This window comes from Marmota monax, unplaced genomic scaffold (genome assembly GCF_021218885.2).
Source record: "Marmota monax isolate L192 unplaced genomic scaffold, Marmota_monax_Labrador192_F-V1.1 WCK01_AAM20220418_F8-fsc00081, whole genome shotgun sequence".
NCBI classification, from domain to species: domain Eukaryota; kingdom Metazoa; phylum Chordata; class Mammalia; order Rodentia; family Sciuridae; genus Marmota; species Marmota monax.
The window spans coordinates 5468010-5539369 of record NW_026695234.1 but is presented as its reverse complement, the minus strand read 5'-3'; the positions used below and the strand labels follow the sequence as shown (position 1 = coordinate 5539369).

Here is a 71360-nt window from a genome sequence, read left to right as displayed (position 1 = left end):
GGACCAAGCTTTGGGAGACCTGGAGAAGATGTTGTTTCTGCTTGAAGTGTCTGGCCCCCGTGGACAGGAGAATCAAATAAAAGAAGTTAGCCGCCCAAACAAGACTGTGATCCCAGTCCCAGGTTGCAGTGTAAGCTGTGGTCACTCACCTTGAAGGAAGGGCAATGTCCCTTGACATCTGCCTAAGCAAATGATTTCTGTGGCCTCGGATCACTGTGACCCTCCATCTCTAACCCAGGGCACCAGTTTTAGTACCCACAGTTAGCTAGGCAGGTCTATGTCTTGTGAAGTGTGCGGAAAACATCCCAGAATGTTTCAAGGGGTCTGTTGGTAACCTCTTGGGGCCCAGCCAAAGACTCTCCCTCCACTCGTCCATGTCAGTGGTCCCCAGAGGGCCAGGCCATCCAGGAGGTAATTACCTTGGTACCTGGGGACCCTTCTCTGTTTTACTGGTTATGCATTTATTTCAACCTGTTTAAAGAAGAAACATAATTAGCACATCAAGTCTGGATTTTGTAGGGTTTATTGCTTAAGACAAGAATAAAGGAAGTGTTGAAAGTGAGTCCTACTTAAGATAAGTATGAAGTAAATAATGGTACAGGTGACCAGAGGATGCAGTCATAAAGCATTGAAGAAACACAGCCCTAGATTAAACAGACGAGTGAAACTCAAACACCAGGCTACCCCAGAAAAGATGGAGCTCCTCTGGGCAGGATATGTCCTAAAGGAATAAACTGTCATAGGCCCTGAACCAGGATGGGGAAGGAAGAAACCTGCCCTCATTATTGCCTTCCACCCACAACCTCAAGCCAAGATTACAGAAGTATATTGACGGAGTTATATTGTTATATCATGTGCATGTACAAATATTTTACATATCACATAATAACTGTGATTATCATGAATAATCTCAATACATTAATTAAACATCTATGAAAAAAATAAAAACACCCAAATGTTTTTTAAAAGAACAAGTGAAAATGACAACCATCCTGTCAATAATCACAATATGCTACTTATGCAACCAAAATAAATATTTTTAAAACTAGAAATGCTATCTCACTGAACTTCCCATGAGGCTGCAGGCATGAGCTCCGGCAGCCATAGGAGCCACCGCCAAGAGGCCCCGGATGCCAGCCATGGGGGCAGTGAGTTTCCTTACTGAGCTCAGCAGGGTTTCCCACACCTTGGCACCACAGCACAGGGATGCAAAGCCATATTGAGCCAGAGAAAATGCTGAAGGGTATCCCAGATGGCTGGTCCCAACAGTGAGCCCCAGACGCTGTCGGGGGACGGACAGAACTGTCTGGGAGTAATCTAAAAGAGAAGTTCAAATCCTTGCATGTTTGTGCCATCCTTACCATTTTTAATTTGTATTTTGTGTGTGTTACAATGGTCATGTGTATTTGGTGTGTGAGTACAAGTATAAATTTGAGATATGTAAATATCAGGGTTCATGCTCAAAATTATTTTCTGAATGGAGACTTGGTCAGAAAAGCTGTGGACTCCAAGTCTGTGGTCTTCTCTAACTGCACCTGCCTTCAATCACTGTCAACACTTCCTCTGTGTCCACTGAGCCTCCCACACTGGATGTTGAGGGAAGACAGTAGGGGAGATGTTAGAGGAATCTGTGCCTCTGAGTTCAAACCACTCGCATGCTGTGATGAGGCTTCTGGGACTGGAAGGTCCCCAGGGGCCCAGGCTCCTTGCAGGAGTGGATTTAAAAATGCTCTGTAGGTGGGAGGGAAAGGGAGAGAGAAGGGAATTTGCATGGAAATGGAAGGAGACCCTCAGAGTTATACAAAAGTACATACAAGAGGAAGTGAGGGGAAGGGGAAAAATAATACAAGGGGGACAAACGAATGTCAGTAGAGGGGGCAGAGAGAGAAGAGGGGAGGGGAGGGGAGGAGAGGGGGGATAGTAGAGGATAGGAAAGGCAGCAGAACACAACAGACACGAGTATGGCAATATGTAAATCAATGGATGTGTAACTGATGTGATTCTGCAATCTGTATATGGGGTAAAAATGGGAGCTCATAACCCACTTGAATCAAATTGTGAAATATGATATATCAAGAACTATGTAATGTTTTGAACAGCCAACAATAAAAAATTAAAAAAAAAATGCTCTGTAAAGTCCACTGCAACACCAAAAGGAGCACAGGCCCTGCCTTCAAAGGGGCATTCACTGGAGCTCCAGCCCCAGCACATACCAGTTGCATGACGTTGGGTGAGCCACCCTGACCTTCAAGTTCATCTTCTGTGAAATGAATGAGTATGCCTCATGGTGATGTGGTGGGGCTCACATGAGGTAATGGAAGAGGAAAGGGGTGGGGGGGATTTCGGGGATCATAAAGCATCTCCACCCAGGCAGCCTCCCAGTCATGAGATGGCCTCCTGGGCTTCATGACCTGCAGGGAGAGCTTGTCAGTGGGCTTGTCAGTGGTCACCCTACTCAGGTGATCAAAAGTCAGACCTAGCTCCGGTGAACTGAGGCATGGGCTCCCAGCTACCCACACCAGCCATCAGTCACCCCTGCCATCTCTAGATTCCTGGAGCTTCTGAGGAAGTTCAAGGGCAAGAATGCTTTCACTCTCTGACTCCTCTTGTTGGTCCCTTCCAGACCTAGGGGAGGGAGTTGAGAGCGGAAACAGCTGACATACACACAGAGGCATCACCCATTTGCGGAGCACCCAGGTCCTCCCACTGCCCCGCCTCCATTTCACCCAACTCCTCCGGCCTGGCCTCCGCCTCTCACTTCCTCACCATAAACTCTGGCTGACTCACGCACTTGACAGAAAACAGTGAGCCAGGGCTGCTTCATAGGGCTGCAAGTTCAGAGGTTTTAGGGTTTCTGGATCTGGCCTTGAAGCATCTAGAAATACTTGGATAGTTGGATGACCCTCCTTTCCTGTCACCCCAGTCACCTGGACACACACTAAACCCCAAGCCAGAGGCTCCCATTGACCCCCCGGCCTATCCCTACCCAGTCTGCTTGCTCTGAGTCCCTGCCAGAGGACTTCTCTGGCACGGAACAGATGCGTTCACTCATTCCATTCTATTTTTGTTTCCTGTCATTTGGGGAAGCAGGGTTTGCTCCAGGCTTTTGTGAAAACGTCTGATGGACTTAGAGGTGGGTTCATCTCAGCCTGTGTCCAGGGCCCAGAATGATCAGTGGAGGTTAGAGGTATCTGTTCACTCCAGATGGTGGCACGAGAAGCAGAGAACGTATCCTACCCACTTTTTAGGGCTATGTTATGCCTTCTGCTGTTCTCTGTGGATTCTGAGGGAAGGAGGCCATCCAGAAACACCCAGGGGCTTCTCTTGCTCAGTCCCTCTCCTGGTTCCATGTATCACGGTTCAGCTCAGCCCCTGGCACACAGGCTCCACCCATGGTTGCTGAAGGGAGCCTTGAGGACCAGGCTATGCCTGATATGGTTCTGTCCTGGAACCACAACTGGAGGCTTGGTTCTCCTTATGGGTTAGCAGACAACCCTCTCCTCTCCCAGCCCTGGCTGAAATCCCCCAACTGGACACCTAAAAGCTCTTGCAAACCAACACCGAGTCGCAGAGATCCATTGCATAGTGAAAGCCTTACATGGAGGTTTTGACCAAGTGAGAGGTCACCCAGTAGCCTAGGAAGGAGTAAAGTGAGAGAGAACTCTACCTCAGAGCAGTGCAGGCAGTCAGGGTGGAAAGGGCTCTGCCCTACCTGTGCATGTGCTTACCATCAAAACACACTGCAGGAAGGGAAAATACCAAAGCCAAGTCATCTGTGGTTTCACCCCTAGAGTGACACATTTCCCTATACAGGTGCCCAAGCAAGGCAATCTGGGCTTCAATACTGTTGTGTCGACTGTGAACAACAAGCACAGGATGGAGGATGGGGGCAGCTTAGCAGCCCTGTACATGCTCAGCCAATTGTGAATCCTCTGCAGACGAAAGTATTGCCTGCCCCACTGGGATTCACAAGAAGGACTTGGCAGTGGCACACTACTATAATCCCAGCAGCTCTAGAGGCTGACACAGGAGGAACGCAAGTTCAAAGCCAGCCTCAGCAAAAGCGAGGCCTTAAGCAACTCAGGGAGTCCCTGTTTCTAAATAAAATACAAAATAGGGCTGGGGATGTGGCTCAGTGGTGGAGAGCCCCTGAGTTCAATCTCCAGTAGTCCCCCGCAAAAAAATACTTGGCAGATAGAAAAATCTGTCACACCTGTATGTTGTTTAAAACATTAAGGGGAGTGGGGCACAGTTGGATTCAAAGCTCCCCCCTTGAACAATTGGGTGGCACATCTACCTAGATTCCATATGAAAGGTCACCCCCCAACCCCCCACCCCCCCACCTCCACCACCCCCACAGTGCAATTCTGCCCCTCTCTCTCTGGATGAAACCCTAGAAGCTGGCTCCCTGAGTCCAGCCTTCCACAGATGCTCTGGCTCCAGGAGACCCCATGAAGGGAAACAAAGGGAAAGAGAGCAGCACGTGCTGCCAGCAGGGAGCTACTGAAGCCAGAGCCCTAATAGGAAGTCAGGTCCTCCAAGAGATGTGTCTCCCACACAGAGAAGGAGTCACTATGAAGCTAATAAGTTTGGCTTCAGATGCCTTCGCCTGCATGGACCCTCCCAAGCCCCTCTACCTAATTTTGCATTCATAATTTTGTATTCTTGTTCTAAGAAAGCATCTAAAATCATATGAACTTCAGGCCCCACAAAACCAGGGTCTGCCCAGAATTGCAGAAAGGACTCCTCTGTCCTCTAAGCCCCTAGTTCTTCCCCAACCTGACAGCTCCATCTTCTAGCCTCATCCCAGGACCCCAGCTGGGCATTCTTCCGTCCAGCCAACTTGGACAGGTCAAACAGGCTCTTGCCTCTGGGCGTAGACTTAGGATGCTCTCCTGCCTGCCTCTTTCAGTTAGTTGCAATCTTTTGTGTGTGTGTGTGTGTGTGTGTGTTGGGGGGAGGCTACTGGGGATTAAACTCAGGAGCTCTTGACCACTGAGCCACATCCCCAGACCTATTTTGTATTTTATTTAGAGACAGGGCCTCACTGAGTTGCTTAGCACCTCACTTTTGCTGAGGCTGGCTTTGAACTTGCAATTCTCCTGCCTCAGCCTCCTGAGCCACTGGGATTACAGGCATGTGTCACCACACCTGGCTAGTTGCAATCTTTGTAACCCTTCAAGACTCACAGCAAATACCACCCGTAACACCAGAAAGTCTTTGCTTGAATCCCAGACAGAATGCACACTCGATCCAGGTTCCTGCCATGCTTATTCAGCATGTCCCTCTGTCACAGCCCAAATTCCCTGTCTAGAACTGAGGTTTTGAGGGTCTGCCTCCCTGTTGAGGCTGTGACTCCCCAAGGGTCCAGATGCATCTATATCCCCAGAAAGCCTACCAGCTCAGAGCTGGCCCCACCCAAATACATGATCAATAATGCTCTTATGCTAGAGACAATGATTTTAAAAGGTCAGAGTGCCATCCTAGAATCACACCTGCATTCCCACCCCCTACCCCACACACTCCCCTCGCCCCAACATACCTCATTCCTCTCATAGAAGCAGAGTCCTGACAAACCATTTCTGGGACCTCTGCGCCCTCTAGTGGCTAAAATGTTCATTCCCAAAGAACCAGAGGCACAGGCAGGGCGGGGTCTTTGAACATCTGCAGAGCTCCCTGACCCAGCAGAACAACATGTTTACCAGGGTCTTATTTACCTGGATGTAGCATTTATGCTACAGTTTCTGTAATTTCTTGGCCTGGATGGTAGAGGACTCATCTCATCCTTGGACCCAAAGACCCTCACCATAGGCCCCATTCCCTGAACAGTGATGGTGGTCTCCATACCTGCCTACAGGGCCTCAGAGAAGAAAAGGGAAGACCATCCCTGCTTACTGTGTTGTCCTCTGTTCTGACATCTCTGCCTGTGACTTCCAAGGCCAGTCTGGCTGCCTCCAAGTGGGTACCTCAAGTCCCAGGGCCTCAAAGCAAGACTTTTGTGCCAGGGCCAAAATGAGCTCTGCAGACCCAATCCTGCAGGGAGTCAGCGTGGCAGTCACATATGCTCCTGGTTTATTAAGCATCCACCTGTAAGTCATCCCAACAGCCTTAGTCATTCTGTGTACCCCCTGCCCTCACCACCTACCCCTGCCTCCTCCAAGTCCTCCAACTGGAGAAAGGCTCTGTGCCTTGTGGGACCTGGACAATGCCAGGTTCACACTTGCAGGTGAGGTCTTTTGGCAGAATGTGCCTTCTGTGGGTTCCCCCCAATACCCATCATGTGCATCTAGTCTTGTCCCCCAGCCACCCCTGGCTTTGAAAGGAATCTGAACCTGAGACCCCCACATTAAGCAGTCCTTGCAGCCCATTTCACGTCTACCTACAAAATACCGCTTAATAATGGCACACCCTCTACGTAATATAATGGGTGAGCATGGAAGTTCTGAGAGCACAGAGAGGAACCCAGACTTGGGGGTGGCATTGGGAGAGCTCGCCTGGGGACTGGAGACCCTGCCACTGCTCTGCTCACATCCGTGTGTCCGCAGGATTGTTCCGTACCCAGGTGCTGGGGGTGCGGGTGGGTGGGTGCTTGCTCCAGGGTTGGAGCTATGCTGTCCAGTGCGGCAGAGAATGGGGTGAGGGGCTGCAAGATGATGGGGTGTCGAGCAGCTTCGTCTTGGGAGAGGGCAGGAGAAGGTGGAAAGCAAAGCCAGGAAGGGCTGATGGATTGGAGAAACTAGAGGAGTCAGGAGCTCTACTCCTCAGCAGGAAGAAGAGTAGGTGTGAGGAAAGGGAGTGGGAAGGCCAGAGGGGAGGAGAGTGTGACCAAAGAATGAACAGCTGGACACTGAGTTCTATGATGCCAGGAGGAAATTTTTGTGAAATTAAACACCAAGCAGCTTAAAAATAGACCATTTTATTTACCTTCAATTCACCCAAGCCTGTAATTTGACATCTGGCCTCAGGGGTAGAGTAACCACAGGCAAGAGATTAAATTCTACTGGCCCTATGACCTAGCTGTCATCAGGTCAAACAATTAGGACAACTAATTAGTTGTCTTGCCTAACTAGAACAAGTTTGATAATTGTTTAAAAGATTGGTCTAAGGCACCTGGGGGCCAGACACCCTGTGATGCTGAAGCAGAGGGAGTGGCCTCCTGGGCAAAGGTTGGGTGCTAATCACCTCTGGGGACTTCCCTGTCCTCCCCAGGCAATCTACTATCCCCTCTTCCTGGTCCCCTCCCTCCATTGAGGTTCCTCTTCTCCTACCCCAACCTCAGGTTCAGTCACTACCCCCAGGGCTGGGTGTTTGGGGAAAGGGGTAAGAACTGGAAATGGACCCATGGACAGCAAGTTACAGGCCTAGGCATATGTATAAGCTCAGAAGAGGGTGCCCAACTGGTTGGTGAGAGGCATGTGGCAGGGGCATGGAATAAGGACTGTGTCAGCTTTCTGTTGCTGTCACAAAATAGCTGAGAAAGTCAACTTAAAGGAGGAAAGTCTTATTTTGGTTCATGGTTCCAGTCTGTAGTCACCTGGCCCCATCACTGTGGGCCTGGGGCAAGCAGAACACCATGGTGATGATCACGGTATAGAATAAAGCTGCTCCCCTCCCGGTGGCCGGTGGCCAGTAAGCAAAGAGACACAGGAAAGAGCCAAGGTCAAAGGATACCCTTCAAGGACACACATCCCAGTGACCTTTCTCCTCTATCCAGGTCCCACCTCCCAGAATTTCCACCATCTCCTAGTAGTGCCACAGACTTGGCCTTTAGGGCACGTTTTAAATCTAAAAAATAACAAGGACTAAAGCAGAAACCCATGTAAGACCAGCCAAGCTCCCATCTCTCCACCACCCTGGGGAGCAGGGAGAGTCCCAGGCCTCCTTTCTGTGCTCTCCCACCTCCCCCTCAACCCTCTTGCAAACCTCTCGGTGCTAATGAAAAAACATGAGAAACTCAAAATTGGAGGATGCTTTATGGGTAGGTGACTTTCTCCTAAAATGAGAGCAAGCAGGCGAGGAGCAGTGGCTGGCAGGACACCGCCAGAGTCCAGCCCTGTCTTCAGGGCTACCAGACTGCTCTGAGATGTGACCACGAGCCTTGCTCTGGGCCCATGGGACAGAACAGGGGAAGCTCCTTCTGCAGAAGGGGAGACAGGGTTTTCAGAGTCTTTCCCTTCCTGGCCCTCAAATCGAGCCCAGTGCTTTTAGGGTGTTGCTGGTAACACAGGGAAGCAGGAAGGAGGTGGATAAAGAGCGTGATGGGGAGCGGCAAGTGGGACAGAAAGGATACCAGGGCCGCGGCAGAGCTCACCAAGGCCTTTCCCAGGCCAGTCTCGGCTGCAGAGGGGACTTCCCAGCCCTCCACACTTGTGTTTGCCCCAGGCTGGTGCGTCCGGGCACAGCCTCAACCCAATTCACTACTCCGTCCAGTGGGAGGATCTGCAGGCGCCAGGCTGGGCCACCCCATCATTCCATGAGGAAGCTAGAGCCTGAGGGGAGCATGGGCCTTCCCAGCCATAATCGACAGCTTCCCATTGCACCCAGCTGATGTGAGAAATGAGGGAAGAGGTCCCACATGTGAAGAGCCAGGACTGTGGTCTGGGAAGGGGAGACTCTGCCACTTGCCGGGGGCCCACCTCTCTCCTCTGGGTTTATGAGAAGCCTTTTAATCCCACCTCAGAGCATCCTAAGGGTGAGAAAGAAATCGTGTAAAAACACATTGCCCACTGCAGCAAACTGCACAGACCTGGCCACCGCTGTTAAAACCAGGAGCTCAGGCTGTGCCCTGGGGTCTGGCAGGACCTCAGTCTCAGTGGGCCCTCCAATATGGCTTTACCCCTATTCCTTGGCTACCTCCTCCTTGAAAACCTGTCCTGATTCCCTCAGCCCCGCCCCCTCTGAGCCAGAGTCAGTGCCAGGTGTTGTTAGGAACCCCTGATCTGGGAGGCGGGGGCGGTTCTCAGCACAGCTGGGTAAACCAGAGTTTCCGCCCAAGGCAGCAGGGCCTGCTAGAGAGCAGAGAGCTCCCACTCCTTCTGCAGTGGGGAAGACTAATTGCTCACTACCTGCAGGTAGAGCATTTGATTAGCATTTTCTCTCTTGGCTTGGGGGGCTGCTGGCCCTGCCAGATAAACCTGCAAGCCGACCAGTAAGGGACACGGAGAGGAGCTTGGGTGTGGGTCTAGGTGGAGCGGGGCACTAGGCTGCAGCCAGGACTGCGTCTGAGTCCAGGCCCCCAGCCACCACCCAATTCCCATGCTCCGGGGACTCTCTCAAATCCCGGCCAATAACATGCTTTGCCTCCAGATGGTCCCTGCCCTGGAGCCTCCTTTCAGAGACCAGAAAACTTCCATCTCAGACATCCCTGGTGAGCAGGGAGGCTGGGCCTTGCCACCAACAAGTGTCCCAGCTCCCCTTTCCATACTCACTCCCACCACCCCCTCAACCCTCTTGCAAACAACTCTTGGTGCTAAGAGCTAGAAAATACCAAAATACGTTCTACTGGTTCTGGGAAGCGTGATTCAGGGTTTTGCTGCTGTTCTGTTTTGCTTCTGCCAATGTTAGAACCACTTTTCTTCCCAGGATGGCAGTGGAGGGCCAGACAGGAGTAGGCAGCCCTGGGAAGCACCGTGGTTCCCCTGGGAGACTGTCCTTGACTGCCTGTCCCTTCCAGCTTTAGCATTCTGTGGGCCTCTGGGTCCCTGGGGTAGGGGAAGGAGAACACAACTGCCATCTGGAGCCTCCTTGACAGAGCTGGGGTCTAGGGTTCTCTCCTTTCTGTTCCTCTTCCCTTCCTCCTGCTCTAATTCCCTGCCAGCTCCAGGCCTCCTGGAATTCAGGTCCCAGCCTGGCTTCTCCCTACAGAGATCATCACCGCACCACCCACCATCACCCCCCCCCCACCTGCCTGACTGCCCTCTTTCTGGCCCCCTTTGAACTTTCTCTTATTGATCTAAGAGCAAGAGAAAAAAGAAGTGCCCCCTCCTGCTCCTCCAGCCCTGTGACCTCCCATCACAGTGTCCTGGTTGAGGTTGGAAGGGCTTTGCTGGGGAGACCCAGTGCCAGCAGGGCCACCTAGAGGTACTGCCACCACCTAGAGGTACACCATCAACAGGTCCTGTTCCAGCATCTGTTCCCAGCCCTGTTAGTCCATAGATGGGACTCCTGTGTGCCACCCAAGGTGGGGATGACTAGAGACAGGCCAGGGCTCAAAACCCAGTATTATCCCCACCTCCCCCAAGAAGGAAGGTGATGGAAGAGAAAGCATTGGCTTCAGAGAGACCCAGCTTCAAACCCGTGTTTCTATGGACAGCACGGCATGTTCACATACAGCGCTTAATACATGCTCACTCCATAGTGGCATTTCTTGCCAATGTATTGTCTTTTCAAAAGTAAATAATTCCAGGGACTAGTATGGCAAGTCCCTACCTCGGCTTATCTCCTTCTTGGCATCACTGTTCCAGGGAAGCAGAATCTGTCACTGTTACCAGATGAGCACACAATCAGATCAAAGGAAGTGGGAGGGGGCGGGGGAATGCTTTGCCTGAGCTCCCGGAAGCCCCGCAGATGACACTGGCCTCATCAGGGGACACCCTCCAGGAGCAGAACTGGCTAGTGGGCCTACACCATGGCCCCTCCTCTGGCCTGGAGTGCTGGACACTAACTGGCCGGGAAGCCCCTTCCTCAGCACCCCGGCACCTGCCTTTGATGGCACATTCCTCTTCTAGACATATGCCACTAAGCAGAGTGGAGCTCCGTCCACTGAGCCTCCCCATCTCCTCCCATTATGAGTTGACTTCACAAAACCAACCCTCTTGTCCTCCGGGGGTTCCCACTGCTGCAGCCCACAGCCTGGCTAATGAGGCCACTCACCGAGCTTGGGTGTGACTCCACCCACGGCCTCAGTCGGGCTTCTTAACAACCAGTCTCTCCCTCTGAATCGAATGGTCCTTGAACGCCCACCAAAAGGACTTTCAATTGTGTTCCAACGGAAAAGCAAGTCAAGGGAGACCCCCAAGGGCGGATACAGCAAGTCAGGCACCCCCTCAGCTCAGGATCCCTGGCTGCACACAGCCGGCTCCTCTCCAGCCCCCTCCCCTGCCCCAGCCAAGGGACAGCTGCCACCGCACCACTTCCCACAGCCCGGCTGCTGTCAGCAATGGACACAGGCAGTTCACTCAGGCCTTACTCCTTCAATTTTGCATTTGGGGACCAGGCACACAGGCGGGGAAGAAGGACAAGGGCTCCATCCATCCAAGCTGGCCTCTCTTTCTCCCCGTCACCATATCCCTACTTTTAGCTCCTCTCTTTGTTTCTGAGTTTCTGTCTCTTCGTCTGTTTGCATCTGTTTTTCTGTCCATCTCCCTCACTGCCCGTCTTCTCCATGTCCTAATGCCACCTTTCATTATGTTTCCTACAGTTGGCCATTTTCTACTCTCCTTTCTGTTTGCTGTCTCCTCCAACTCTCTCATCACCATCTGTCAATCTTTATTTCTAAATCTTCTTTACTCTCTTAATTTTGAAACTTTTTGCCTATCGTTCTCAATTTTCCTTTCCCTCCCAAAGAAACATTTTTATAGCCAATAACCTTTCATGGATTTCACACACCATCCCCACCCCCATGCACAGAGAACTCTAAGTCCTGCCAGAGGTTCAACTTGGTGGTTCTGGGTGCCACCCCCACAGATGTCACTGATAGCAAATGTCAAGCCTCAACTGGTCTCTCGGTGGAGCATATCCTGCAGCTCAGATAGCCCAGCTCAGAATGAGCAGGTAAGGCCAGAGTGGAATGCTTCTGTTCTGAAATTGACCTCGGTGGAGCCATTCTCCCTGGCCAGCCACCTGCCCCCACCCAGCCTGGCAGCTGCACAGCACCCGTGCCCCTCTGTTCCACCAGTTGCTTATCTCAGCTCTGATGGTTCCAGCAAGGACTCCCCCAGCCCAATCAGGATTTCCCAATGACTTGGGCCGGGAGCAGCACCGATAAAGTGGCCTGATTCTATGCAAGATGGTGGTTCAGAGGAGGAGGAAGATACAGGGTTCCCACATTTTCTGTTTCCCAGAGATGGAATATAGGAATGGTCAGCATATGATCCCAGGGCCCTGGTACCCAGTGTCCTGGCCAGATTTAGGAGGCCCAGACAGAAGATCCCATTTCTTCATTGTGACCACCACTCACCAGGGCCCTGCCCCAAACCAGCCACAGGACCTCCAGAAGCCCGACAGGCAGGACGGTTCCACCCAGTGTTCTCCCTGGCACGTCTGATTTAACCCATCATCTTCTTCCCCAAACCCACCCCTCACCTCCACTTGCCATCTTGATAAATAAAATGGTGCCACTATTTTCCTGGTCACCCAAAGAACAGAATATAATCCCACATCCCCACTTCCTTGTTTACCAAATCTAGTGGGAATTTCTGCCTACTCTCTCATTTCCTCTAACCTGGGTCAGGGACCTCCTCTTCTCTCACCTAGACTTCCTTGCTGGTCCCTGCCACTCCCTCTCCCCCAGCATTTTGCTCCACAGGGTGCCAGGTGCTCTTTGCAAACAAACAACACAGAAACATCTGCTTATGCAACCCCTACCGGCTCCTTATTGCCTATAGCTGTGGTCTCCAGACTCCTTTGATTGCTGCCGATGACAAAAAAAGTTTTAGTACACATCTCCAATATACATAGGTTAGTTTATGTGTAAATTGTGTTTCCACGCCCTGTCCCTGCGAGCTGATATCTGAAGGCGCAATAAACTTTGATGTGAATATTACGAACATCAGATTTGAATCTGTATTTCCAATGATTTTGACAACTTGGAATTTTTTTAAATATTTTTCTCTTAGTTGTTGATAGATCTCTATTTTATTTATTTATACGTGGTGCTGAGAATCAAACCCAGTGCCTCACACATGCAAGGCAAGTGAGCTACCACTGAGCCACAGTCCTAGCCCCAACTTGGAATTTTCTTTGGCCATTTTCTATCACTTGTGATCATTTTTTGCAAGTTTTAACTCAAGATGGGAGACACTGAAGGGCCCATTCGGAGCAGGAGAGCAGTGGCCTTGCTGTTTTCTTGCTCTCTGCTCGTGCCTGCCTTACTGGCCTTCTCTTGACCCCAGTATCTTTTCCGAAAATTTACTAAGTGCTCTGTCCACTGTGTGAGGATTAATCCAGTCGAAACTACATAAGATCACAGATTCGTCCACTTTACTGAGCACATATTAATATGTCACAATAGGCCCCTCTGGCCTTTGTTGTGGAAATCTTGTGCTCCATTTCCCTTGGGCCCTGCATGTGACAAGTGAGTCTGGCCTGGGACTAAGCACAGACACCTAGGCCATTGTAAAAGTGTAAATGCTTTCTTTGTTCATAGTTAACAAATATACATGATTACAAGTTTTAGTGTTTTTTCTCCTATTCCAATAGGTTATCCTTCATAGTCTGGGGTTCAAGAACTCTTCTGTGGAGACTTCTGGCCTGTGTCAAAGGCCAGTGGCCCAGTTCTTTAGCTGTACAATTCCTTGGAAAGAAGCTATCTTTTGCAAGTTTCTCTTCATCTGGGTCATACATTATTCATTTCCCCATCCCCAGCACAGGCTGGCTTAGAGAGGGTGCTAGGCAAGTATTTGTGGAATTAATCTGTTTCCCAAACACACACAGGCTCCTCTCTGGGATGGGGATGCTCCTCTCTCCCTTGCGCCCCCTGTTTCCCACCTGACAAAATCCTGTTCATCCCCATAAGCTCAGTTCAAATGGTACTGCTCGAGGCAGCCACCAGGGCCCTTCTGCCTCTGTTTGCTCTCAACTTAGCATTTACAGTGGGATCTCAGGGCGATGTCTATGTCCAGTCTCCTCCCCGCCCTGTTAAAGAGCTTCAGAGGCAGGGAAAGGGCCTTATTCATCTTAGTGTCCTCAGTGCAACATACTGTAGGTGCTTAGTACATGCATGATAAATGGGAGGCTCTCCCAGAGCCCTGGGGGTAAGGTCCAGGGACAGGTGACCCAAAGACTTCAGGTTCAAGAACCCATTCTGGCCTAGAATCCACTGTTCTGCATGCGGCCTGGGTAGTGCACAGGAAGGGAAGAAGGGGAGGGGAGAGGAAGGACAGGGTCTGCATCCAGGAGGGCTCTGCATATCAAGCCTCACACAGCGCTGCTGCTCAGTGATGGTGAGGGGGGAAGTCTGATTGGAAAACCTGGGACCCTGGGGTGGGGGAATGAGCTTCCACCACCTGGCGGCACTGTGTCTGCATTCCTGGCAACCCCACAGGGACCGAGTGGCATCCAAGAGCCACTGGCCTCTCCAGAGCATCATTCTGTGGTCAAAAGCACTCAGTCAGGCCAGAGGCACCAGCATTATCAATAAATTATGGGCCACAGGATGTGCCAGAGCTGGACACAGACAATCTAAAAGCATTTTCTTCTCCAATGGGGTCAACCCAATGAACTCATCTGCTAATGGCCCCCCACCAGCTCCATCACCTATATGGAAACCTGAGTCATCCCCAGTTCCTGCCAAAGCCCATCCTTTTGATTCTGCATCAGCAAGATCTCTAAACTCTAGCAGCCCAGCACCCTGCACCCAGCTCGCCCTCTGGGTCTGCCTGCATTGCAGGGCTGTGCAATGGACTTCAGCCCTCTCTTCTAGAAAATGGAATGTTCAGACTTTGTTTGCAAAGTTATTAGGACAAAATTGGACATTGAAAAACACAGCAATAGCACAGGGCACGACAGAGCGGGGCCACAGTCAACACCATTTCCCTTCCTGGTTCTTGTCTTCAACCTTGTCCACCTTTCACCTGAACAACGGCAACTATCTCCTACCTGGTCTCCCCACCTCTCCCCTATACCACTGAACTCTCTTTTCTGTGGCAGGAGTTTGTTTTAAGCTAAATTTATGCAGCCAACATTCAAGCACCTTTTGTGTGCCAGGTACTGTGCTGATGCCACAGATACAGAGATAAAGAAGCCTGAGGATGTAGCTCAGTGGTAGAGCACCCCTGGATTCCACCCCAGTATTGCAATATCCTTAATAGGAATAGTAATAATAATAAAGGGACCTTCACAAAAAAACAAAGTCTCAGTCCCTCTCTCCTCTCTGTCTTTCTCCACCCACCTTCAGCACATGGATAAGTAGCACAGTCCCAGCATAAAAAGACTCTTCAGGGACAGTGACTGAAACCATAAACAGGCAAGGTTTATGACATCTGCAAACATTGGGCTCACTAAGTCTCAATGGTGAAGGAGAGTGGTAGGGTTACTTCCCTCCTTGATCTCCTCCTACAGGGAGCAGGCTAAGTAAGATCAGACCCTCACTCCAAAGGATGTTCTCAAAAACAAGCAAAAGCTTGTTTGTGTCTGGTGGCACACAGCCGTAACCCCAGTGACTTGGGAAGCCAAGGCAGGAGGATGGCAAGTTTGAGGCCAGCCTCACCAACTTATGAGGTACTTGGCAACCATAGTGAGACCAGTTCAAAATAAAAAATGAACAGGCTGGAAATGCAGCTCTATGGTAAGGTGCCCCTGGGCTCAATCCTCAGTCCAAAACAGCAGAAAGCCCAGCGCCTCTGCCCAAGAAAGCCCCATGGCCTCAGGTCCTTGCCCAGCTTCCTCAGGAAGCATTCATCCAGTCTGCATTTGAAGACCAAGAACAAGATCCAGAATGGCCCCTTGTCCCCGCCTAAAGCCCCAACCCCCAGGAAGATGGGCTCAAGGAATTCTCTGTGGGTTCTGCAAGCCTGCAGCCCACGCATGATGCCGGCATCACCTCTTCCCCTCACAGCACACGCACGCACGCCGAACACTGCGTGCATTTGAGGCAGCAGATTATACTGAATAAAAGCAAATCAGATTAGACAGATGAATTTGTGGCAATTAATATAATCCAGGTCAAGGATCGAAACCTCGTCTGCACAGGGCACAGGCTGCCAGGATCCATCTGCCCCGTGTGTTCAACTATCAAGGAAGGGGACAGCACCAGCAGCTCTGGAGGAAACACCCAGGATCACAAAGAAGAGATAGACACGACCCTGCCGTGCCCCACGTTCATTTCCTAGGGTTACAGGAACAAAGTTCCCGGGTGGATGGCCTCAAACAGCAGAGCCTGGTGGTCTCGCAGTTCTGGAGGCCAGAAATCTGACATCAAGGTGTCCTTGGCCCACACTTCCTCCAGTCTCTGGGGAGACTCTGTCCTAGTCCATTTTGTACTGCTATGACAGAACCTGAAACTGGGTGTGTCGGTCCTCTTCCATCACTGTGACATACCTCAGAGAAGTCAACTTACAAGGAAGAAAAGTTTATTTTGGCTCATGGTTTCAGAGGTTTCAGGTCACAGTCTGTAGGCCCCACTGTTTTGGGGCCTGTGACAAGGCAGTCAAACCCTAGCTGGATCCTTCCTGGAGGCCCCACTGCTTTTAGGCCTGTGACAAGGCAGCATGTGTGGTGACCAGGAATTGGAGAGAGAGAAAGGGGATGGGCCAGAGTCCCCAGACCCCCTTCATGGGCTTGCCCCAACATGACCAGAGGCTTCCCACGAGACCCACCTCTTATAGGGCCTACCACTTCCCAATAATGCCACAGGCTGAGAATCAAGCCTCTGACACATAGGCTTTTAAGGAACACTTACCCAAACTCTAGCACTGGGTTTTCTTTATTAAAAAAAAAAGAGGGCTGGGGTTGTGGCTCAGCAGTAGAGCACTGGCCTAGCATGTGCAAGGCCCTGGGTTTGATCCTCAGCACCACATAAAAATAAATAAATAAAAAGAAAGGTATTGTGTCCAACTACAACTAAAAAATAAATATTGAGGGAAAAAAAGAAAGAAAGAAATTTATTTCTCACAGGCACAGAGAGGTGCCCACCTGTAATCCCAGCAACTTGGGAGGCTGTAGCAGGAGGATCACAAGTTCAAAGCTAGCCTCAGCAACTTAGTGAGGCCTAAGCAACCTAGCAAAACCCTGTCTCAAAAAAAAAAAAAAGAGGTGGAGATGTGGCTAAGTGGTTAGATACCCCTGGGTTCAATCCTGATACAAAAAGAAAGAAAGAAAGAAAAGAAATATCTTTCTTACAGTTCTGGAGGCTGGGAAGTCCAAGGGCATGGTGCCACATGTGGCAAGGCCTCCATGCTGCATCATAACATAGCAGAAGGGCAAGGAGTATGAGAGAGGGCGAGGGTGCGGGCAGGCTGACTTACCCTTTATCAGAACACATTCCCATGACACCTTGTTCATTCTTACAACATCAGTATTGACCCACCCATGAGCCCTCCTGGGCTGACCACCTCCTGATGGCGGCTCCTCCCAGCACTGTTGTGTTGGAGATTAGGTTTCCAACACTTGCTTTTTAGCAGGTAGTCAAACCCCAGCTGGATCCTTCCTGGAGGTGATGGTTTATTATCTTAAATGAACTCAGGTTATTTTGTTAGACACAAAGTCAGTGCCTCTGAAGATCCCAGTAGGGTCCACCAAGAGATGTCACAGGGGAAGACGTGTCTCTGAAGAAGAGTCCAAAGAATTCCCAGAGAGAAGGGAGAATTTGATGCAGGACCAGGAGGGTTCTTGGCATACACGAGGAAAAAGAATTTCGTCAGCACGTGCCAAAGTCTTGGATAGAAGTAGATATACATTCAAGGGAGAATGCAGGCTTTCTCAAGAGCCCCTTCTCCTTCTTATAAGGAAACCAGTCACATTGGATGAAGAGTTCATCCTACTCCAGCCTCACCTAACAGTCCCCACCACCACCAGACAGGCTCTCCCTAAGTTGCTGAGGCTGGCCTCCAATTTGTGATCCTCCTGCCTTGGCCCCTGTGTAGCTGGGATTACAGGTGTGCACCATTACAGCCAAGTAATCTTAACTAATTATGGCTGTAGCAACCCTCTTTCCAAAGTGAGATCGCATTCTGACGTGAATTCTTGGGAGACAGTATCCAACCCTGTACAGGCACCTATGACCCAGCAGAATATTCACCAAGTTGCCAGTTAGAGGCAGAATAAAGAACCATGAGAAGGGACTTGAGCCCGGGTTGGTTCCAGGGGGATGATTCAGTAGCTGTGGAATCCAAAACAAGTCGGTCAACCTCTCTGAGCCCCATTCTGTCATTGACTACACAGGGTGGTTTTAAAAGTCAAATGAGGAAAAGTACTTTGTACTGTAAAGCACGGTACAGATCCTCCAGATATTTCTTCACCCGTGGGTGTACTCTCTCCCTCCACAGTGCAGATAAGATGCCAACACCCTCACAGCCTCTCTCCAGACCCACTGCTCCTGGAAGAATGCCCTCCTGACCTGCGGGGCCGTCTCACACCAGCCACATGCTGACTTCCTGGATGAGGTTGGGGGCTGCCCTGGCCTCACCCAAACATTACCAAAGCACCTCTGCTTCTGCTTCTTAGCAAAGCTCAATGATCCTATGATCTGGGGCTTCTCGAAGCGGTCCTTCATTGTTTCCTCTGGATCCCTGAGCCACAGGGTGTCAGGACACTCCCTCCAGCAGAGATGGAACTACACACTGATCCTCGGAGAGGTGACAGAGCCAGTAATGCCTGGAAACCAGTGTGGGGAGGGGGGTTGGCTGGATCCCGTCCAGAACTAGCCAAGCTCACAGCTGGACCAAACAGAGCTTCCGGGCAGGTATGCAGCCTCGAGGGCAGTTCAGCCCACCAGAGAGGGGCACATTGCTCAGTTTGCCTGCTAGCGCCTTACATGGCCACTACTCCATACAGTGGGCAGAGCCCTAGCGCAGCCTTCTGTCTTCTGCTCTTCATCCCCGTGTGCATATAACACAGCACAATTCGTGGTGGGGTGGACCGTACCGCTATTCAACCCTGCAGACAACTAAAGCCAAAGTGGGGAAAGCAGAGAGAGAGAAAGAGGTCCTGCCCTACCCACAGCAGGCAAAGGGAGCTGGAACTCAAATAAAAAAACAAGTTGATGACACAACAAAGAATGAATGATGTGTATAGAACCGATGGTAGTAATATAGAGTCATTTAAAAATTCATTTTGATGGGAATGATTCATTTTACCTGTGACTGAAATAATAATCATTTTCACCTCACTGAAATGTTTATATGGCTCCTTACTATGTACCAGGTACCACTGCAAGCACTTTACAAGATGTTAAGTGACTTAGTGTTGACAAAAGCCCCAGGAGGCAAGTCCTATTATAATCCCCATTTTACAGATGAGGAAAGTGAGGCCAGAGAGGTTAAGTAACCCACCCATGGTGAGACCGCAGCAGGCAACAAGCCATGATAGTTAAGATTAAAGCTGTATATGAAGGGGCTGGGGATGTGGCTGAAGCGGTAGCGCGCTCGCCTGGCATGCGTGTGGCCCGGGTTCCATCCTCAACACCACATACAAACAAAGATGTTGTGTCCGCCGAAAACTAAAAAATAAATATTAAAATTCTCTCTCTCTCTCTCCCCCTCTCTCTTAAAAAAAAAAGAAAGAAAAGCTGTATATGAAGATTATTCTGAGCATGTGTTGTTCATTATCTAGAGCGTGAGAAAATAAATGTAATAGAGTAAATCTATACAATTTACTTTTTAGCCAGATTCTTTAAAATAAAAAAAAAAGAAAGAAAGAAAGGAAAAGAAGTCACCTGAAATGCGTTCTTCACCTGGTGAGGCCTAATGAAAAGGTCTGTGGCTGCCTGTTATCGAAGTACAGGAGCAAGATGGAATCTGCTCCCTGGGAGCCAGGCCACCCCTGCGGGCTCTGGTGCTCTAGGAGCTTTGGTGGCTTCTCACAGTTTCCTGGAGGACTGCAGAGGCCACAATCCACACAGTTCCTGCTGCGCTGTGCAGAGCAAGCCTGGATGTCCTGGATTACGTCCCACCTGATCCCAACCCTGTCTGAGCCTCCGTTTCCTCCTTTGTAAAACGAGGTACAGCAGCACCCACATCACAGAGTGGCTGCAAGGACTGAATGACTCCCTGTGACTTCTTTACACAGCCCTAAGAACCTGGCCCACAGGAGCGCGAATGATGTTAGCTCTTTTTACTATTTGTGGCTTGTCTGAGTAAATCTGCCTTGTCATCATCAGACCCACACCTATCTCTCGCCGCACGCACACACACACACACACACACACAGCCTTAAGTTACGCGCAGGTGGAGAGGAGCACCTGCTCACCTGGCAGGGCCACAAGAGGAAGGTCAGCTCCCAGACAACTCAAGTGGCTGTGGGGAGCCGGGGGTTGGCATTCTCTGTTCCCCACTTCTTCTTTGGTGCAGACATTTGAGGCTTCATCTGAAAGTCTCTGGACCTAAACCACATCGTGGGAGAAGGGTCACCAAGCATGAAAATTCTCTCTAGAAAGTCAGGGAATCAACAAAGGGCCACACTTCCACAGTGAACCCAGGGCAGCCTGCTGTCCCCACGGGACCCTGCATTGCCTGCACACTGCATTCCACAGCTGCCTGGCACAGGAGACGTAGTGGAGGTGCTGCCAGCTCCTGCCCACCTGCTGTGCTTTTCTCCTCCTAAATCCTTGGAAGAGACTCCAACAAAAGAGCCTGTGGCTGAACTAGATCTCACTTCACTTGAGTCCAGAGGGAAGAATTGTAGGCTCTGAAGGCTGGAGGGAACCCCAGGGGTTCTCTATGCTAAGCTCTGACTGAATTCAGCTCACAATAGAAATGACAGCTTCAACCTGCTCCTGAGCTTGGGAAGAGACCTGGAATTGTGTTCTCAGGCTTTAAGGGCACACGCCTCACCTGGAGATCGATCTTGCATGGGCTGGGGATAAGGCTGGAGATTCCGAATTTCTAATACTCTCCTATGCAACATGCCTAGGACACACCTGGAGCAGAAGGATCTAGAGGACTTGCTATCCTCGGAAGGTCCTGCTTTAATAGAGGAAGCGCTGTAGGCAGGCAGACTGAGCTCTTTAAGAAAGGAACTTTTTAAGCTTTCTTCCACCAGAATCTAACCATACTGATGGATCACACCATAGAACAGATCTACTGGCACAGGGGACATGGCTGGCCAGGTGGGCAGGCATAGGTAGGTGACTGCTGATATGAAGATCAAATGCAAAATCTGAAATAACAGTCCTATAAATTTTATACCTAGGCAAAACCACCCTAGAGACCAAACAGAGACAAAGAGAAGGAAGGAAGGCAGGGAAGGAGGGAGGGAGAGGGAGGAGAGGACAGAGAAACATGAAGAAGCTTCTCTAAACCCCCAAAGAGGTTCTTTGTTTTATCTCTGCTGGAACATCTTTTTAAACTTAGCATGACTGATGGATGTGTCAATCTCCACCAGGAGACTGTGAGCTGTGTATTCAGGGCCTGCACCTTTTCTCTCCTAATCCCCAGGGTTTAGCACAAGAACTGGCTCTAGCCAGAGCTCAATAAACCCACATTTTGGGGAATTAAAAGGGATAATAGCTCCATTCACAAAGTCTCTTTTAGGTGCCAGACATGTCACAGACATTATCTTATTTAGTTCTGATAACAAACCTTAAGAGGGCAGTGCTATTATTATCCCTTTAGAGATGAGGAAGATGGGGCTCAGGAGGATTAAATAAAACGCCCACACTGGCATAAATAATTAGTGGTTGAGATTAGGACACAGGACTCCAGGTTACCAGAATCAATGCTCTTCACCAAGCTGATCCAGGCTGAGAAGGCCTGAAGTTTACACATTTTGAGGGGCCATTAAAAAAAAAAAAAAGATAAACCAAAAAACACTTACAAAACATATGACCATGTGAAACACTGCTGGGACCTTCCCTAGGGCCTTGGAAGGGGACTTCAGTGAGGGGCTCTGAAGCTTGAGCTGCATGACAACTCTGCCCCTGACCTTGACACACTTGCTGGAAACAGAAGAGGAAAAGGAAGAAGAAAGAGGAAAATCCTTTGAAAAAGAGAAGAAGAGATAAAAGGGGACTCAAAGGAAGAAGAGGAGGAGGGGGAAAAGGGGAGAATGTAAGGGTTAGTGAAGAAACAGAAAAAAGCACGACAGGTTAGGGACAGGTTAGGGACGGAAGCCCCCTCTGGAAGAACAGGGGTTCTGGCCTGGCTGTTGCTCCTGGCAGCTGAGAGAAGCAGCCTCTGCTCTCTGCAGGCCAGAGCCTCCACCCACAAACCCCTGGAGCCTCCTCCCCGCTGTGTCCTCTCAACATGGCCTGCCCAGCCCTTCCCACGTGTTTCTTTCCCTGGCCTCTCCAGGGGTTCCCAGACTCCACTAAGAGTTGGGGCCAGAGCTAGAGGGAGGGCTGAGTAATCCCCCCTCCTACTAGCCCCGCCCAGCAGCCTCCTTGCCCAGGTAGCTCCCTCTTTCCTGCTTCACCTGAGCACCAGGTGAGGAAATGGAAAGCCCGGCACTCAGTGCTTATCCTGGCACCTAGAGGAGCCCGGGCAAGGGAGGCCGGGCCTCTCCCCGCCCAACTGGGAAGTCCTCCTTAAAAGGGAGGGGCCTGCACAAAGCTTCACAGTCCTGTCCCCTGAAGTCATGTGTTCTGACACCAAAGGCTATCAACTCTGCCCCAAACTTCCAACTCTAAAGGCCACTGCCCTAGGGTGGGGAAGGGCAAGGGGTCATGTGGGCTCAAGAGGCCGCCCACGCCCAAGCCCAAGGGCACCGGCCCTGATCAGCCAAGATGGGGCCACAGTCAGTTCCATCCATGTGGGATTCTAGGCATCACTGGGGTCTGCCATGGGCCATACCACCCCCGACCACATGCTCAGGGTTTCTAACCTTTGCGTTACATTTCGTCTATTTACATGGCTGGCAGTGGGAAGGGACTCAGGCTTCAGCCCCAACTCTGTCAGAAGCCATGGTCCCCTCAACTGTCAAATAGTACAAGATAACTCTTAATGAGGTGATTGTGAGAATTAAAGAGATGACACATAAAAGCACATTTATCACTGGAAAGGCCAATACAATTTTTATCTAACTTGGAATCTCAGCTATTCAGGAGGCTGAGGTAGGAGGATCACAAGTTCAAGGCCAGCCTCAACAACTTAGGGAGATCCTTTCTCAAAATGAAAACTAAAAAGAACGGGGGATATAGCTCAGGGGTAGAGCACCCTTGGATTCAATCCCCAGTACTATAGATAGATAGATAGATAGATAGATAGATAGATAGATAGATAGATGAAAAGACTGAGAAATGGAAGAAGATTTGGATTTGTTCCGAATCACAAATTAACCTACTGTGTGACTTCAGATAATTGACTTCACTTCTCTGGGATTTAGTTTTATCACCCACAGAACGGAAGAATACAAGTGGACAAACCCCCAAGTCCCTTCAGGCTCTGTGGTTTGTGATTCCAAGGTTTCACCTTGCACATCCCCTGACCATCAGGATGTGGCAGGGTAGCACCAAGAGCGATTTGCAAAAAAAAATAAATTTAGCAAGCAGTGAGGCACTGGGAAAGGACAAGTGCTGCCCATCAGCCCTGGGCCAGCTTCACTTCTGGGTCATCTTCAAAAGGTAAGAAACCCCCTCCTTTTAAGGAACTTTCGAATCCTGTCGCTGCACACATGGCAACAATCCCATTCTATGGAGCAGCAAAATCCGTCGTCCCCAACCCTAGACTCCTCCAACAACTTCCCTCATGCCCAAACGAAAGCACCCACACAGTGAGAAGCCACACAACAGAGGGAATCTTCGTCAACACCCGACCTGCTGGGTGGAACCATTCAGGCGGGAAGGCTTTTGTAACATGTTAGGTGTGTCACCTGTTCTGAGGCCGAAGGGCCCTTGAATGACTTCAGGTGTTGTTCCAGCCCCAAAGACGGGTGTCAGGTTACAAGATACATAATCATTCCAGTTTGGCAACTTCACCCTGTAGGGTTGTTTGAATCAACCAACCCCACAGTCCCCAAATCACTCCTGGAGTACGGCAGTGGGAGGTGGCCGGCCAACGCACTGAGGGGAGAGGATGATGGCAACAAGGGGCCAAGGCCAGCCCTGCACTGAGGCCTCCTCCAGCCAGTGCTGAGCAGGGGCTTCTGACCCGCTGACCAGCCAGGACAGGTCGGAAAGGCCCTTCTCCTGCCCGTCGCAGCTCCACAGACCACAGGAAAACCAGGAGGATCACAGAGCCATCATGGTGAGTGTGAGCCCCTCAGCCCCTGAGACTGGGGGAGGCCAGCGGTCCCCATAAAGGGCCCTTCAGGCAGCTTGAAGGGTCATCAGCCAAGAATTTTATAACACATTCCAGGTTTAAAAAAATGTCACATCCAAATTACCCCCCAAACCTGGCACCTTACATGTCTGGTACTCACCTGCCCACCCCTCTGCCCCCATTTCCAACTGTCCTTGGATCAACCCATCAAAGAAGCTGTTGTGCCATCCCGCCCCAGATCCTGCCTGCCAGTTTGTACAGTGTCTCCTGGGCTGATAGCTAGAGGTTAGCATTATTTTTTTCAAGGCTGGGGAATGCTTTGATGCCACGGTGACCCTCTGCCACTCTCTGGGTTTTCTTTTTAAAGGAAATAATGCAGGCTAGAGTTGTAGCTCAGTGGTAGAGCACTTGCCTCACAAGTGGGAGGCACTGAGTTCGATCTAGCACCACATAAAAACAAATAAAGGCATTGAGTTAATATACAACTAAAAAAAAAAATTTAAAAAAAGAATGCAGAGATGCCCCCAAAACAATCTAGGAAGCTTGGGGAGATCTTCTGCTTATTCTCTCTTGAAATTCTCCTCTCCTTTCCTCCTCCGAGTACCTAGAGAATCTTCACTGTCTTGGGGCAGACAGAATCAACTCCATTTTTTAAGCACAATGAGGACCAGGAAGGGGAAGAGATAGTAGCTGGGTCCGGTCCTTGGCCAAATTGCAATTGCCCAGCAACCAAAATAGGAAAAGGAAGGGAAGGGGCTGTCCAAGGGAGAGGGGTGTCACCTGCTGGGCCTTCAAGGGACCTTCTCCTGACTCCCTGCCCAAGCACTTCCATGACCCGCTAATGAAAAGTCTGGCAAACTGCTAGTTCCTAGCTAGTTTCTAGCTTTCCTAGCAGAAAGAGGGGCTTGTCTGCTCGATGCTGGTACAGAGCCCTGCTGTCCCATCTGAGGAGGTTGCCCAGAAGCTCAACCTGAATGCAGAAGCACCATGTCGGGGAAACAGAGAGAGGAGCAGTCCTGCCTTCTGGTGACAGCTGCTGCTGCTACTGGGTGGCACTGAGGAGACCTGGGGTACCTCTTGAGAGAGGAGCAGACAAGAGAGTAGTTTCTGGGGCGGGTCACAGGAGAAAGCACTGCAGAATCATCTCCCTTATTAGCTGTGCTGTCTAGAGACTTTAACCTTTCTGAGACTTGTGTTCTCCCCCTGTAAAATGGAAATGATATGATCCATGATTGCCCCAAACATACATGGGGCGAATGGAGAGACTGAATAGGCTCATATACATGAAATAGGCTCTGCAAACCAGGGAACCCTACACAAATATAAGTCCTGTGACTACTGAGGCATCTATTCCAGGAAATGACAGCTGATTGCCATATCTAACCCTGACCCTTTGCCACCCAGGATAGAAGCTGGGTGTTGCTATATGAGGGAAGGAGGGCAGGTGGGCCCTCCTGGGGTCAGAACTGGAGCCCAAAATGCAAGGCAGCAGGATGGCCAGCCTCTCCTGGGTAGGGTAGAGAGATCTTGTGGCCTTGAGCTGCCCACTAACCCACCTGAGCCTAATAACCCTGTTCTTTCCCACTAATGAAGCCAGGATAATCACAGCTCCCAGCACTGGGAGAGGATGGGGTAACTTGGGGTCAGGCTCAGCCCTCCCTGCCTCCTCCCTTATCCGTAGGCCCCTCCCTGGCATAGAGGGTCAGAGTCCCGCCTGGAGTTTCCTCTTACCAACAGCACTGCCTTGGGCCTATTTAATGGGCATGCCCAGAGAGCTGGAGCTGAGGACCAGCCCTGGGCAGAGGTCAGAGTTTGGTATCTGGCCCAAGGGGATGGGTCCCTTCATCTTCACTCTGCAACTGAGGACGGGGAGGAAGTCAGGGACCCATGACTGGCTTTAACTCATCACTGCCCAGGACACCCCAGACACTCCATGAGCCTCAGCTAAGGGTATGAACACCTGGGGCCTAGCTGCTCTGGGGGCCCTCCTCACCCTCCCCACTGCCTCCTTTCCTTGCCGGTCTAGTGCAGACCCAAGGCATTTGGCTGGGACTCAAGGGATATGGCAAGATGGCAGGCCAACCTACTGGCAGTGGGGTCCAGGGAGCCTGTGCAGGGCCCATGCAGACCAAGGCAGAGCCCAGAGCCTTGGTGGGTGATCCTGGGCTCTGAGATGGCACCCTGAGAGGTGGACAATGAAAGGCCCTAGAAAGAGAGGAGAAAGGTTTCCCTCCTGCTTGCTGTCCTGGTCATCTCTCTACCCAGGTGAGGGGGGCCTACTGTCACTGTGACTGGTACTATTTCACTGGCCATTGGTCAGCTTCTTAATAGGGGCAGGGGATAAGGTCTAGGTCCTACCCTAAAGGTCCTCTAAGAAAAAGTGTGACAAGTATATTCCAGAAGTGATCTGGTAGCTGAGAAGGCAGATTCCCTCTAGGGTGGCCCGGAAGTTGTTCAAGAAGACAAAATATTTGCATTGTACCTTTAAAGATGAACCAGCTCCCTCCAGTCAGGCAAAGCAGGAAGGGTGTTTCAGACAGAGGGAACTGCATGCAGCCAGCAAGACACAAGTGGCAGTGTGGGGAGACAAGGGGCAGTATGCTGTGGCTGGAAAAAGTGCCTAGGGAATAGAGGGGCCTCTCCCCATGTGGTGGGCACTGGAGCCCCTACAGCAAATTTGGGTTTAGGATCCCCACTGTGCCCTAGAGCTCAGCAGGGCTAGGAGGGGAAGGACCCCAGCGGCTGCTAAACAGAGCCACCTCCAGAACTTGGCCCAGGCAGTTTTCCCCACCCGCCAGGACAACCGATGTCCAGCGTTCCTCACCCCCTGCACACAAGGGCAGTGATGTGCCCATCTTTGCGCCAGGCTCTAGAGATGTGCCCGCGGGTGAGAACAAGCAGACTTGGGTCCTGCTCTCAGGGAGCTCAGGGTCTAGAGGGGTGGCAGGTGGGGAGGGACAGACACTAATCACATAATCACACAACCCATGTTTATTCAACAACTGAGATGTGTACTGTGATGCAAGATAAGGAGCTGAAAAACTAAACCAGGGTGTGGCCTCATGGGGACCAGAGAAGGCTGAGAGTAGGAGCTGGGGAAGGGGGAAGGGAGCCATGTGGGAAATGAGGAGGGGCGGGAGAGGAAGCTTCATGCTGGGAAGAGATGAGAAAAATGGACTACAAACAGGACTCTGGAACTCTGGACAAGCTTCCCAAAGCCCCAGAGCCAACCAGGAGACAAGGTCTGAAAACCTTCATGGGGCTCAGATTCCCAGGCACCTGTTCTCTTCTTGGTCTTCTGTCTTGCCCAGAGAAAACCAGCCTCAGTGGAACACGGAGTTCCCACTGATTCCCTGAACAGTGATCCCCAACATATCATGCACTCACCTGCCACGTTCTAGAAACCTGTTACCTCCAGACCATGAGCTTCTTACAGACAGGATCTATGTCTTTTAGTCCCAAACACAGCACAGATCTGGCTTGGAAGAGTCACTTGGTAAATATGTGTGAGTGAACGAATAAATGACAAATGACCCAAGACCGAGTCCCCTCAATCAGCTTCTGATCTATAAGATATTGAAAGCAAGTTCACCAAGTCCAATCACAAACACTTCCTACCAGAGGTGAAAACCAAAGAGTTTCCATCCCAGAAAACCAGGGCTGAGGGTTATGGAGGGACAGGCCTGAGCCTGCCTAGAAACCCCAGTGACAAGGAAGAAGGAGAATTGCACCGAGCCAATTTAGCAATCCCCCTGAGACATGTCGAACTCTACCTGCCAGTCTGCCACTCTGACTAACCATCATGATTGCAGCACAGAAATTGGTAAATGAGGCACAGCTGCAAGACCCCCAGCCCTACCCCCAGCTCCTGGAGCAGCTTCCACTTCCTAGGGTAACTCACATGCAGCGAAAATTCACAGGTGGCAGCTGAAAGGAACACTCAAGGAAGAGGGTGAGAGACTGACATGGCCCCTGACAGCAGTATTTTTGGTCTCAAAGTAGCCTGCCACACATTGGTCTAGCTAGGTCTGGCCCACTGGTGGGGCTGAGATGACTGATGATTTGGGCACTTCCTGTGGTCTCAATTTCCTCCACTGTAAATATGCATGCATGTGTTCGTTCATTCATTGAGCATGGGCCTCCTGAGCACTTCCTATGGGCTAGGGACTGGCACGACCCTGTGGAAGATTCAGAGATGAGAATGCAAAACGTAGACCCTCAGTTCAGATGCTCTGTAGATGGAACGGGGACAGGTTAAACTGCTTCTTCCCCAACCCCAGACAGAGCAGTTCACATGTTCACTCACAGATGACAACAAGGATTAACTGGAGCTGAAGTCAGCCCTCACCTTCAGCCCACTCCCACCGTGACACCATGATCATGTCTCCAGTCCCCAGGGAGATGGATCCTGCCAGCTCCTGGGGTAGGAGCGCCTGGTGGTCTCACAGAAAATACTAGCAACAGCAGCAGCGGCTCTTCTCCAACCTAATGCAGCGAGCTCAGCATTTTGTGGTAGGAGACGCACCTTACATCCAATATCTCCCTTTCAGTGTGACACCAGCTCTCTGGGACATTGAAATCTTCATTCTACAGGTGAGGAAATGGAGGCACAAAGTGGCCAAGTGACTTGAAAAAGGGTCGCTGTGCCCAGAAGAGACAGAACTGAGACTCCAAACTTGGGAGTTCTCTCCTTCTTCCCCAGGATGAGGCCCTATAAGACCAGCACCTGGAGTTGACCAGGAGAAGGCAGACGCAGGTGCCCCACTGTCCTGCCTGGAAGCTGACAAGAGCCTATGGCAGAGTGTGCCCTAAAAGAAGACGGTACAGCCGACAACGGGAGGGAGGAAAGAGGTGGCTTCTGCAAGGAGACTCCATCCCTCACTAACCTCCTAGCAATCTACCATCTACTCCATCCCTTACTAATCTACCAGCGATGACAGAAAAAGGTCACAAAGAAGGAAGCAAACACATGGGCAAAAGGAAGCCTGTGAGCATAAATAACTTGGACTTTCAAGAAGACTAGAGTTTCCTACCCAGTGCTGCTCGGAAAAACCGCCAAGTTGCCATGAGACCACGGAGAAAAGTGGAAGGGAATGAGACCTAGGACCAGATTTATCTGGGGGAGGAGACAAGAGAAGTTAGGCTAGCAGCAAGGTCTTCCCAGTCATAGGCCTCAGGGAAGAATCTTAAAGATCCTTTAAGTGATGATTCTGGCCTCAGAGGCCACGCACTCTAACGCAGAACCCCACATGGAAAACACAGTGAGAGGACGCCTAGGAGAGGCCCCGCCCACTCCGGCCCCGCCTCCCTCCCCTGGGGACCCCCTGGGGCTCCGAGTAATCCCCCAGGGCCCTAGAGCTGGGCCTGCTTCCTTCACCGTCCAGCTTCTCCACCGGCCTTCCTTTTCTAGAAAGCTCTGGTTGTTTTAACAATCTTCCCTTTGCCAAAGCAAAGGGCCTCCTGAAACCCCCTCATTCCGCCCCCAGAAACACTTGCACCTCTTTCTGGAGAGGGTCATCACATCTTCAGGGACCCTGTTGGTCCTGTCCTTCCCTTGATCTTTGCCCCTTTGCCCTCTCTTCAGAGTGTCCACAGAGGTCACATGACATCACTTTGGGTCCCCTAACTGCCCTGATCACTCTCCCTAACACACTTAGTCCATAGCTGTCCCTCCTGCTGTCAGCCCCTTGGCCTATGAAATCCTCAGAATAGCTACCATCTGTCCAGGTCCTGCTACATACATGTCAGGCCTCTACTCGGCTCATTCCCGTTAATAATGAAAGGCTTTTGGAATATCTACTATAACAAGCACTTACCAAGTTCCATTTCAATATTGTTATTAATTATTAAAAACAATAATAGAATAGCTGCTCCGTGGGCAGAAGAACTTTGCCTCTTTTTCACTGCTGTGTCTCTAGCCCCACCAAAAGTGCCTCACTGAATGAATAAAATACTACTATTATTGTAACTAGTAGTTACTGTACTCGTTCTCTGCACCAGGCAATGTTATATGCTGTGCATATTTGGGGCTCATTATTGAATCTATCTCTTTCTCATACACATATAAAATTGAGGCTCTCAGTGGCTAAATAACTTGCCGAAGGCCTCAGGCCCGTGAAGTGGGATTCAGGCCCAGGAGGCAGGATTCCAGAGCCTGTGTGCCATTCTAGCAAATGGCATCCCAGCAAGGAGCAGCTTCACAAAGTGCTCACAGAGTTCCATGAGTGGGCAGGAAAGTGGGAGAGGAACACCAGGTTGGGAAACCGCAAAGTATTAATGCAGAGAAGTCACAGAAGCCCCACTGAAGCACTATTTATTGGATCATGAGTTCAGAGTTCCCAGGAAAGTGAGCGAGGAGTCAGATTTTAGTTATCATCGAAGCACTGAGAACAAAGGAGACTGCTCATTCCTGCCCCTGTACAGCCCCAGTGCAGAACCTCCCTGACATTGGCTGCAGTTCTGCTCCCCGGTTTCCAGAGTAATTGGAATGGAGGGGACCAATGTCCACTTACCAAACTCCTCTGTTTCAAGCACCAAACCAGGCCTGCCATAAGACCAGACCTGGAGATGCCCAGGAGAAGACAGCAACCTTTCATTTATCCTCACCAATCACCCCTTGAATTAGATCATATCTTCCCCACTTTACGGATGGAAAACCAGAAACTCAGAACAATTCACCAACTTGCTCTGAGAAGGCTGATATTACTGAGAAGGGGCAGGACTGGATTCAGGCCAGCATGTCCACTCAGGAGGAGCAGGCACAGGGGACACCTCACCTTCTGACCCGAGCAACTAAGACCTTCAAACGCAAATGCCAACCAAGAAGAATCATAGACAAGCCTGTGAGATTGGGAGAGGACCAGATAAGGTTCCAACAGGCTTGAAAAGGCACACTGTACCTAGCAGGAAGAACTTTCTAGAGTCTCGCCCATCATCCAACACTCATGAAGTCGGATGTATCTCTGTGTTGCAAAGAGGGGGAAATGGGTCTAGGAGATGGAAAGCACTTTGCCTTTCCCAGGCTGCTCAGCACACCAGTAGAGGAGTCAAACCTTCTACCACTAAACTCCCTCGTCCCATCCCACCACTTTCCACCTCCTTAAAGTTTAAGGGACAATTCAGGACAGCTAAAAGGAAGTATGATTTTTTTCAAAGACAGCATAAATTCTGTGGGATTCTTTTATAAACTTCAGACCGCATCATGGATGAGAGCTTCTTGGTGCAGGGTAGGCAGAAATATTTAAGGAACCCCTCTAAACTTCATGATCCATCAGCCTTTCCCAATGGCAGCCCCCAAGAGCCCTTGTCAGACTAAGTGTGACCTGACCCTTGTTTGCTGTCTTCAGTCCCCTTTCACCGCTGGCCAGGCATTGTCTTCAGGTGTCCCGAGGTGGAGCCGCCTCCCTTCCCATCAGACCATGCTGGGAAGGGAAGGTGGACTCAGATGGACCCACCACCAAGGGACCAAGGGAAAGCAACAAAGTAGAACAATTGAGAATTCAGAAAGGCAGGAGAAAACGGACTGCTTCCCTTGGGAGGAGTGTGCAAGAACTGGTTACCTGCCTGGGGCCAAGCATTCTGCATTCAGTTCCACCCAGTGGGCCTGTACTAATATCCCACTCCTCCCCCTCTCAGTGTCTTGCCATGTGACAGTGGGCAGGGAGCATAACCACTGTGCCTCAGTTTCTCCACTTGTGAAACAGGGATAGTTCCCTCGCCCCCCTCTCTCCAGGTCCTATCTGGAGTTAAGAGCTGCACCTGAACACAAAGGCTAATTCTTAAATGACAGAGCTGAACAGCAGGCTGGCAGCAGGATAATGACAGGCCACCTGACACCTCTTGTCTGCCCCAGGCCCTGCCCTGGAGCCATTATACGCTGAGATAGGGACTGAGGTGCCCAGCTCAAATTGCCAACAGGTCAGCACCTATATGGCTTAGAACAAGGCAAAATGGTTTCTAATGTAGCAGCTGAGGCTGAGGTTAGACCTGAAGGGGAGTGTGCTGCTCTCACGCCTAGACCCAAGGCAGAGTCCGTGAGGCTGCTTCCCCTGTCTGCTTTTCATGACAGCCCGTGGTAGCCTGGGCTGTAGGGGACCTGCTGGAGCTGAGGTCACAGGTCTGAGGCCACTCGGAAGCCAGCATGAGTGTCACCTCTGAAGCCTTCCCTGCACTCTGAGCTGCTGCATCACAGCTGGGCTTGTCCTGGCACCTGCAAGCCCCCTCCCCTCATCAGAGTAACAGCCCTCCCTACCGCCTTACCTGTCATAGCTGAGGCCCCCCAGAGACAGGATCCTGCTTCCAGCCAGGCAAAGGCATCAAACAGCCCACCCCAGCTGCAGATGGAGAGGACACAGCAGCTCACAGTGAGGTTGGGGGGATGCTGGTTTGGGGGTCAGAGAGCAGTGCGAGGCTTCCTCACTGAAGCCCCCTAGCACCCCACCCAGCCTGGCTGAGCCCTGCTCTTGGAGCTGACTGCGAGCGGCCTCTGGTCTCCTGGCACACCCAGACAATGCTCCCACCCCTCCCTCGGGCCTCCCCTCACCTTGTTACTAGCCTCAGCAACTTCACTGCCACCTGCCAGAGCCCCAAAGGATCTACTTATCCCATCACCTAGCAACAGCAGCATCTCTGACTCCAGGTTTTCCCTCTGAAATCATGGAAGCCAGGGCCTTGGCACCCATGGGAGTCTGAAGCTGCCACAGGCCATCCCAGGGTATGTAAAGTCCAGCTCTCTGTGCTCCTGCTAGTCTGTCTTCACCCACACCTCAGCCGTTCCAGCTCTGCCCCTGCTGACTTCTTTCCAGAGCAAGGCAACAGAGAGTCAGCATTGCAGGAGGAAGAGGGAAATAAGGTCCTGGGGGACAGGCTGCTTGCCAAGGAAGGCAGACAAAGGAGCTGGCCCCGCTTTCTGTTCCTTTGGCCTCCCTCACCATTATTACCCTGGTGCAACACTGGCTTCTCTGTGAGGTTATACACTCTCTCTACACTCTCTTGTCACCTCTGGAAGAAAGTTCCCAATTACCTGACATACTCTGAGGGTCAGAGAGGTTGAAAGGTGTGCAGAAAGCCACACAGCAAGTCAGAAGAAGGGGTGAGAAGAGAACTCACATTTTCCAGGCTGATTCTTTGTAGCTTCTCTGCAGCACTTAATCATCACCACCACACACACACACACACACACACACACACACACACACACAAAAGAGTTACCTGATGTCTGAGTTCATCATTTCTGAGTTGGAAGGGAAGTAGAACCCTGTTGCCATTGGATCTGAGTTAAGCCCAGAAGTTTCCCCAAGATCTAAAACATAATAGGGGTGGGGAAGGAGCAGCAGAGATGAAAGGTGCAAGCCTAGGGGAGATGGAAGAAGGGGATCTAGTATCAATAAAGCCCCTTCTGGGTGTCCAGACCTGCTCTAAGCTGTTTTGTCGATATGTTCTTGGAGGGACATCTCTTGTCCTCCCCTAACCCCTCATAGATGACTTGGCAAAGCCACGAACCAAGCAGAGGTCACCGTGCCTTCCAACTAAGGAAGGGCTGGGAGATGCAGGGGGGCAATCTCTGCATGTCGATTTCAGCAAGACAACGTCGAAGGGCGGTAGAGAATCAAGAGAACCCAGCACCAGCCGATGACCCTTGCCCAGATGGGTTCCTCAGGGAAATGAAAACAGTCCCCTGGGTCCAGAAGCCCAGCAGGAGGCTGGGTCTTTCATGCACTTTCTCTGAAGCCATAGCAGCCACCTCAGGTACATGAGCCTCAGTTTCTTCTTCTGTTAAATGGGGAAAATTTCTCTAGGTTGTTCCAAGGATTAAATCAGAGAGAATTTATGGGGAAAAAAAGGATATTGTAAGCTATATAGCAATACCTAACTGCAGTAGATAATTGTTCTGCCTCCACATTTGGGTCCTAGATTAATGTCTTTCTGCTGCCAATGACTAATCAAGAAGCAGAGAAGGAAGATTCTGAGCTCATCGGGTGATGGCAGGTGTTCTCAACCATCAAACACCTGCCTAATCCCATCTCCACCTCACCCTCCACCTTCTCTGGCTTGGGTCTTCCTGGGCCCTGAGGGCCTGAGCATTCCTGCCTTTCCACAGCGCTCCACACAGCAGGGGCTGGATTCCCAGCTGAGCCCCAGGTTAGACTTGGGCTAGAGGAGGCCCATGAGTCAGGGCCCTGCAGTAGACTGAATCAACAGCCGACGGGCCTGGCCCAGACCGCATCTTACACAGAAGGGGAATTCTGCCAAGGTTGCTTGGCCTGGGCTGGGGCTGACCTGTGGCAGTTGTGAGCAGGGGCTGAGTTCAAGTTAAGGATAAACTAAGATGTTTCCAGCAAAGCAAAGGTGCACAGTTGGTCTAGGCAAGACACTTCCCTGTCTGGCCTCAGGTGGAGTTGTCTGGAATGGTCTCTAGAGACCTTTTCAACTTTGCATCCCTGTCATGGTGGCAGGGACCCACCAGAGTGATGGAAGGTGACTGGATTTCCATATCTCATCTGGTACCCACGTGTCTCAGCTGCATTCTCTCCTTTCCTAGGCTCAGGATTGATTCTAGGCTAAAAGGAATGGGGCTAGCTGTGAGTTCCTGTTTCTGTCCTGTTCCAGAATTCTCTAACATAGATGGTCCCCAATCACCGCTTGCAGGCCTGAATGCTCCTACCTCCCCCCGGCGATTAGCCCTGGTACCCTTGGCCTTCAGCAGCTCCCCTTCCCATCATCTCTGATCCCTCTGCATCAGAGATGTTTGTCCAAGAGCTTCAAGAAAAGCCAAAGAATGAGTCACTAAATGAAAAGATTCAGGCTGCACTTGAGACAGGGGAAAGCACTGTGAGGACAAGCATTTGACCTCCCCTGACCACTCAGCACAGGCAGGGGGTGGCTTTTTACTTTCCCTTTGAATCTTGGGTGCATAGCATTGCCTAGATCAGCACCTTCAATTCATGACATTTTTCACTACTGACCCACGCACTATTTTCACTATTAACCTACTTGCTTGTTGCTGATTTAACAATGTAGTTAGCCTCCATAAACCCAGCAGCCCCAACAAAGGCCAGGACTTAGAGAATGACTTTCATTCGGTCCTGGAATCCCTCCTCCCCATTCCTAGGTACATGCATCCCCTCCTGAAGTAGTAGTAGGTCTCTCTTGTGTATTAATTCAATAAATACTGAATGTACATTTTTATTTTTTTAGATATACATGACAATAGAGTGTATTTTGGCATTATTATACATAAATGAAGTATAATTTATTCTAATTAAGACCCTTTTCTTGTGGTTGTACATGAGGTGGACATGTATTCATATATGAACACAGGAAAGTAATGTCCAATTCATTCTACTGTCTTTCCTATTCCAATCCTCCCTCCCTTCCCTTCATTCCCCTTTATCTAATCCAATGAATTTCTGTTCTTCCCTCCCCCCTTATTATGTGTTAGCATCTGCATATCAGAGAGAATATTCTGCTTTTTTGGTTTGGGAGGATTGGCTTATTTCACTTAGCATGATAGTCTCCGGTTCCATCCATTTACTGGCAAAAGTCATAAAGTCATTATTTTTTATGGTTGAGAAATATTCTATTGTGCATATGTACCACAATTTCTTTATCCATTTATCTGTTGAAATGCTTCAAGGTTGGTTCTATAGTTTAGTTCTTGTGAATTGAGCTGCTATAAACATTGATGTGGCTGTGTCACTGTAGTACACTGATTTTAAATCCTTTGGGTATACGCAGAGGAGTGAGATAGCTGGATCAAATGGTGGTTCCATCCAAGTTTTCTGAGGAATCTCCATACTGCTTTCCATAGTGGTTGCACCAATTTGCAGTCCCCCAGCAATGTTTGAGTGTACCTTTCCCCTCACATCCTCACCAACATTTACAGCTACTTGTAATCTTGATAATTGCCATTCTGACCGGAGTGAAATGGAATCTCAGTAGTTTTAATTTGCATTTCTCTAATTGTTAGAGATGTTGAACATTTTTTCATATATTTGTGGGCCATTCATATTCTTCTCTGAAGTGCCTATTTGTTTCCTTTGCCCATTTATTGATTGGGTTTTTTTTTTATGGTGTTAAGTTTTTTTATTTCTTTAGGAGATTTATGCTCTAGCTGAGGTGTAGGTGGCAAAAATTTTCTCCCATTCTGTAGGCTGTCTCTTCACATTCCTGATTATTTCCTTTGCTGTGAAGAAGCTTTTTAGTTTGATGCCATCCATTTATTGATTCTTGATTTTACTTCTTGCACTTTAAGAGTCTTGTTAGGAAGTCAGTTCCTAAGCTGACATGATGGAGAACCGGACCAGTGTCTCTGGTCTAATGCCTTGTTCCTTGATCCACTTTGAGTTGGGTTTTGTGCAGGGTGAGAGATAGGGGTTAAATTTCATTTTCTACATATGGATTTCCAGTTGTCCCAGCACCATTTGTTGAAGAGGCTATCTTTTCTTGAAAGTATATTTGAATGTACATCTTTGATATACAAGGCAGGAATTTTGCTAGACTCACTCATCCCAAATCCCACCTTCATCAATACCTTGCTTCTTAATGAAAGAGATTCTGAGCTATCTGTAATCTTTGGGGGCTTATTTTTCTCCTCAGTGTTAAATTGCTAATGCCATCTATACTATTTCATGTCACTGTTGTTCATTTCTTTTGACTAACACATAATATTTTAGTGTGCAATTATACCACAGTTGGTTTCTTGAAGGCTGGTCTGAGTCTGAATAATAAAACTAAGATAGGTTCATGAATTTTCTCATTCAACAAATATTTAGTCAACACTCACTATATTCTGTGCCTTGCAGGAGACATTGAGGATGTCATGATTAACAAGACATTAATAGTCCCTGTCATTCCAGTGTACAGTTTGGATTTGTTTCACTTTTTTTTCTTTCTCTATTGTTTGCAAATGGATGTGGAATGTTTCCTGTTCTTGTGGTTGTACATGATGTGGACATGTATTGATATATGAACACAGGAAAGTAATGTCTTCAGTGGACAACAGCTGGAAACATTAGCCACTGTTGGGGACTGGGTCACTTGAGCTTTCCGTGAAGAGGGAAGGCCCAGGGAGGTGCCGATGGTAAGCTTTCTGTTCCCTCTGTGTGTCAGCTTCTAGCACAATTTTTGGTCCATCAAAGGGTACAGCAGATGTTCGCTGAATTAACAATAAAGAAAAAAATACTTGTACTACCTACCTCAAGTAATCCAGGCATGTATGCCCAGGTGACTCCGTGGAAAAGAAGATATGATAGGGAAGGACCCACTAGACAGATGCTCTTAGAATCCTACCAACCAGTCCCCCTCTGGCCTTCAACATCTCAGCAGACACCCTTACCCAAGGGCATCCAGTGCATTGGCAATGCCCGTTGTCTTTATCTCTCAAACATGTGTGGAGTCTTTCTACCCCTAGCCTCCTCCTCTCTCCTGACCTCACCTCCCTCTCCAGCCATGCCAAACTCTCTCTCTGCCTCCTCCCCTCTCCTGGGGATTGAACCCAGGGCACTCTACTACTGAGCAACTCCTCAGCACTTCTAATTTTTTTTATTTTGAGGCAGAATCTTGCTAAGTTGCTGACGGTGTCTTTAAGTTGCTAAGGCTAGCCTTGAAATTGTGATCCTCCTACCTCAGCCTCCTAAATCGCTGGGATTACAGGCATGCATCATCTCACCTGGTAAACCATGCCAATCTCTATGCAGTTCCTCCAACACCCCTAACATGTTCCCACCTGCCCCCTCCATCCAGCATGGGTGATGACTGAGAAAAGGCAGCTGGGAACCAGCTAAGGTGCAGAGTCTAGACAGCCATTAGGTTCAAGTCATTTATTGAGTCATTACTAAGTACAAGCCCAATGCCAAACACTAAGGTTAAAAAGGCAATAGGAAAGAGTGACAAACAGAATTATTATTTGTCGATTTAAATTAAATTAAATAAAAAAGAAAATCAACCAAATAAAGAAGAGAGAGAAAAAAAACCAGTGACCACCCATCAAGAAATGTGCTTTGCGTGGGGATATAGCTCAGTTGGTAGAGTGCTTGCCTTGCATGCACAAGGCCCTGGGTTCAATCCCCACCACCAAAAAAAAAAGATAAAGAAAAAGAAAAAAGAAATGTGCTGTGGTAAAAACATGTACCAGTGCATAGAAGCACGGAGACTGGAGGAGAGGCACATGTGTGTCTAGCACTTTCTACCACATGACTCATTTCATCCTCCCAGGAGCCCTCTGAGGTAGGTGTTTTCCCCCCCCACTTTTTGGAGGGTAAATCTGAGGCTCACAAAGATTCAGAAACTTTCTGAGGCACACAGTTAACAGGAAGTAGAGCCTGTGTTCCTACTCAGCCCCTGCAGACTCCAGCTACATCAGCCAGTCTTCCAGCCAGTCATCCCTGGCCCAGTGACACCAATGGGCAAGATGTCCCTCTAGCAGGCTAGATTTGCACTGGGAATGAAAGGAAGGAAGGAGCTTTCCCTCCCAGTCCTTGTAATACCTACCTCAAGTAATCCAGGCAACTCCAACTTAGACCTAGCAGGAAGAAGAGGACACAGATGAACCAAGACTCTCCCCTAAGCTGTCAGCCCTGGTCTGAGGAGTTCCCCGACTCAACTCAATGTTTTTCCTTTAATTTACAGGATCCTGGCAGTAACCAACCCCTGAACAGCCCCGGTAAGCTCAAGTCTGGCTTCCCTATGTCTCCTTCAGCTTCTGCTTCAGTTACCAAGTAGATACTGAGCCACCCTTGCGTGGCCGTTACCATCTATCCCAAGTGCTAACTGCTGTGGGTGTCATCCATCCCTCATCCAGCCATCATTCAACAAGCATTAAGTACCAGTGAATTTCAGGATTCATTCTAGAAGTAGGAGGCCTGGTCTGGGGAAATAGAACCCACAAACCACAGTCCCAGGAACAATGATCCCCCAATTCATTCCTTGTGCCAGGCCCTGGGCTGATGCTGGGCTTCAGCAGTAAGCAAGGTCCTTATCCTCATGGAGTTCACAGCATGTCCATGCTAACAAGAAACCATCTGGACACCAGTGTTTTCACATGTAGAAAAGAAAGTGGCAATGCCTAATTTTAGGAGAAAGATAAGGTAATAAGCAGAATATTCTCAAATCTAAGGGTTTTTTCCTTCCATTACATCTTCTTTTTTAAAATACTTTTAGTTGTAGATGGACACAATACCTTTATTTTGTTCATTTATTTTTATGCGGTGCTGAGGATCAAACTCAGTTCCTCACACATGTAAGGCAAGCACTCTACCTCTGAGCCACAACCCCAGTCAACCCTTTACACCTTCTTAAACCATTGATACCTACTTCTGATAGCCTGCTAGAACAGCAAAACAAATGAGCAAGGAACAGATTAATATGCACAGATCATTAAGAAAATATTCAATCCTGCTTAGTTAGCTTTTTTCTCAGTTGAGGGTCACAAGTTAATAATGTTCACAATCAATGGAATCTTCAGCAAATAAAAAACAGCACCTAGTTTGTACTTTGGAATTAATGTATCAGAGGCCATGGTGTCCCCCAGGAACACTACACCAAGCTTCCCAGTGCTTCACCCCCTGAATAAGCCTGAGAACTACCAAACCAGAAAGATCAGTGCTGCTCCAGGGGTCAGGCAGAGTGCCTGGGCCAGTCCCTGCAGGATGAGTAGCCTCTTAGGGGCAGAAGAGAGTGACGAGTCTCAGTGGAGGAGGGAAGGGCCCGAGCTCGTAGAGGCAGAGGTGAGAATTAATACCAGTCATTCCAGAACCAAGGAACAACCGTGTCTGGGCAGAGCTGGGAGCTGGTGGGGACTAGCAGTAGAAGCCCACTGGAGAGCAAGGCCAAATCACCCTGGTTTAGAAAGCACAGACAGGAGCGTGGTCCAGATGCGCAAGCTGTAAGGATCTGTGATAAGTTCTCAAGGGGAAAGCAACAGGCCCAAAGCCAGCTTTTATGAAGCTCTGTCCAGCAGCAACGGGCAAGATTGAAGGAAAATACAGCAGCAGGCAGGGAGGCCATTCCTAGCTCCGTGGGTTCTGGAATCTGAACTAAGTATGAAGTCCCTTCCCTTCCTGATGAGGGGAGCAGGACCTTCCTGAGAATGCCCAGGAGGCAGAGGCCTTGAGCCCTGGACACAGGATAGGTCATTTGCTCTCCTAGAAAACAAGCCATCTCCTGCCTCCAGAAGTAGGGGCTCAGGCCTAATCATGCTGAATGAATGAATGCCTCTGTGAAACATTTCCATGCACACAGAAAAGAGAACAGCTTGGCTTGTGGAACATTGAAAAATGATGATATCAGCTCATATTATTGATAAGCTACTTGGTGCTAAGGTGAATACGCTTTTTTATGGAAACATAAATTTTCAGCTTTCCCTTACCAGCAGAGTCATTACTATCAGCATTTATGGGACACCAGTCTCTGGCAGTCTCTTTGCTTTTGAAGAGCTGAAGAGAAGGATACAGCCAGACACCTGACTAGCTACCATTTAAGGCAGAATAAAATGAGACCTGGAAGAAAGATGGAAGGGTGTGCTTACAGGAACAGTCGAGAGCAATTCCTTTGTTCATTGGACAAATAGTGGAGTGTCTGCGGCGGGGCAGGCACCCTTCTGGGGACCTAGGACTCATCAGTGCACACAACAGACACAAAGGCCTATCTCCTGGAGTCTTCATTACAGGTACAGGTAGAAGAGACAGAAAATACACAAAACATACAAAATGTAGAGTATGTTAGAGAGGATAAGCGCTTTTGGAAAAAAGAAAACATGGAAGGAGGATGGAAAATGCTAGAAGGTTTCATTTTAGGTAGGGAGACCAAGAAAGGCCTCACTAAGACTGCAGACTTAATGAGGATGAGAGAGTAAGTCACATGGGGTCCAGGGCAGGAGGGAGGCCTATCACTTTCTCAGGTTTCTCAGGGTGCCCAAATTCCTGTTCCAGCTCTCCCCAGAGAGGAGGTCCCTGCACCCCTTCAGCTTATGGCCCACAAGGACAGGGGACTGAAAAGGACCTATCTCTGCTACCTCTTACTTCCTGAAAATCTAGCATTTCCCAGTTGTTCCCAAGTCCCATCTCCTTGTATAGCCATGTGAAATGGACACGGAGTTATTATTACCCCTGTTCTAGGCAGTGAAGGACTCCTAACTGCTCCCTGATCCCAGGATCTTTTGTTCCAATTCATCAACTCCCCAGCAAAAGATTCCTCTTTCTAAATATTAATTTTATCATGTCTCTTCACTGCTCAAAAACTTTCCATGGCTACTCACCACTTTCAAGATAAAAATTCAAACTCAAACACCTAAGCACCTTTTTTTTTTTTTTTTTTGGTATCAGGAACACTTAACCACTGAGCCACATCCCCAGCCCTTTTTCTATTTTAGTTTGAGACAGGGTCTCACTAAATGACTGAGGCTGGCCTCAAACTTGGGATCCTCCTGCTTCAGCCTCCCAAGCCACTGGGATGATAGGCATGTGCCACTGCTCCCAGCCTAAGCATGGTTTTGAGAGTCTCCACAAACTGACTTTACTATCCTCCCTCCTGACATGCTTTGACACCTCAGATTCCAGGACCCCACCCCCTCATGGTTCTCCACCTCCATGCCTGTGCTGGGGCTGGCGCAGGGTCCAGGTCCTCCTTTCTACCTATATCTAAGCGCCACCTGCTCGGGAAGCCCTCCTCAGTCTGCTTTTGGCCATGTCTCTAGTCACGTACACTGTCTTCCTGTTTTTCTCTTCTCTGAATCGCAATCTCCTTAAAGACAAGGGCCATGCTGGGGACTCACTGTTTGTTGGTTTGACTTGGAGATGGAGGCTGTCAGGGTGCACAAGATTTTATTTATTAAGCATCTATTAAGCGTTCACTGTGCTGAAGGCCTCTGCCCTCCCGGAGCTTCTATTTTATTCAGAAGATAAGTTGGGTGTGGCTAGATAGGAGAAATCATATCTACTGTTCTATAGCTCAGTACGGTGACTGTGGTTGACAACAATTATATTTCAAAAGAGCTAGCAGAGAGGATCCTGAATGTTCCCAGCACAAAGAAATGCTAAATGTCTAAGATGACAGGTATGTCGATTACTCCAGTCTGATCCTTATATATTGCATACATGTACTGAAATGCCATGCTATACCCCATAAATATGTACAATTACTGTGTGTCAATTAAAAATAAAAAGATATACAAAGAAAGACAAGTCAGGAAAAGGGTAAATGATAGCACAATAAATGAGGATGGGCTCAAGTACATGCCCCAGGGGACTGGCCTCTCCCAAGGCAGGCACAGTTCAGACCAAACAGGGTGACACATCCCAGAACCGGTTAGGGCAAGACGAGGGGGAGGCAGATGGGCTGCGGGCTCATTTCAGGAGCACTTATGAAAGATGGGTGAGCCCAGGTCAGAGGAGGTGGGTGGCCGAGTGCTGATCAAGCCCCCAGCATCAACCAAAACTGTCCCCAAGGCATTCCTGCCACAGGCCAGAGGGTGGGAGCTGTGGGCCTTGGCGGGGCGGGCTCCAAGCACTGACTGCACACTCTTGCCCTCCTCACACCTCCTTACAGATGCCACCACCCTGCGCAAACCCCGCACTCCCCTGGAGAACTTCAAAAAGGTGGGGATCCCCATCATCGCAGTACTGCTGAGCCTGGCGACTATCGTCATTGTGGTTATCCTCAGTAAGTGACAGGCCCTACCCAACTTTCTTTCCCTAAGCAGGTGACGGTACCCTCCCTCACCCCCTCAATAAGTGGCAGCCCTCAAACCGCCCCCATCCCTCAGTAAGTGACAGCCCCCACCCACAGCCTCCACCCTCCCACCCCCACAGTTACAGGCAGGTGATCTGCATAAAGCTTTGCCTTAAAAAAAAAAAAAGGTGCCTCCACATGTATCCGCCCCTGCTTTGAAGACAGCCTTCTTCCAAGAGTGAAAGGGGAATTGAACTCGCCCCCATCTCTCCCAGATGGCTTCTATCCCAGATAGAAGTTCCGCTACACACGTGGCCCATGTTACTAGCCCACGCAAGCCTGCCCCGCCCCCTCCTTCCCAGCCCCTGCAGCTTGATGCTGAGTTGATCTGAGCAGCCTCCTGGCTGGAAGGACAGAAAGCATCTCTGCCTGTGAGGAGGGAAGAAGGGAGGAGGCGAGGGAACACTGCCTAGCAGGTGCCCCTCCCCCCTAAAGCCCTGTCTTCATCATTGCCTGAGACCCAGTGTGACCTTGAGCAGCCCACTTGGTAACAAAGATCACTGAATGAGCAGTGATTCCCACAGTCCCTTCTAGTGGCCACACTTTGAGACTGAGTCCTTGCCTTCACCAACCCCCTTGTCACAGCAGGGAACTGACCATGGCTGTGAACAGCAGGGTGTAGGGCACCAGAGATGAGAGTAAGAATCAGGACACCTGGGACAGTCATCCCGACTCTACCTATAAATGTTCTGCCTTTCTTCAAGCAGTATGGTGAGCACCACCGAGATCACATGCACAAAGGACCTAGATAAAAACCAAGTTTTGCAAAAGCATGTGTCACCACACAGCATGCAGAGATAGGATGCAGGCCATGTGCTTGCTAACTAGGGCAGGACTGTCTGGACAGCCTGGGAATGGCTGGCCCTTAGGGAGTCTGTACTTGTTACCATGGTGGCTTTTGCTGCGGCAGCAGTCACTACCCCTTTGGAAAACACTCCGAGATCCTCTGGTCCAACCCTTCATTCTATACTGAGGGTGCAAGAGGAGGTGTAACAATCAGGGAAGAACTGGAGCAGGACCCCAGGCCCCTGACTGAGCAAGTCCACTTCCATCTCGTGGCACTGGAAATGCAGATCCACAATATAAACACCACCCAGATCACTGGGAGCCTGAATGTGTGTGAGAGGCAGAAAACTCCAAAACATTTCTTCTTGAAATCATGTTGGCTGGCCTGACATGATTATGATTACATAGTCAGTTTTCCATCTCTATAACAAAACACCCAAGATCATCAATTTGTAAAGAGAAAGGGGTTATTTTGGCTCACAGTTTTAGAGGTTCAAGTCCATGATCAATTGACCTTACCACTTTGGGCCTGTGGTGAGGTAGCACATCATGGGGGAAACACCTGGCATCACATACATCATGATCCAGGGAGCAAAAGAAGAAGAAGGGACCTGGCTCCCATGATTCCCTTCAGAGTCATGCTCTCGATGACCTAAAGACCTCCCACTAGATCCCACCTCCCAATAGCACCACCCTGGGACCAAGCCTTCAACATAGGGACCTTTGGGGGGACATTTCATATACAACTTAAAGTGGTGGTTTTGCAGTGGTATCAGCAGATTTACCAGCCTGTTTAATTCAGTCTAAATATTAAAGTGAGCTTATTTCCTCTGAGCATATGTCCTGCCACAGTGGAGAGAAGAGGCCAATTTATCTGCGGGAAGCCAGGCAGGCAATAGGCCAGCCCCTCACACCTTGTGCATCTTCTGGGAGGCAGACAGTGGCTGGCTGAACCATAGAGGCAAGGCATGGGCTTGGGAAGAAACGCTAACTCTTCCATCCTCAGTTTCCCTCTCAGGGATGAGAGTCAGTAATTGCACCAGCCTCCTAAGGTTGTTCCTGGGATTTGTGATCAACAGTTTGGAAAACTCCCAGTACAGTGTGATAAGTGGGAACTGTCACAGAATCAGCATCACCACTCCCAGAACGAGTCGAGATTGATTCTGGACTGGAGGCAGCGCACCTAGAAAAGAAGAGCTCCCCTCGGCCAGGGTGTTTGGTTGGGAATCATCACCAGAGACACTTCTCAAAACATCTGTTCCCTAAGAGGTTAATAACCAAACACATTTCTGTCAGCCCAAGAAGGCAAAGGAGCAACCAACCGAAGGTGAAGGCAGCTGGCAGAATCCTAAGACAGCAGTCAGAAAACAAAACCAAGCACAGACCTCTTCATGGGTCTTTCAAACCCCCGATAAAAACACCCACCTCTCAAGCTGTACCTGAGAGTTACAAGGTACTTTCACAACGACCAGCTGGCCACATGTTCTCCACAGCCTGTGAGATAGGGGTTACCGTCCCGTTGTGTGGAGGAGGAAAGTGAGGCCTAGCAGGGGGAGGAGTTCCTGAGAAGATGCACAGCAAGTGGCAGAACCAGGACTCAGAACCATGTCCTGGGACCCCAAGTCCCCCATTCTGCCTCCTCCTTCATCACCTGAGGGGTAACAGTTGACAGAGTCAGATTCTCAATTTCCCACACACACATTCTGACGGGACTCCAGGGCCATCACGTAGACATGGGCCAGTATAATCTCTGCTTGATAGCTAAGGAACCAGGCGTATCTGCTACTGCATGGCAGACCCGGGCCTGGAACCCCCATCTGCCGGCCTCTGAGCTCAGAACTACTTGTAGGAAAAAACAGCCTCTCCCTGCCCAGGGCAGCCTGCTTGACCCTCAGTCCTCTGGGCCTCTCCCTGCACTTGCCTTCCAGTCAAGGTGATTCTGGATAGATACTACTTCATCTGCGGCCACCCCCTGCACTTCCTCCCGAGGACACAGATGTGTGATGGACATCCGGACTGTGCCTCAGGAGAAGATGAGGAGCCCTGTGTCAAGGACTTCCCTGAGAGGCCTGCGGTGGGAGGTGAGTTCATGGGCTGAGGGGCAAGGGAATGGGCACAGCAGGGAGCCAGCTCAGGTGTCCAGGGTCACTGTACAGGGTCTGCACACTGACTTGTCAATGTCTATCCCTGCCAAATAAGCTTTAGGAGCGCAGGACCATGTCATGACCACCTTTAGATTCCAGCACTACACACCTGGCATACACTCAGACGCTGGTCAATGGACAAAACATGGACCAGAAGACACAGAAAATTGTCCCTGAGCCTGCGCATTCCTGCTGCACCTGCTAGGTTTTGACCGGATTTCCGTGAAATCTGTTATTTCAAGGTGATTAGAAAAGAGATTGCCAGACCATAAACCTACTAATGATCCTTCTAGTCATTAGTGCTTATTGTAACATGCTGTATATTGGGAAGGATCTCAGTCCTTGAAAGAAGCAAAAACCCATGACTTTGACTGGCCTAGCCCAGCTCAATGCATCTGGTACTTGAGGTCTGAAGAGAAAAAACCCAGGATGTGGGTGATGGGGACTTTCAAGAGGCAGGACTGAGTGGCATCCTTTTTTTTTTTAATTTTTTTTTAAGAGAGAGAGAGAGAATTTTTAATATTTATTTTTAGTTTTCAGTGGACATTTTTTTTTATTTGTATGTGGTGCTGAGGATCGAACCCAGCACCGCGCGCATGCCAGGCAAGCACGCTACCTCTTGAGCCACATCCCCAGCCCTGAGTGGCATCCTTTATATTTGCTCTTTTTCATTAAAGCCAAATGCCTCCAGGCAACTGTCACCCTACTGCTAATAGAACTTCTCACTCAACCTCCCCTTTTGACCTCAAGTGGAGAAGTACTTAGGTCCCTGGCTGTGAAGTTTCCCGAGGCCAGGCAAGCTGTGTGGACCAGGGGCAGAGTGACCACACAACTGAGCACCTAAGCTGGGCATGGTGGCACACACAATAATCCCAGCCACTCAGGGAGCTGAGACAGGAGGATCACAAGTTCAAGGTCAGCCTCAGCAAATTAGCAAGGCCTAAGCAATTTAGTGAGACCCTGTCTCAAAATTAAAAAATTAAAAGGGCTGGGGATGTGACTCAGTGGTAAAACACCCCTGGGTTCAATCCCCAGTACCAAAAATAAATAAATAAATAAAACAACTGGTGCCTATATCAGCCAAAGGGGGTGCTATTAACCATTGTGTCAGGGAAACAGGGCAGAATGATGATGAAGATTGACCCTGGGACATTAACCCTGGCCATTGTCAAAATGAGGGTCAAGCAGACAGTCAAATGGAGGAACTTCCCAGGATGTTAAAAGCATCAGTGCCCATAGTGTCCTCATTTCTGGTTGGGGAGCTTGGGCTAGTCTCATGAGTTCTGGGGGACTGGGCCAGAGGGGTCCCATGCTCCAGCTGATCCAGGTTCCTCCCCTCCCAGTCCGACTCTCCAAGGACCGATCCACCCTGCAGGTGCTGGACCCGGCCACAGGGAACTGGGCCTCTGCCTGTTTCGACAACTTCACAGAAACTCTGGCCAAGACAGCCTGTGGGCAAATGGGCTACAGCAGGTACCCAACCTGGGCCATCAGAGGTGTCACCCACCATAGCCTCCTCTCTCCTTGCTTCCTCCTTCCTCTTGGGTCCTCTTCCTTCTTTCCTTAAAGTACAGTCAGATGGCACTGGTCTTGAATCCTAGCCCTTTCACCCATGAGCAACATGAAGTGAAAGCTCTTACACCTCCGTTCCTCAAGAGTTAATTGGAGTGAGGTGTGGTGGCTCAGGCCTGTAATCCCAGCAGCTCAGGAGGCTGAGTAGGAGGATCACAGATTCAAAGCCAGTCTCAGCGGCTTAGTGAGACACTGTCTCAAAAAACAAAAAGGGGGGCTCGCCTGGCATGCGTGCGGCCCGGGTTAGATCCTCAGCACCACATACAAACAAAGATGTTGTGTCCGCCGAAAAACTAAAAAAACAAAAAAAATACATTCTCTCTCTCTCTCTCTCTCTCCCTCTCCCTCTCCTCTCTCTTAAAAAAAAAGGGGGTGGGGGCTGGGGACGTGGCTCAGTGGTTAAGCATCTTTGGGTTTAATCTCTGGTGTGGAAAAAAAAGAGAGAGAGAGAGAGTTAATTGGGAAAAATAATGCTGACATCATAGGATGATTGAGGGGTGCCAGTGAGAGAATCTAAGCTGCCCCCCAGCACACACTCATACACACTGTCCTGCAACACACTCACTTTCTCACACACACTCACACAGCTCCAGCTCCCCTGCATCTTCTCTTTCCCTTTACTCCTCAATCTTCACTCCTCTGTCCTTTGCAAGAAGCCTCCCCTGTCCAGTAATCTAAAAGCCTGATTTACTTACACAAAGTCTTGTTGGTTAAAATTTAGTTTAAAAGAGCCTGATTTCATTGGGGCCCCATCATCAGCAATCCCAGCTCCCTCAGCAAATTCCAAACACAGTTCCAAGTCTGGAGTGAATGGAAGGTGCATAATTATAAGAGGGTAATTAGCATGATATATATTTATATTCATTTGAGCCTGGCAGAAAACCAAAAACATGGTTATTATTATATCTAAATTAGAAGTAGACTTGGAGAAAGTAACTTGCTTGGGAAGTAGCTGAGAGGTAGAGGGCTAGAATCTCTGCCCAAGAGCCCTTGTTCCTGGGCATCAGTGTTGTCGGGGACTCTCGTTTGTACATTTCTCTCGCCTCATCTATAATGGAAGGGGAAGTGAGACATTTGGCCACCGGAGAGCCTACCTAAAGAGGATGGAAAACAGCCCCTGTATTCAGTTGCAGAATGAGATAGCCTCTCCTTGGAAGGCCAAACTTCTTCAGGATTCTAAGAAACTTGACCCAGAGACAGGCAGACATTATAACCACTAGGAAAATATTGCCAACCAATCACAGAACTCTAAAAGCAGCCTCAAGGTCCTTTTTAATAGATGCCCCAGGCAGCCATTACAAATCCACCTGGCCCTCGCTGCTCTCTAGTTAACAGGCTTCTGCTGCTCTCTACCCTCCGTGCGGTGCAATACCCAGGGCCCTCTAGAAAGGACCCCTGCCACCTTCGGTTTTGAGGAGACCAGGGACATGCCTGGCACCTGCTATTCTCCCCTCCTCCTGCAGCTGCCCCAGCCCAGCCCCCCCCCCCCACTGCAGTCCAGCTAACTGCAGTGTCAGCTGTACCTAGCGCAGCAGGCTGAGGCTTGATTATAAAACCCGGATGTCTCTTGGGGTTCTTAAGATGATATGTTCCTGGAATCTCTGTCCTTCTGGAGCCCGCCAAACCACCTGGCTCTTGGGCTATACAAAATCAAAGTTCATTAATGAGGGTGTAATTGGTTAACTTTCCTGGGAATGTCCATTTCCAGCTTTGTCCTTCCTTTTGGGATTGATTTCTCTACTCAGATCTCTCCACTTTCTTCCCTCCACCTGGACTGGAGGCCTTTCTTGACCTAGGTTCACAAAACCATAGGTGGTCCAGGTGGGATGACCTTGGGGATCATCTGGTCCAGCCACTACTTTTCAGAGGAGAAAACTGAGACTTAGAGAAGCCAAGAGAAGGAATGTGACCTGCCCAAGGTGACACATCAAACTAGTGTCAGGACCAGCATAAGAACTTCAGTCTTGAGGGCTTTTAAAACAGGCTCTTGGTACTCCCAGGGTCCAGTACCTGGGTCCACCCAGGGAATGGCAGCATTCCTGACCAAGCATATATCATTCAGTCAGGGCATGGCTTGACCCCCACCCTATCTGCAGACTTTATGGTAACAGGACAGGGTGGAGAAGGAAGGGGAAGATTTGGAAGAGGCAGATTCAGCCAAAGAACAATCACAGAGATGGGAGTGATCAGGGAAGGCTTTCTGGAGGAAGGAAGACTTTAGCCCACAGTCTGAGAGAGGGCACACATGGATTAGCAGAAAGAGGGAGGGTAGCTCAAGTTGGGGAGTGTTGTCTAGATTCATGTCAAGACAGATCCAGGCCCGTCTACCTCTAAGGGACTGTGTATGTACACCCGGTGTCAAAGTCAGATCAGATGCCCTGCCTGGAAAACTGGATATCCACATTCCAACCCCCTCCAAGGTGAGAGGAAGCTTAGCTGGGTCTCCTTGCTTCTTTCATTCCCCTGATGTGAGCCAGAAGAAACTACTAGGCCATTTGAAATAGGCACACAGCTTGGAGCTAGAAAGGGAAATCCCTACTATTTCTCCAAAGTTCTAGATTCTGGACTAAAAAAAGTCAGGCCAGTGTTTTGCCGAGGACTGAGTCCTGGGATGTCATGATAATGTCTCCTATTGCACAGCAAATCAGACCCCATCCCACTTACCAAAACCACCCCTACTCCACAACGGCATTCTCTGCCACCCTCTCTCCTGAGAGCAGGGCTGCTCCTACTATCTTGTTCTGGTCTCTGCCCCAGCTCACAGCTCTCTCCCTTCCACAGCCAACCCACTTTCAAAGCTGTGGAGATTGGCCCAGACCAGGATCTGGATGTTGTTAAAGTGATAGAAGACAGCCAGGAGCTTCAGGTGCGGAACTCAAGTGGGTAAGTGAGAGGAGACCTCTGGCCTGCAAAGTCTAGCATGCAAGCCAGCTCACCCTGAACAGACCAGCAGCAAAAGGCATGTAAGCCAGACAAAAGGAAGAACTCCCAGCCAAGCAGATCATTCAGCACTGAGAGCTATAGAAAAACTTTTCTGAGAGATTTTCTTTGTTAACTTTTTTTTAATCGAATACATAGTTGGACAAAGCGTGCTCTCCTACCCAAAGGCAGAGGGATGAATAAAGTCTTGCTATCAGTCTGAATGGTAAAGTCAAATGTTTTTACTACTGCCTTTGGTGCCCTAATAAATTGCCCAATAGGCAAGATTCCAAAAGTCACTTCATCCCTCCCTACCCTCACTCACCCAGGCCAGAGTAGGCCCTCCACACGTTCGCAGTGCTCCATGACCCTGGCCTTGCCACCCTGCATTAGAGCACAGCATCTAAATGCAATCGGCCACACTGCAGCAAAGCGGCTCAGACGGGATGCTGGCTTCTTAGCATCCAGGGAATTACTGAGGGCTGCTCATTCATCAAAGTAAATCTTGAAAAGGACAGAGTTGGTAATCGGGTGATGTTTGCCTAGAATTCCACTGAACTCCCATTCTTCTTCCATTTGGAAAGCCCGCAGTGCAGTGGACTCTGCTCTGCCCTCTTCTCGCTCAGGCTGCCAGGAGCCTGAGCTGGGCTTTGAAATGGGCAGGACCCAGCACAGGGTATATGTTCAATTCTGGGCTGTTGGATCAAATCAGGTTGTACTGAGTGTTAATGCAGTTTCTATACAGCCCCCATCATGCAAGAGCCAGATTTCCCAGGGAGTGGGAGAAAAATCAATAGTACCAGAAGGTCAGAGTCCCTGCCTTCCAGCCAAGGGAGAAGCAGAACCCACAGGGCCCTGTGTCTCTCTTCCAGACCTTGTCTCTCAGGCTCCCTGGTTGCCCTGCACTGCCTTGGTGAGTATGCTCCATCTCTGAGGGGTTGAGACCTGGGTAGGAATGACCAAGGAGGAAGACCTTCCTCTGCATTCCTAAATCTGGATCATTTAGAGTCTTCCAGACTCCAAGCTTCACTCTGTTCAGGCCGAACCTTTATTCTTTAGCCTTTGAGCTTATAGCTCAGTGCTCCTACAAATGGTTGATGTTAGGAATTATCTTCTACCCTCTACTCACAGCCCATGACTTGAGGATATTAGTTTTTCATTACTGTAATGACATACCTGAAGGAGGCTAACTTTATAAGGAAAATAAGTTTATTTAATTCACAGTTTCGAAAGCTGAAGGTTGACTATCAGGCAGCTCCATTGATTTGGCCTCTTTTGAGGATCTAACTTCAGATGATGGCTAATGACAGGAGAACTTGCAGGAACAAGAGATCATATTTCAAAACAAAAAGCCCAAGAGCCATTCAGGAGTCAGGTTTACTCTTATAACAAATGGCTTTCACAAGCACTCAGGAATCCCAGGAAAACAACCTTGATCCCTTCTGAGGGCAGCCTCTCCAACAACCTAAGAGCCATAAGGTGGCAACTCTTAGAGTTCCCGCCACCTCAACACCACCCCAAGCTCCCAGACACGGACCTCTAGGGGACTCATTCAAACTGAATCCAAATCATAGCAGGGAGCAGTAAGCAGATCAATTTGGCTAGACAGAAACTTTATATAAATCCAGCAGGAGTCTGCCAGAAGAAAGAGTTTAAACTCTAACCTTGCCAACAGAGAGCTTTGGGTGGGTGAGCAAGGTGGCAGGTAAAAGCGGTTTGAAAACAGACAGTATCCTAAAGGCCCCCCTGGCACAGTGCCAGACATGCAGGACAGGGTGGCAGCCTTTCCCTGCTGGAAGCACCACCGTGGCAGGGGCCGCCCAAGGGACAGGACAGGCAGGGAGGGGGCTGGAGGTCAGATGCGGAAAACCAGGTCCGGTCAGGGGAAAGACAGGATGACTGATCAGGAGCCTTGCTTAGCAGGGGGGCCAAACTTGAAGAAAGATGAGTTGGAGATACGAAAATCCAGTTTCTGGAAATTTCTTCCCACTTCCGGGTGCCAAAGTAGCTTGTGGGCGTATTTACTGTTACTCAGCAGGAGCAGCTGGGGACATGCGCCTGGGTGGAACTTTTATAACTCTGCATCCCTGTTTAGTTGGAAGGTCATAAATTCCCAGCACAGTGCACACACCCAAGTTGACAATAAAGACTCCTAAACACACCTAAAGTCAAACAAAAGGAGAGGGAGGTCTGAGGGAAAGCCTGTGGTCTGGAACACTCAATGTCGCTCTAAGAACAATTCAGAATTGGCCTGGTCCTCCCTGGCTCCTGGTACCAGTCCTAAGGGCTCTGCTCAGGGTAGACTAGGCTATCAGAGGAGGCAGCCCAACCCCCTGAGTCTGACTTCCCCTTTTTCCCTCCTACCGATGGAGTCCAGCCTGTGGGAGGAGCCTCAAGGCTCCTCGGGTGGTGGGCGGGGAGGAGGCCTCTGTGGATTCTTGGCCTTGGCAGGTCAGCCTCCAGTACAACAAGCAACACGTCTGTGGAGGAAGCATCCTGGATCCCCAGTGGATCCTCACGGCAGCCCACTGCTTCAGGTAAGGCTCTGAACGCAAGGAGGCTGGGGGGACCAACGCCATGAAGGGACTGCATCTCCTGGCTTGTTTCCTGATGCCCTGGAGACCATTGCCAGGATGTGGACCCTTCAGTGAGACACTGGCCAGGATGCCCATTGTTAAGCCTGAGCAGAGGGTGCTGGGTACCAAGTCTGACATTTCTGGATAGAAAAGCCATCAGATACCTACCTCATCCTCCAAATCTTCCACTCCACAAAAGCTCTTCCCACCTACATGGAGTCCTGAGAATTCACTTCCTCTTTGCCAGTTTACAGGGAGTGGTACCAGGGTCTAGAATCACTATCATACTTCATTATGTCCAGAAATCTCCTTGAACAGACATAGGTTCCCTTTCTGTCCAGCAGAGAGGCCTGCCAAACCTCTGGGAAAGGGCCATCCCAGGCTGCCTTCACTTTCACTCATTCATTCAACATTTCATAAGTATCTAAAGGAACGGAGATCCAGATTATGTGCCTAGGACATGAGAGAGACTCCAAGGCTACCCCATCAAGCATTCCCAGTCTAGCCCCAGGGTTCTCAGGCTTTTTGAGAATCTGACAAGAGGTATAAATCATTTCCTGGTGGGGAGGAGGGGGCCACATACTAAGCTATGTCTGGTGTGGGAATCATGAAAGACAAGCCCATAAGTCGCTGACCACAGTGTAAGCACCATGTGAGTAGCACAGCCAAGAACAAGGGTGGAATAAAGAGCGCCAGGACCCCACAGCTCAGCACTCCAGGCAGACATTTTCCTGGGCCTGTTTCACCAAGGAAAACAATCAAATCCCCTATAGGGAAGGTGATTCCTCAGACTGCCCTTCCCCACCACCCTGCCTCCACCATCAGATTACCTCCTAAGGCAGCAGCACTCAGCACTCTAATCTCTAGGGCCCTGGGGACTCAGCCCCTGGCAAACCCTTCTCATGCTTGGCTCAAACTTGAAGCCATCCTTCTCTGTCCCCAGGAACTATCGTGATGTGTCCAACTGGAAGGTGAGGGTCGGCTCAGAAAAATTGAGCAGCTTCCCATCCCTACCTGTGGCCAAGATCTTCATCACTGAGCACAACACCTTGTACCCCAAAGAGAAGGACATTGCCCTTATGAAGCTAGAGAACCCACTGACATTCTCAGGTGAGGTAGTACCAAGGGACAGAGCCCAGAGGGTGGCCCTGTTCTATGGGATTCTAAACAAGTGTCAAAGAAACCCTTTCAGAAGGTTTAGTCACCAGGCTCTTCTAAGCCCTTGTCATGTTTCAAAGTTTGTCCCTGAGATTTGTTTTATTCAGGAGTGGTAAGGTGTCAGACCTGGAGACAACTGCCTCAGAACAAAGACTTTATTACTTAACAGTTTCTGAGAGGATGGGGCCTACCTCGCCATGCAGGACCACTTAGGAAAGGACCTGGGCGGGTCAGGAGGCAGAAGGAGAGAGGGGAAAGCGTGGCCAGAGTCCGAGGCTGGGTAGGCACGTTTGGGCAAGCTTGGCATTGGCTGGTGTGAAGAGTTGTCTGGGCTATGGAGCTTGGTCTCTAGGTTTCTAGTACCTGGCCCCAGAGTGATATAGGGAGGGGGAAAATGTTGGTTTGGTGTGTGAGAGTTAGATAAAGGAGGTTGGGGGATAGACTTGGCATTGGTTGGTTTTCATATTAAAGGTGTGTCCACAGGCCAGGGCTTTAGCATCTCTAAGAATGAGCTAATCCAGTCTCTCCCACAAGAGAGATGGGCAAGATCCCCAGCCCAAGCATCCTAAAACAGAAAATTTTAAAAGTCATGAAGCTGGGATCTCTTCTTCCTCTCCACTCCTGGCAGGTACAATCAGGCCCATTTGCCTGCCCTTCTTTGATGAGGAGCTTGCTCCAGCCACCCAACTCTGGGTCGTCGGCTGGGGCTTTACCGAGCAGAATGGTGGTAAGTCCTGGACTCAGGAACATAGGGCAAGAGATAACCTTGTATGAGAGAGCAGCTCCCAAGGGGTGATGGGAAGGCGGCCCATCCTTCAGAAAAGCCCATCCTGGAGGACCAAGCACCAAGGTTCCAGGTATAAAGCAAAGAGATCTAGTGATGCAGAGAATGAACTTGGGTTGGGGGTAGACGGCAAGAATGAGAGTGTGAGTGTGTTTCACCTCCCAGGGAAGATGTCTGACACACTGCTGCAGGCGTCAGTCCAGGTCATTGACCACACCCGGTGCAATGCAGATGATGCCTACCAGGGAGAAGTCACTGAGAAGATGCTGTGTGCAGGCGTCCCAGGAGGTGGCGTGGACACCTGCCAGGTGGGGCCTCCCAGGGTCATGTGGAGTTCTGTGGTTAGGGGGGGTACATCCTGGAGAAATATGAACCCCCAGAGGCTGAAGGCTTAATACGAAATCTCGCATGTGGTGGGCATTCAGCGTGATGAGGGGAAGGAGGGAGACAGGGAGGGAAGGAAGGAACATGAAGATTTAAGAATGTGGGTGGGTGGGTGGACAGACCAGATAAATAGCAAGCTTTCGAATGTCCATCTCTCACACAAAGATGACATTCCTCATCCTCCCCACCCACCCTTACGTATCATCTACAGGTCCATGAAGATAGGGACCCCAGATCTCTTCTCTCTGTGACAGTCTCTCCACTGCTGAACTTTACTAGAACTTTACTACCCCACACCTCCAGGAGGTCTTCAGAACATTTTCATTAAAACTCCCCAAACCTACTCCAATCCCATTCCCAGTCATTAAATCCTGCCTTCAAGAGGCATCTCTTGGTCATCTCTTGTGTGCCACCAACATGGTGGGCTTTAGAGTCAGTGTCTGCCCTCAAGGAGTTCACAGTGGTGGTGGGGACATCACAAACAGGCTGTAGTGTTATTGGGTTCAGAGAAGGGACATCTTGTCATTTGTTACTTACTTGCTTTTTGATGCTCCTCATCCCATTTGATCTTAAGCTTCCTAAGAGCAGGGATCTTTCTTTCTCTCTCTCTCTCTTTCTTTCTTTCCTTCCTTCCCTCCTTTCTTCCTTCCTTCCTTCTTTCCTTTAACTAATAGAATCCCAATTGCCCAGGCACAAAATAGTCACTCCATAAGTGGTTAATTAAACTCTAGAACTACCACATTACACAAAGAAAACCCAACTTCCTTCCCCCCGGGTCCTTTTCAGCCTTCAGTTTGCTGGTGTAAGTTAGGGCCTCTGGAGAAGGCTCACTGCATGCCCACGATTTACTTGACCACCAACAGACCTTTTTGCTCCAGCAGAGAAGAGCACTTCTGGATGCAGGTCGGGCAGGAGCAAGGGGGCTGAGGGCAGAATGGCAGAGAGTGCTGGAAAGTGCAGGACCAGGAGGAAGGAAGCCAGCCCCTGGCCACCCTCCCCAGCAACCCCTGTTCTGGCCTCTCACAGGGTGACAGTGGTGGACCCCTGATGTACCAGTCTGACCACTGGAAGGTGGTAGGCATCGTGAGCTGGGGACATGGCTGTGGGGGCCCAAGTACCCCAGGAGTGTACACCAAGGTCACAGCCTATCTCGACTGGATCTACAGTGTGTGGAAGGTGAGCACATTCGTCCCACCCAGGGTGACTTCCCTCTTTCCTCTACCATGAGAGCACCAACCATCCTTAGATTTAAGTGATCCCGACAACCTTTTGCCTCCCACATAATTTCCCTTCCCAACAAGCTGATAGCCTGAGATTCCTTCATTAAGGCTGAAATTCCTGAGGTCAGAGATTCCTGCTAACTGCCAGTGCCTTAGGGCATGGAACACATCCACTTTATCAAGCTTTATCACTGTTTCCTAACAGAAGGAGACTATCAGATCCTTTCCAGGGAAAGATTGTGATAAGGAAGAGGGTGGAAAGGTTTCTGAGACTTCCTGGTCCCTAGAGACTATAAAGAGAGCATAGTAGTGCAGAGAGGAAGATAACTCTGCCCCTGTCATCACGATGTCAAGTTTCGACTCCTCTGACTTTCCCTTTGTCGCTCTTTCATTCTAGTCTGAGATGTAAGGCTGCTGTTCCTCTGCAGCGTTCAGAGCTGCTTCTCTCCAGTCCTACCCACTGGGGATCCCCCAGAAGTCCCACACTGGGGCTTGTCTCTCCACCCACGGCCTTGGCATTTGCTAGAGCAGCAAACGGCCTCCGTTCCTGCAAGACCCTCACACCCCAGAGACACCCAGAAGGAAGGCAGCTGCCCTAGCTCAGTCATCCCCAGTGCTTCCAGAATCCCAGGGAGAGATGCAGCCCGCTGAACGGAGCCAGCTATGCACCGAGGTCTCAGAGGCACTGCTAACTCAGGTGGAACTTTCCCCCTCTACTGAATGGAAGAGGGCTCTTCCCAGATAACCAGGCTGGAGAGGAGGAGAAGAGGGTCTGGCCAGCCCTCTCCCTTCTCCACCCATTCCCAAGCCCACCGGAACAAGAAACCAGGTGTAATGTAAATGCACCATCCTACCTTTGGCGTGACTACTGTTACCTACAGGTGTTATTATTGTTACTTCTAAGAGTCGTTGTCATTAAATGATGGTATCTTTGGTACACGTTTGCTGGGCTGCTTGATAAGAATGGAGCTAGGACCATCAGGCATTAATTCTTTGGCCTAGGGATGAAAAGGTCCTGGGGAGACAATTACTTCTCAAAGTAGAGGCACAAGAAACAGAGACATGGAGACCAGATCTGCTAAGTGGGGGCAACAGCGAGCTGCACCTGGGGACGCCAGGGCATCTCCTCCCCACATAGGCTTCTCCCGCTTCCCTCTCTGTCTGCCTGATGTCCGCTGTGGGCTAAGGACACCCTGTGACTTGGGAGAGAGCCAATTTAAGCATTCAAGGGTGACATTCAAGCAGAGCTCCCCAAGTGGCTGGAAAGAGATATTACACCTCTGTGGCCTCATTTCTTCCTCCTACAAGGCCCTCCATGTGGTTCTTTTATTTAAAAAAGAAAGAAATGAAGGAAAAAAGAAAGTGTCACCTGCCAGGCATGAGGCAGTCGCCAAGCTAAGTTCTGGAAACTAAGTATTCATAAGTGCCTGTACTTAAAATGTGGGAGAGTGAAGCCCCGTGGATTTCTCCAGAAGTATGAAGGCTCATAAAATATACTGGTTAATGTTTTACTAGAGTCTTAGAAGATGACGGAAATCCTCAACAGTCAAAAAACAAATAAACAAAATAAAAATAAACAAAGCCATCAGAACCATGAGCAGAAACTAAAGTGGTGATCTGGGAACAACAAACTTAAGATCTTGGGTTGTCTCAGGGACAAAGACCTCTCTCAAAGCTAGATAAGAACTAAACCCGGACCCACTGCAGGGAAACTGAACCCGGGATTCCCCTATGTAACAGATATAAGAGAAGGGGGCAAATGGGTCTCAGGTGGCGGATCCTCTGAAGGACAATATCCCCAATTTGTAAAGCCTCAGGATTCTCAAAGATCTTCAAATATGAGCTTTCAATTGAAGATCAGAAAGATATTTAAAAAGAAAACACGACATAAGTGGGAATCATTATAAACAGCTAATTTAGAACCCAAGGACCTCAGATGTCAGGATGATCAAACAATTATAATATTAATAGAGTATTCCCATGTGCCAGGCACTGTTCTAAGTGTACTGATGCAGGGGCTGGAGGTGTAGCTCAATGAGGGAGCACTTGCCTAGAATGCATGAGGCCCTGGGTTTGATCCCCAGCACTGCAAAACTAGCATACCCTTACACTAACCTACAATGTAGTATTATTCTTATCCTCATGTTATGGATAAAAAAGACGAAGACACAATGAGGTAAAATACCTTGCCTGACGTTACAAACTAGTTAAGTTGATCATAATGTTTTGACTACAAAGTGCATGCTGTAAACCACCATACTATAGGGATTCCAATATGATAACTTGCAGAATGTTTAAATAATTAAATGCTATTTCAACATTTAATTTTTTTTAGATTGTGGTAAAATACACATAATCTAAAATTTACCATCTTAACCATTTTTACATGCACAGTTCAATGGACTAAGTACATTTACATTGTGCTACCCTCACCAACATCCATTCACAGAATTGTTTTCACCTTGCAAAACTGAAACTCTATATCCAGTAAGTAGTAACTCCTCACCTCTCCCTCCCCACAGCACCTGACAATCACCATTCTACTTTCTATAAATTTGACTATTCTATGTACCTCTTATAAGTGCAAACATACAGTATTTGTCATTTTGTGCCTGGTTTATTTCACTCAGGAGAATGTCCTAAGGCTCTTCATGATGTAGCAGGTGTCAGAAGTTCTTTTATAAGGTTGAATAATATTCCATTGTTTTAAACACATTTTGTTTATTTGTTCATCTGTCAATGGACATTTGAGTTACTTGTACTGTTTAGCTATTGTGAATAATGCTGTTATGGACGTGAATATGTAAGTATCTCTTCAAAGTCCTGCTTTTGAATCTTTTGGATATATGCCCAGAAGTGGGGATTGTTGGATCATCTGGTAATTCAACTTTTAATTGTTTGAAGAACCACCGTTTTGTTTTCCATATAGTTAGCACCATTTCACATTGATTTTTACATACATTAGCATACAAGAGTTCAGATTTCTCTACCTCCTCACCAACACTTGTTTTTTGTTAAAAACATGATATTTCAACGATCAAGAAAAAGGACAGGCAGATTTGAAGAACCAAATAGAGCTCTCAGAAATAAAAACTACAATTATGAGAATGGAAAATTGAATGGATGGGATAAATTGCACTTAAGACACAAATTGAGAGAGAATGAATGAACTGGAAGGTAGATTGCAGAATTTGGTGTTTACAGTAGAAACAGATAAGAGAGCCAGGCGTAGTGGCACATGCCTGTAATCTCAGTGACTTTGGAGGCTGAGACAGAAGGATCTCAAGTTCAAAACCAGCCGCAGCAACTTAGTGAGACCCTAAGTAACTTAGTGAAACCCTGTCTCAAAATAAAAAAATAAAAAGGGCTGCGGATGTGGCTCAGTGGTTAAGTGCCCCTGGGTTCAATCCCCAGGAAGAAAGAAACAAGGAAGGAAGGGAGGGAGGGAAGGAAGGAGAGAGGGAGGCAGGGAGAGAGGGAGGAAGAAAGGAGAAGGGAAGGGAAGGAAGGAAAGGAGGAAGGAAGGAAGAGATAAGAGAATAAAATATGAAAAAAAAAAAAGGGTCTAACATATCCAGAGTCCTATCAGGAGAAAAAGAGAGAGGAAGTAGATAATAAAGTAGATACAGTACCCAAAGGCATAACAGCTGAGAATGTTCTGGAACCAATAAGGCATGAACCCACAGATAAAGGTATGTGCTGCCACATACACCCATACAACCAAAGTGGAAAATTAGAATATATCCTTACCCAGGCACATTACAGTGAAACTGTGTATCATCAAAGATGAAAATAAATTGTGCAAAGCAGCCAGAGAAAAAACCCAGACCACTCACAGTATCACAAAGTTATCATAGTTAGACTGACTGTGGACTCTGTAGCAAAAAAGAAGCTGGAAGACAGTGGAATGGAATCTTCAACTGCCAAGACATTATAATGGTCAATCAAGGGTTGTGAACCCTACAAGCCTATCTTTCAAGAAGAAGGGCATTTTCAGCCAGGTGCAGTGGCATACACTGTAATCCCAGCCAGTCAGGAGGCTGAGGCAGGAGGATTGCAAGTTCAAAGCCAGCCTTAACAACTTAGTGAGACCCTAAGTAACTTAGTGATATCCGGTCTAAAAATTAAAAATAATAAAAAGGACTGCAGATGTATTTCAGTGATTAAGCACCCCTGGGTTCAATCCCCAGTACCAAAAAAAAAAAATTAAGAATAAAGGCATTTTCACACTGTAGTGGCACACACCTTTAATCCCAGCAACTCAAACTCAAGATACTGAGACAGGAGAATCACAAGTTCCACACCAGACTCAACAACTTAGTCAGACCCTGTCTCAAAATAAAAAATAAAAAGGGCTGGGGATATAGCTCAGGGGTAGAATGTCCCTGGGTCCAATTCCCAGAACCACCACCCCCCCAAAAAAGAAAGAAAGAATAAAGGTATTTTCAGGAACGCCAACCACCAACCAAACTTCCCTAAAGGAACATCTATAGCACAAACTCTAGGAAGAAGGAAATTGTCCTAAAAGGAAGGACTGAGATGCAAGAAGAAATTGTAAGGCACCTGGTAAAAATGCACATAAATCTGGGCTGGGGTTGTGGCTCAGTGGTAGAGCACTCACCTGGCATGCATGAGGCACTAGGTTCGATCCTCAACACCACATAAATAAATAAAATAAAGGTATTGTGTCCACCTACAACTAAGAAATATTTTTTAAATGCACATAAATCCAAACAAACTTTGTCTACATAAACAGTAACTTTGTTTTTCTGGGTTAATTTTTAAAGGGCTAACTAAAATATGGGATAACAGTGGTATTAATTCAGAAGGGATCATTGTAGTTAAAATAATCTAAAGTTTTCAAATGTTCAAAAAGGGAGATCAAATATTAACTAAAGTTATGTTACACAAAATGTGTATGTATGCTCTAAGCACTCAAAAGGTGGACTACCAGAAGAATGGAAGTAAAATATTTCACTTCCAAAACAACAAAAAGAACTAGATTAAGGAAAAACAAAGAAATCAAGCAATTTCAAAAGAAGGAAGAGGAAGAAGGGAAGAAAGCATAGAAAATCAAATAAATACAATACACAAAGTAGAATGGTTTTTAAAAGCATCAATAATCATAATAAATAGCAAACTTACCAATTAACATACAGAGATAGTCAAATAGGATGAAAATTGCTGTAAGTCTGGATCTTGAAGTTCCCCCAAAGAGTCATGGGTTGAAGTGTGGTCCCAGCCTGGAGTGCTACTGGGAGATGCTGGAACCCTGTGGAAGTGGGGCCGAGTGGAAGGAAGTGAGTTCACTGGGGCATGCCCTCCGAGAGGGTATTGAGACCCTGGTTCCTCCTCTCTGTCTCTCTGCTTCTTGGCCACTGCCAGGTGGGCAACTAACTCTGTCATGTGCTCCCACCTTGATGTACTGTCTCAGTACAGACCCAAAAGCAAGGTAGTCAACCAACCATGGACTGAAAACTGCAAGTTTTGAGACAAAATAACTCTTTTTCCTTGTTAAATTGATATGTTGGTTACTTTGCTACAGTAACAGAACACTAGTATAAAAGAAGAAAAGTACCAGTGTAAGGCATCAGTGGCAACTTGAGCAATACCGAGGTGCTCCAGGCAGAGTTGCATCCCTGGCTGTGCCTGGGACCTGCAGTGCCCCAGAGTCAGATGGTCCAGTCCATATACCTAGTAGAGCCCAAAGAGTGATGACATCTGAGGACCAAGTCCAAGAGACAAAAATTCTAAAATTAAAAATAAAAATGGCTGATAAAGAAAATATCAAAATACCTACAGGAAGCAAAAATAATACAACAATGGGAAAAAATTATATTCCTTTAAAGCCTTCTAATGAATTAACCAGTTCAACTGCAGAAATGGACAGATGATTTTCAAGATGGCATTCGGGCCCTGCAGTTATCAATGAAAGATGATCCCCAAGATCAAAATACGACATTAAGCCAGGCATTTCACCTTAAAAACATTAAGAACAATACTAAAAAGAAACCAGTGCCTGCAGAAAAACCAAACCAAGCAGCTAGCATGCCCAAGAAACCTGTGCTTGGATCTTATCATGGCCAAATTGTTCAGTCTACGGTTAATTCATTTAGAAAGCCTCTACAAGTCAAAAATGAGAGTTCTGCAACAACAAAGCAACTTTCAACTACTGTCTCCAAAGCCACAAAGCCTGAGTCTGTAAATACCACCAATGTAACCATGAGAAGTAATACAGCCTCCAATACAACCGCTACTACTAAATTTGAAAGTACTAAAATTGTGAACATTAAATCTCGGAACACACAACTTGTGCAATCTCTTATTAGAAGTCACTACGATAACACCCAGGACACCGTGAAACAAGCCATCAGCCAAACCCCTGCCAGTGTTAAAATCCAAAAGGGCCTCAAGAAAAAGAATAATCGCAACCAATCTAGTGTCAAAACCAGTTCTTCTCAGGGCATAAAAAGAAATAGGGTGGGGGCTGAGGTTGTGGCTCAGTGGTAGAACACTTGCCTCACATGCGTGCAACACTGGGTTCCATCCTCAGCACCACATAAATAAACAAAATAAAGATATTGTGTCCATCTACAACTAAAGAAAAAAAATTTAAAAAAAGAAATAGGGTGCTATCAAGAAGTATAGCATCTGGGGTCTGCGGTTGTGGCTCAGTGGTAGACCAATTGCCTAGTGTATGTGAGGCACTAGGTTCGATCCTCAGCACCACATAAAAATAAAATAAAGGTATTGTATTCATTTAAAACCAAAAGAAAAAGGAAAAAAAAAGCATAGCATCTGAAATTGTAGCCAGGCCTCTTTCATCTTCTAATACCAAACTGATAGAAAAGTCAAAAAACATTGACCAAAAAGCAATGGTTGATAGATCAGCTCAGCCCAAAGAAACTGCAGAAGAGAGAAAAACTCATCTGAGTGAGTGGAAAACGCAAAGGAAAAGTACTAAAAAAGCCTCTGACCTCAGTAGTTCCCCAGCCCACATCTAAAGGACAAAATGAAAACCAGCTGGCTCCTTTTGGACTTTCATGGCAAAAGAAGATGAACAAAGATTATTTATTGAAAAAGTAAACAAGACCATTTCTGAATGCCTGAACTGTTAATAAGGGATGCCCAAAAGAAGAAATATTGGTTACATAGAATGACCTAATTAAAAAATTCCAGGGCTGGGGTTGTGGTTCAGTGGTAAAGCACTTGCCTAGCACGGGGCACTGGGTTTGAATCTGAATACCACATAAAAAATAAACAAATAAAATAAAGGCATTGTGTCTTACTACAATTATAAAAAAAATTCCAAATGACAAAAATGTAAAATATTGGATATGTCTTATATGTATTGAACCAATCACAGTCCTGTTGAAAATATTATATCAATCTATGAAAAGGCCATTCTGGCAGGAGCTCAGCCTATTGAAGAGATGTGACATGCCCCGTGGATATTCTAACAATGAAGAGTCAAGAAAAAGTTAATTTGGGAGAACATATTGAGGTTTATGTGCCGCAGTCCGGCTGGGCAAATAACCTGGAGGTGACAAGCAACTTGAAGGTTGAAGCAGGAATTGCTTTATTGCAGGGAAACTCAGCGGGAACTGAGCGGGAACTCAAGGTAGCGGGCACCCAAGACAACAGGAGCCGCCTTATTGTGGAACAGCAGAGGTATCTATACCTAACTGATTACACACAGCTTGACTAAATTAGCATCATCTAGATACAGCAGTCAGCCAATAAGGAATCCCCATCATCTTAATGGCTCGGTGGGGTTGCCTCACAAACCACTCCTCCTGGCAAACTGCCAGGCACCATCTTGACTTGATTTGTGGTCCCCAACATTTATGCATCCAAAGAACAAATTCAAGAAGTCAACACTGAACACATAGGTGTTAATCTAGAGCCAGAAAAACCAGAAATAGAGAATAAACACCATAGAAATGTGATTTTTAAAGATTATGAAAAAGAGCAAGATGACAAAATGGAAGATCCAACCAATAAGGTTAAAACCTCTGATGCAGAAACTATGGCAAGTTGCTTAATTAAATAGAATGTATCTACTACACTATACTTGCAAAGTGTAAAAACGAAGATGCAACTTGATGAATCAAATTCTGCGTTTAAGGAGCTGAAGTTTCTAACACCATGAGACATGCTCAGCGTCTTCTAAAAAAGACTTCTAAATTACCAGACATGTTAAAAGACCATTATTGTTGTGTGTCTTCACTGGAACAGTTATCAGAGCTGGGAGTCAAAACTGATGCTTTCTTATGCCCCCCTAATGCAGCACTGTCCCCCATGTACTCTGAGACTAATGAGAAATAAAGCTCCAATGAGGAATGAGGGATTTTATTATTCCTTGGTTTCCTTTGTTTTGTGTGGCTTCCTATTTCCTTTAGGTTTGTATTTGGCTAAGTATCTAAGTATTCATGGCAGTGAGCTTCTTTTCTAACATTCATGTTATAGGAGTTGTCTTTCTGTGCATCAGGAAACTAATCCTGCCTGGTCAATCTCAACAGACTGAGTTTTTCTCTAACATAGGTAAATTTTCTCAGTTTGTTAATTGTGTTCCTTAAATGCAAATAGGTTTTGTCATAATGGTAGCTTGTTCACTTTACTAAATATTAAGTACAGTAACGATGCACCATCAGGAAATGAGGTGTTCTAGATAAAAGTACATGTTTTAAAACTTTATGATGTACCTCCCTGCCTTTAAATAGAATACTGACAATATTTTTGCCTTTATTTAATTAGTATGAAAGTAAGATTTTGGGACTGGGAATAGAGCTTAGCATGCCTGAGGCCCCTGAATTCAATTTCTAGCACCAAAAAGAAAAAAAAAAAAGTCCAAATTTGTAATGTGCAGAGCAACTCCCTTCAAATATAAACACATGTAATATTTAGGTTGCTTTTCCACCAAATGTGTGTTACCCAACTGTAGAATGTTGTGCTATGCTGTGTCCCTTAAACTGCCTGCCTGTGGCTCTTCACTGTTACTTTTCATCAGTGACAGAAAGCCTGCATATGTAGTCTGTTGGCCTCTGTCTTTTCATTGTAGCCAAGGTCATAAAAAAGGATAATTTAACTAAATACTCCATTTCTAAGAGAAGGTATTTTGTATAAGAAAAAAGTGCCAAATGTAGTGAACATTAAACACTTTAAATCTAGTCTGAGTTCCTTTTATAGCTGGATTATGTTAAAATTTTAACTTCCTTAGCTTCATTTTAGAGTTTATAAATTACATTAGGATGGAGTTCAGGAAGGAATGTATATTTAAGAAGTGACATTCCAATGTAGGTAGCATTTCTGAAATAATTAATACTTGCTTTCTTCTCTTAAATCATGTCCCCTGTCTCCACTGGAACATGAAATTCATGAACAGTGACATGATAGTTACACACAGTGAACAGTTTTCTTTGCCCCATGCCTAAACACCACCAATAAACTTGTTTTCTAAGGCCCTGAACTAATACTTAAGTGGCATATATCCTATGCCAGTCTACAGTTTCAAATAAGTGAACTATAAAAGAATAGTGAACCACATGTGTAATATGAGTGTGAAGATCACATACTTGGTCTAATGTTCATGCCTTTTAGAACATTTTGTTTTATTTATTGTCTTACATTCTACAGAGTAGGATTTTCATTCTTTTTAAACTGTGTACCTGATATGTATATAATAAAAGTATCTGTATAATAAAAAAAGAAAAGAAAAAATAAAATCACCTGTGCACTATTTGTAAAATATATGCCCCAAACATCAGGTTACAGAACCATTAAAACTAAAAGTATGAAGATAAAAATACAGAAACGAGTACTTATCAAATTTAAGTTGGGGTAGCTTTCTAATTTTTTTTAAAATAGGAATTTAGGACAAAAAAGACAAAACTAACTTTAGAATAAACAGAGACCAAATATATTATAAAAAGTACAATTCACCAGGAAGATATAATACATTAAAGCTTGTGAACAAAAAGAAGAAAAGAACACACACACATCCTTCTGTAGCTGCTAGAGTTAGCTATAACACCAAGTCCTCACTCTCAAGTGGCATTTAAAAAGAAAAAAATAAAATGAACAATCTTCTACTTTGCCATAAGATCAACTTCCAAGTAACAAGATGGATCCAGGTTGAAAGGTAAGCTTTTATTTTCTAAGAAGTATAGCTAATCCATACAAATGAGAGATAGAAAGCCAATCTTTTCATCTTCTAATGAAATCACTGATTCAGGCAAGAATCATCAATGGATGCTAAAATCCTTTTGTGGAAGGTCAGTGTGTCTGATCCTTGGTTGAAGTCCTATCCCAGAAGGTGGGGTGTTCAGAGGTGGGGTCTGGGGAGGGTGAGTGGCAGGTGGGCTCCACCCTCATGAATGGGTCTGTTTGCCCTTCTACATGTGAGGACTCAGCAAAAGGCTGAAAACAATGAATTTTTCACTTCATTTCGTGTGACAATGGTTAAGTAATAAAAATGTCCTTAATTCTGAAAGATAGACACAGAAGTAATAGGGTAAAAAGATAAGAAGTTGTGATTTACTTCAAAATGCACCCAAAAAAATAGTTAAAGGAAAATACCAACAAATGCTAAAGCATTAGATATTTATTATTTTATTATTTATTATTCTATTCTATTTTTCTGTATATTTGACATTTTTCTCAGCAAATAATTTTGGGTTTTTTGTTCTGTTTTGTTCAGGGGCACTCGACCACTGAGCCACATCCCCCAGTCCTATTTTGTATTTTATTTAGAGACAGGGTCTCACTGAGTTGCTTAGCACCTCGCTCTTTGCTGAGGCTGGCTTTGAACTCAAGATCCTCCTGCCTCCACCTCCCGAGCCAAGACGCTGGGATCACAGGCCTCTGCCACCACGCCCAGCCTTGCTGTGGTTTTGTTGCTGGGTTTTGTTGTTGTTTTTGTTATTATTGTTGTTGTTGTTTTGTTTTTTGCAGCACTGGGGACTGAACCAGGGGCACTGTACCACTGAGCTGCATTCCCAGCCATTTTTCTTTTTTATTTTGAGACAAAGTCTCTCTAAGCTCCCAAGCTGGCCTGGAACTTGTGATCCTCCTTCCCAAGTCACTGGGATTATAGATGTACACTGGGACATCTGGTGCAAATAGATTTTTTTTTTTAATTTATGCAAACACAACACAAAATGCCTCAAAAATGTAAAGAACTACAAGGAGAAGTTGATAATCTTTTCTGTGGTTTGGATCTGGTTTGTTGTGCGGGGTGCTTGGTCCCCAGTGTCGCAGTGTTGGAAACTTAGGAGGTGGGCCTAGTAGAAAGGGGTCAGGTCACAGTGGCACCCCTGGGAGGGATCGATGTGGTCTTAAGGGGCCATCCTTAGTTCCTGCAAGAGGGAGTTTTTATGAAAAGAACAAGTCTGGCTCCTGAACTTCTCTGGCTCGCTACCACCCTGTGATCACTCCCTGCTACCCACAGCCAGTTTCCTTTCTGTTTCTCCACCCTGTTTACATAGCCAACCAGTGCGCCCTGGCCAGGACACCAGCAGTGTCATGTTGTGAGGGCCCTCCAGCCACCAGAATCATGAGTTAACAAACCTCTTTGAGAGGATGGGCTTGGGCAGTACAGAAAATCTAACCCAGGGCCTTGTGTACACTAGGCAAGCTCTCTGTCACTGAGCTACACCCTCCTCCAGACCTTTTTATTTTGAGATAGGGTCTAAGTTGCCCAGTCATGCCTTGAACTTGAGATCCTCCAGCCTCCCAAGTAGCTGTAATTACAGGTATACTCCATCACGCCCAGTTTTAAATAAACCCATTTACATTATAAAATTCTCAGCCTCAGGCATTTTGTTATAGTAACACAAAACAGACTAAGACATCTCCCAACACAGTGGAAGATTTCTGCACACTTCTCTTGAGTATTGACAGGACAAACAAGTAAAATATTAGTATAGAAGATCAAACAACGCTATTAACACACCTGATTAATAAGCCTATGAAGAACCAAGACTCAATTCTTTGCAAATAAACATTCTTAAACACTTTCATACTAGTTCATGAAGGAACTTAACAAATTTCAGAAGTAATATGGGCACCAGATCTGGTTCTGTCTTCTCATCAGTTTCCATGTAGCTTTGCCTTCATCCTCCATCCTCCCACCTCTGGGTTTTAGTCACACAGCTCTGGCCCTTCCTATCTCCACAATTCTAAAGCCCTGGTTGTTGTCATCACCTCCTCTCCTAACACCACCATAGTCTCAACCACTCTGGTAGACAGGACAAGGCTTTGGTTTGGTGGCCTTTATCACATACATCATGGTGAACCACAGCCACTCTGCACCCAGAACCAGCTGACCATACCCAGAGAGCTCTAGCTTCCTCGGGGCTTCCTGGAAAGACTGAGTAATAAAACATGTCTATGTAGTAAATGTTGACTAATAGGAGACAGGAAGGAGCCAAAAAATAAATTACTCATCCTTCTTCCCCAGGATGAAACTATTCAGAGAAACCACAGGTCTTCCAGGTGCAGTGGGGCACACCTGTAATCCCAGCAACTCAGGAGGCTAAGGCAGGAGGATTTAGAGTTCAAAGCCAGCCTCAGCAACTTTTGCTAGGCCATAAGCAATTTAGTAAGACCCTGTCTCTAAATAAAACATAAAAAGGGTCGGGGATGTGACTCAGTGGTTAAGCACCCCTGAGTTCAATTCCTGGTACCAAAAACAAATAAATAAAATGAGAGAAAGAGAGAGAGAGGAAGAGAGACAGAGAGAGAAAAAGCTTACAGGTCCCCAGGGACAGTCCTTATGCTCCAGCAACCAGGTGTGTTGTGATGGAGCTGAGTTCAGATCAGTAACACATCACCTTGTGCTTGTTTTCTCTCTTGTTTTCCTGCCTCAAGTCTTTTCTCCCTTGCTTCCCTGAGATTGAATCTTCCTCCAATAAAGTGTGAAGATATAAGTTTAACTTGGAAAACTTCCATGGGGTTTACATCCTAGTTAGAGAAATATTCAATATACAATAAACAAGTAAAAAAATACATGTCTGGTGGAGATAAGTGTTAAAAAAATAAAGATGAGAAAGTGAGTGAGCAGGCTCAATGGTGCTATTACAGACAGGTGGCTCTGTGGATCAGATTTCCATCACTGTAACAAAACACCTGAAATAATTAACTCATAAAGAGAGAAGGTTTATTTTGCCTCACGGTTTTGGAAGTTTCAGTTCATGAGCTATTGGCCTGTGATGAGGCAGTGCATCATAACCAGAGCACATGGTAAACACAACTGCTCACTTCGCCACCAGGAAGCAAGAGAGTGAGGAGGGGACAGGGGCCCCGTAATCCCTTTCAAGGACATGTCCCCAATGACCTAAGGACCTTGCAGTAAGCCCCATCTCTTAAAATTCCACCACTTTCCAGAAGTACCACCCTGGGACCATGCCTTTAACACATGGGTCATACTATAGCAGTGACCAAAGGAATCTTCTCTAAGGACATGGCCTTTGAGCAGGGACCTGATTGAAATAGGACAGTGAATCCTGTGGTTATATGAGGGAAGGGCATCCTAGTAGAACAACAGCAGGTACAAAGGCCCTGAGACAGGAGGAGGCTGATATTTGGAGGAACAATGAGGGAACAATGAGGCTGAGGTGGAATGAGTCCGCAGGACGGTGTCAGAAAGAGAAGCCATCAAGGAGGTGATGGGCCAGGACAGTAGCACCTTCGGGGCCACTGTGAGCACATTAACCTGGAAGGTTCTGAGCAAAGGAGTGACATCATCGGATCGTAATTATCCTAAGTATGACTTACATACCATGACATCCTCCCTTTTCAGTGTAGAATTCTGCCAGTTTTGACCCATGAACACGAGTGAGCAGCCACCCCCCATCGCCCCCCAGTCTCCCTTGCCCTTGGTTGCCAACCCTTCTCCCAATGACAGCCCCTAGCAGCCACTGTTCTGCTCTCTGTCCCCATGGTTGCTTTTCCCAGAATGTTATATAAATGGAACCATAGAGTAGATAGCTTTTTTAAAAACTCTATTTTTAGAGCAGTTTTGGGTCTAGAGCAAAATGGAACAGAAGGCACAGTGAGTCCCCAAACCCCCTGCACACAGGCCTAGCCCCCCTCTATCAGCACCTCCACAGTGGCGTCCTGGTCACAGCTGGTGACGAAGCACCTTTTGGAGTCTGAATCCTTTCCCCGAGCATCATGCACCTGGGGTTAGTCCATGTGGGTTCATGGAACTTTTTGTCACTGAGGAGCACTCCGTCGGGTGGATGTACGACAGTGTGTTTATCTACTACTCTGGCTCACGTGCTGCAAAATTAGTCCCCGGTGTGGCAGTGTGGGGATGTATGGGACCTTTAAGATGCTGGGCCGAGGGGGAGGCAATTACGCCAGGAGGGCACCATCCTCACGAACAAACGGGTAATGCTATCTCAAGGGAGGTCCTGATTAGTACCTTGAGAGTCAGTTGCTATAAGCAAGGCTGACACCTCCCCTGGGTCTCTCTTGCATACAGGCTGCTTCTCTCTTCTGCACACACTCTGGCCACTATGATGCCATCCACCAAAAAGCCTTTATCAGCAGATGCCAGTGACAAGCTCTTGGACCTCCAGAACTGTGAGCTAAATAAACCTTTTTTTCTGCAAAAAAAATACTTAGCCTCAGATATTTTGTTACAGCAACACAAAATAGTCTAATACATCCACTTACCAAAGAACATTCAGACTGTGTCTTGGTTTTGACAAAATAAAACCTCTATAAACATCTCTGTACAGGTTTTTGCATAACATAAATTTTCATGAATTTTTTCTGACAAGGATGGAATAAGAGAAAATGGATTTACTTTTCCCATCTAAAACACTGCAGAAAAACATGAAATGGTTTTCAGACATAGAACCTAAGGCAGCACAGGCCAATGATCCTTGAAAGAGGAGAAGAAAGTAAAGGAAGCTCTACAATCACTACAGTGAAGGGAGGGGATTCCAGGGTGCTGGGGGCAGCCCCTCAACTTCTATGAAACAAAGAGATGGAGTGAGGAGACCAGGATG

General features: G+C 48.0%; 1 protein-coding gene and 1 pseudogene across 2 annotated transcripts; both read left to right on the top strand.

The window, feature by feature from the left end:
* Window positions 1–23808: 23808 nt before the first annotated feature.
* On the top strand, window positions 23809–57277 carry Tmprss4 (transmembrane serine protease 4). Of its 2 annotated transcripts, XM_046438799.2 has the most exons (13): window positions 23809–24056; window positions 38700–38733; window positions 42615–42728; window positions 45512–45664; window positions 47071–47200; window positions 50081–50182; window positions 51091–51131; window positions 52596–52755; window positions 53738–53904; window positions 54581–54679; window positions 54902–55044; window positions 56147–56296; window positions 56738–57277. In XM_046438799.2, the coding sequence occupies exons 1-13, from the start codon at window positions 24054–24056 to the stop codon at window positions 56747–56749; spliced, it is 1308 nt and encodes a 435-aa protein (XP_046294755.1). In that variant the 5' UTR covers window positions 23809–24053; the 3' UTR covers window positions 56750–57277. The 2 variants fall into 2 exon arrangements, with proteins under 2 accessions (XP_046294755.1, XP_058433131.1); XM_058577148.1 differs by lacking the exons at window positions 23809–24056; window positions 38700–38733 and having other exon boundaries at window positions 42620–42664.
* Window positions 57278–61927: 4650 nt separating this feature from the next.
* Window positions 61928–71360, top strand: part of LOC124088826 (cytoskeleton-associated protein 2-like) — an 11574-nt pseudogene continuing 2141 nt past the window's right edge.

Coding starts and splice junctions, on each gene's coding strand:
- Tmprss4 (XM_046438799.2), top strand. Junction 51,132..52,595: donor GGTTGCCCTGCACTGCCTTG/GTGAGTATGCTC, acceptor GATGGAGTCCAG/CCTGTGGGAGGAGCCTCAAG. Junction 55,045..56,146: donor GTGGCGTGGACACCTGCCAG/GTGGGGCCTCCC, acceptor GGCCTCTCACAG/GGTGACAGTGGTGGACCCCT.